Raw genomic sequence first — 68815 nt, 5'->3', positions numbered from 1 at the left:
TCGGCCATTTAGTTGTTGAACCTCCCTTAAGCAAGTTGGGCTCTTCATTTCCAGTATAGCTTGACACTTATTGGGATTTGCTTCAATCCCTCTTTGCATCAGCATAAACCCTAGGAATTATCCGGCCTCCACTGCGAAGGTACACTTTGCGGGATTTAGCCTCATCCCGTGTAACCTTATGGTGTCGAAGGCTTGCGAGAGGTCTTTCAAGAGATCAGCTTCTTCCTTAGTTTTTACTAGCATGTCGTCTACGTAGACTTCCATTAAGCTCCCGAGGTGGGGGGCGAACACCTTGTTCATCAGCCTTTGGTATGTGGCCCCTGCATTTTTTAATCCAAATGGCATGACCACGTAGCAGAAATTTGCTCGGGGCGTGATGAACGATGTTTTCTCTTGGTCTGGCTCATACATAGGGATTTGATTATATCCCAAGTAAGCATCCATGAACGACAAGTATTGATACCCCGAGCTAGAGTCTACTAGAGTATCAATACTTGGGAGTGGATAAAGGTCCTTGGGACACGCCTTATTTAAGTCAGTGTAGTCGACGCACATCCTCCATTGGCTGTTTTGCTTCTTGACTAACACTACATTTGCTAGCCATGTTGGATATTTAACTTCTCTGATGAAGCCGGCTTCTAGGAGTGCTTGTACTTGCTCCTCCACCACTAGGGCTCGTTCCGGGCCGAGCTTGCGCCTTCACTGTTGTACAGGTCGGGATCCTGGATACACCGAGAGCTTGTGGGACATAAGCTCGGGATCTATCCCAGGCATGTCGGAGGCTTTCCAGGCAAAGAGGTCAGAATTGTCTCTTAGGAGCTTAGTCAACCCTTGCTTCAGGGTTTCCCCTAGGTTGGCTCCTATGTTGGTATTTTTCCCATCCTCTTTGCCGACCTATATTTTTTCAGTTTTTCCTCCTGGCTGTGGTCGCAACTCTTCTTTGGCCCTTGCACCGCCGAGCTCTATGGTGTGAGCCTCTTTGCTTTTTCCCCTCAGGTTCAGGCTTTCATTGTAGCACCTTCTTGCCAACTTCTGGTCTCCCTGCACCGCTGCTACCCCCGCTATTGTCGGGAATTTCATGCAGAGATGGGGGTGGATACCACCGCTCCGAGTCGATTTAGGGTAGCTCTTCCGATTAGGGCATTATATGCTGACCCCACGTCGATGACTATGAAGTCTATACTCAGAGTTTTGGATTTTCTCCCTTTCCAAAGGTAGTATAAAGGGGGTAAGAATTCCAGTGGCTTTATTGGCATGTCGCCTAGCCCGTATAAGGTGTCGGGGTAGGCTCTTAGCTCCCTCTCATCCAACCCTAGCTTGTCAAACGCGGGTTTGAAAAGGATGTCCGCCGAGCTTCCTTGATCTACTAGAGTTCTGTGGAGATGAGCATTGGCTAGGATCATGGTTATCACCACTGGATCGTCGTGTCCAGGGATTACTCCTTGCCCATCCTCCTTTGTAAATGAGATGGTGGGAAGGTCGGGCGATTCGCTCCCGACCTGGTAGACTCGCTTGAGGTGTCTCTTGCGAGAGGACTTGGTGAGTCCCCCTCCCGCTAATCCACCTGAGATCATATGTATATGTCTCTCCGGAGTTTGCGGTGGTGGGTCTCTTCTATCCGCGTCATCTCGCTTTCTCTTTCCATGATTGTCCGACCTTTCCATTAGATATCTGTCAAGTCGGCCTTCTCTGGCCAGCTTTTCTATCACATTTTTGAGGTCGTAACAATCGTTTGTTGAGTGACCATATATTTTATGGTACTCGCAGTAATCGCTGCGACTCCCCCCTTTTTATTTTTAATGGGCCTGGGAGGTGGCAGCCTTTCAGTATTGCAAATTTCTCTGTATACGTCCACTATAGAAACCTTTAGAGGAGTATAAGAGTGATATTTCCTGGGTCAGTCGAGACCGAGGTCTTCTTTCTTCTTGGGCTCCCTCTCCCTCTCTTTTATCAAGGGAGGGTTCCTAGGTCGCTAACTCGACCTCTCAATCTGGCATTTTCCTCCATGTTGATGTACTTTTCCGCTCTCTCCTGTACATCACTCAAAGAGGTCGGGTGTCTTTTTGATATGGACTATGAGAAGGGTCCTTCCCTAAGTCCATTTACTAATCCCATGATAACTGCCTCTGTGGGCAAATCTTAAATTTCCAAACACGCTTTATTGAACCTTTCCATGTAATCACGCAGAGGTTCCCCGACCTCCTGTTTAACTCCCAGGAGGCTCGGTGCGTGTTTTACTTTATCCTTCTGGATGGAGAATCGCATCAAAAATTTTCTTGAGAGGTCCTCAAAGCTAGTAACCGACCTTGGAGGGAGGCTATCGAACCACTTCATCGCCGCTTTTGACAGGGTGGTCGAAAAAGCCTTGCAACGTGTTGCATCAGAAGCATCAGCCAGATACATCCGACTTTTGAAATTGCTTAAATGATGCTTTGGGTCTGTGGTTCCATCATAGAGGTTCATATCAGGGCTTTTGAAGTTTCTTGGAACCTTCGCCCTCATTATGTCCTCGCTGAACGGGTCCTCTCCTCCCAAGGGCGACTCTTCTCGGTTGCCACGGGAGTTTCGGCCTTTAAGGAATGATTCAAGCTTTGTGAGTTTTTCTTCCAACTCTTTTCGTCGTTCTATTTCCTTCTTGAGGTTTCGCTCTGTCTCTCGTTGTCGTTCTAGTTCCTGTTCCAGTTGCTCCAGACGACCTTGGTGGCCGTGGACCAGCCCCATTAGCTCGGTTGCATGGGGTGGCCCTTCCTTTCCGGACTCTCGTCTTTCCGAGGAATTTGCCTTTGGGTTTTTGAGCCCAGAGGTGCCTTCTTTATGCTGGTCGCTGGTTCCTTGATGAAGGGTCAGGTCTGCGTCATTGTTTCCAGTATCTGGATTTTCTTGCTCGAAATCAGACGCTGTATGTCCATCTTCTGGTATTACTGGTTGATCTCTCGGTTCCCCGGCAACAGCGCCAATGTTACGTTGGATAACCGGAGGTAATGGGCTTGACTCGTTAGGTTGGTCCAATCGTTAGTGGAGAGAAACCTTTGAAGAGAATCGTGCTTCTGGGCTTCCGACCGACTTGTGAGTACGAGTGAATGGGGGTGGTACCTGCAAAGACACTCTGACGCTTAAGTCAGCAAGGATGCAAGCAGGTCTAGAGAGTATTGGGACTTAGAGATACATGAGGAATGTCAGTGTATTTATAGTGGTGAACCAATAACCACCGTTGGAGTAGTTCCACTTTTTAGGGTGTATAACCGTCCCTTTATCTTAGGGAGGTTACGATATGGCTTCTGGAAGTGGGTAGAAAGATTTTAGGGGCAGTTACTCATTTGAATGAGTGTTTATCGGCCAGCTAATCTTCGTCTCCGACTTCTTTGGGGTAAGTCGTGGTGAAAACCAACTTCATAGGGAGAAGGTCGGTATAGGCGCGAGGCTCAATCCTTTGGATTGGGCCTTTCGTTGGGTCCTGGGCCTTATCATTGGGTCAGGGTATGAACAATAACATAATTTTTTAGGACAATGATGAGCAACATAGTGACGGACTTGATGAGAGGTAGAGAAAGTGAGTTAGAGAGAGAGAGAGGATTAAGGCTGAGAATGAGTATGGAAGAAAAAGAAAAAATTCGAATTGGAGGCAGAAATTAGGATTACTAAATTTAAGAAATGGATTTACGTATATATAAATTAGGATAAATTAATAATTTTATATTCGTGTATATTTAATAAGTTTTATGGGGCAGGTACTTATGTCCGTTCCCCTATTAGGAGTGGCAAATGGGAAAGTCCGCTCTGTCTCGCCAAAAGCCCGCCCCGCCTAGTAAGACGGTCCTGAATTTTTCCTCCGCCCGCCTAATGGTAGGCTGGCGGGATCTCCTTTTTTTTATAAGTCATTAAATATTAAACAATATATATAATTTCATAACAATTTCAATAAATTTATAATTTCTAAAAACATAAAAAAATTATAATTTTTAAATTCATGTACATTAACGTCTTTATAATTATAAATGTGTAATAAATATAATTATTAATCATTTTTTTTGAAACAAAATAATAAAACTAGCATTGTCCAAAGCAAAATAAATATTATCTAAAATATAACTTAAAACTTCTTCAGTTATCATCTTCATCATTTTGTAGATCAATAATATCATAGAAATTTGTAAAAAAATGGCTCTATCAAAATAAAAGCTTGGTCCAGCGAGAAAGCCTGCCCCGCCCCGCCGAAGCCCGCCAAATCCCGTGGATTAGGCGGTGCAGGGTAGGCGGGATTTTTAAGTTTGGTGGCCATAAATTTTCAGCACAACCCGCATTTTTTGGCTGGTTATACGACCAGCTCGACAGATTTTGACCCGTTTGCCACCCCTAGTCCCCATTCATTTTCGCATGGTAGGTCGTGAGGATTTCAGGAGTCCCCATCTAGCTCCAAAACGCGAGTAATCCCTGCAAATACCCGTTTTGGCTGTTTTTGTGATCATCCTTATTGCTAGCATTCATTGGTTCGTGACGTGGAGCTATTCTAACTACACAATAAATTCTTAGATAATCAAAGTTTAGGTTATATCATTTTTATAAAGTTACATATATCCTTGTTATAACAATATTAATAAAAGATAAATGGATAAACACTAAACTATTGTTTGGATATAAGATAAAAAATAAGAGGAAAGAAAATAGAAAGAAAAGTATATTTTTTTGTGTGCTGTTTAGATGAAAAAAATGAATGAAAAGAAAATAGAGGAAAAATTTTCTTTTGCTTAAATGGAAGAAAAAGTAAGAAGAGAAAAAATTATAATAAAGAAAAATTATATTAATGTATTTATATATTATATATAAATTATATTTCAAATGGTAACTCTATATTTTTATCCATGTTTGCACTTTTGAATCAGTTTTCTTCGCAACTTTGAAGAGAAAAAATTTACGTGAGCTTCGTATACACTTTTATGTTTTTCATTCAATTTCTTTGTTGAACCAAATAATGAAAAATTAATTTTTCCATCCATTTTTTTTCCCAGCATGTTATTTCTCTACAAATTCTTCTAATCTAAACAATGCATAAATATGTCACATTTTTTATACATATAACAATAACTAATATCACATATTAGGCTAATTTACGTTGATAAATCAAAGTCACCCTAAAATTACTTGAATCCCCTAAATCCAATAACGTTGTCTAGTTGTCTCCATTTAAATCGAATTTAATGAATTCAAATTAGGATAATAAGTAATAAATCTGATTTATATTTAATAATTTGCCTCTAACTTATGATAAAAATGTAAGATATGATGCACACACAAAAAAAACTAAAGCGTCATAAATTTTTTACTAACAAAAAATATTTTTTTTTTCATTTTTTAGACACGTATCTATCTTTTTAAGTTATACATTTTGATTTATATAAATTAATGATAATTAAATGTAGAAAAAATACTAATTAATAAAGGAATAAAATTTAAGATAAACATGTTCTGAACAAATTGAAATAAAATAAAGACTTTTAATTATGATCATTAATTATAATTAGATATATTTACTTCAAGATTTATACTTCGAAAACACAGTATATTAATATTTTGTATTTTTATTTTTTAATTTTATAATATCACAAACATTAGTTACTCTCCAATAATGACAATACTTTTAAAAAAATAAACATAACTAAATTATCTTAGAATTATATAATAATTTTCAACATAACAAAAAAATATAATTATCTAAAATATAATATTTGTGTAGTAACTAAAATTTAATTGTCAATATAAAGTAATATATTATCATTTCATAATCAAATAAGTGTTTAATCGAAGAATTTAATATTTATATAATAATATGACAAAATAAATTAAAGTTTGAGTTTAATCATAGCAAGCGTTCAAGTTTAAATTTTTATAAATTAATTTATTTGTGTTAAAGTGAATTGCGCAATAAAAAATTCATAAAAATTTCATATATTGAAGTAGACAATAATTTATTTGTAAATACAAAAAGTGTATTGAATAAGTAAGAAATTATTTTATTTTAATTTAGTCCATAATTCACATGATTTGAATTTAGCTCAATATATATGATTTGATTTGATTTGATTTAATTATTAGTTGAAAGTATCTCAGTTACCTATTTTATTTATAGATTTATTATTTTAATGACTAATAAATTAATCAAATTAATTAATTAGTACACACAATAAATTTGGGTTAATAAATTTAAAAAAATAAATTAAAAATACTAACTGAATATTAAAATAAATAAATTTGAAAATACTACCAAATCAAATTGATATAAATTACAATAAATTATATAATATTTAAATATTAATCAAATTAATTAGTTGATATAGTTAATTTATCGTAATAACTTATAGTTAATGAGTTAAAAGAAATAAATCGGAAAACATTCTCAGAAGCATGCTACATCAGGTTCATCATTAAGTACAAAAATTCGATTTTTATATAATAGAATAGATAAATTTAAATGCGTAATATTATTCTTATTAAAATTATCTAATTATATTTATGCAACTTAAACTTTTAGAGAAGATTATTAATGACATCTTATTGGTCAAAAAACTTATTAATGACTCTAGAGTCTAGATAACTTGATGTGAATTTTTTTTTATATTTTACATTAACTTTAGATAAAAAAAAATTAGTTCTGACGTATACTTGAAATCTTAAAATGCAATTAATAAAATTTTTTATCTATAATTATTAATAAGATATAATCTAGATATAATGAGAAATAAATCATATAAATAGAGATTTTATATAATAGGTAGAGTGAAATTCAAGAATAACGATGTTTTTTAATTAATTTTTTTAATTTATTCAATAATAATAATAATAATAATAATAATAATAATAATAATATATTTGTCTAATTTAATTTAATTTTTTCGTAGACAATTCCTAATATATTTTATATTCATCTACATTTAAAAAGAAAGAAAGAAATGAAGGATATATAATCTTTAACACGGTGCTCTTTTAGGTATTTAGAAATCTGAAAAAAAAAACCTTGAAAAACCAAATAGCCACCTAACTTTTCTTGCCCTCAATTCTATGATCTCACTCCCAAAACCCCAGGAAAGTAGAATATTTCTTGACTTGCTTTCCAATGCAATATAGAAGAATGCAACTTCCATCTCGTCGCCGTTATTCCACCTGTCCAGTCACTACTGTTGTCGTGTCTGCTTTGTCGCCGTGTGCATTGCTATGCGTCATCTAATTGAATGAATTTAATTAAAATAAATAATAAATTATTTATTTTATTTTAGATTTCATAAATGAAAAAACCAATTCACCTATATAATGAATTACAATTAACGTAGTCTAATTAATTAAGTAATATAAATTTTAATAAATTATATTAATATTTAAATACCCAATCAAATCAATTAGTTAATATAATTAAGTCATTGTAATAAATTGTATTTAATGAGTTAAAATAATTAAATCGAGAAACACTCTCTGGAGCATGCTACGTCAGCTCCATCATTAAGTGCAGAAACTCAATATTTATATAATAGAATAAATAAATAGAATAAATAAGTAAGTAAGTATTTGCACTATTATACTTCTTGTTCTACATGATGACTTAAGATATTTGTTTTGTATGATAAATAATATAAATAATATTTTGTATCTTATATTCATTAAATATTGATATTAAGATGAAAAAATTATGTAATAAATTTTATAAATAGTAATTATAAAAAATAAATAATTATTTATTATATATAATCATTCTTGGTATACATAGGATTGGATCATGTATATATTAGGATATCTATTTTAATTATGTGAGTAATTATTATTATTTTTAATTTTTTATTATATTAGTAAATAATATTTAAAACTAAAAAATAACTAAAAATAAAATTTTCTTAATTTGAATAAAAACTCTCTTATAAATATAGTAAAAATATAAGATGTGATATAGAAAAAAAAGCTAAAGCGATATAAATTTTTACTAAAAATAAAAATATTTTTTGTTCATTTTTTTTAGACACGTAACTATTTTATTCAAGGTATAAATTTTAATTGATATTTTATAAAAAAAAAGCAATCAATACAAAAATAAAACTTAAATAAGACAAATATGTTCTGAAAAAAATTAGAATAAAATAAAAACTCCAATTATAACCATTAATCATAATCATATATATTTATTTTAAGATTTATACTTCAAAAATTCATAATATTAATATTTTGTATTTTTTATTTTTTTCAATTTTAAACTATTATAAATATTCGTTGTTCTCTAATAATAGTAATCCTTTTAAAAGAATAAACATAATTAAATAATTTTAAAAATATATAATGATTTTTAAAATAACAAAAAAAATGTACAATTATCTAAAATATATTATTTTTATGTAGCAATTGAAATTTAATTGCCAATATAAAAATTATATATACTATCGTATCATAAACAAATAAGTGTTTAATCAAAGAATTTAATATTTATATAATATAAAAAATAAATTAAAATTTGAGCTTAATCATAGTAAACGCTCAAGTTTAAATTTTTATAAATCAAATTTTATCATTTTTTTCTTGAAGTAACTTATACAATGAAAAATCCTAATGCATTATTGATACTCAAATAATAGAAATAATATATTAATAAATAAAAAATATTATTTAAAGTTAAATATACAGATAAAAAATTATAACTTGCAAAAATATCTCTAAAATTTATTACATAAATATTAAAAGTCATGTATTTATATAAATTAAATTATATTAAATTGTAAGATATTTAGATATTTAATTAAATTTAAAAATAAATGGTATACCAATTCAAATAATTTAGATGGAAGATAAAAAAATATATAATCAAATTATATCATATAACATAACATTTCTATAAGTTTTTTTTATAAGAGATTTAATACAAAAATATTTATCATCTGTTTAACGTAACAATTTAAATTTAGGAGAATTGTTCTAAAAAATATATTTTTCGAATTATTTATTGTTAATATCAGGTCAATTTCATAACATTCAATAATAACATAAATGATTATATTTGAACTACAAAGTTAACCTAAAATAAAATATAGAAATTAATGAGAACAAAATATTAAGACAAAAAATGATTAGAAGCGTAAAAATAGAAAAAAAATATCAAATTTAAATAATGTCAAAAAGAATCTAATATATAAAGATGCGAATTGTAAAAATAGAGGGATACATATATAAAGAAGAATAGCATGCATGCATAAACGTTTTTTCATTATATCATAATTTGCTCCAGCTATACGATGAATTCAGCAGCAGTCAGCAGCTCCAAAAGTTTGCATCGGTGCACCTCGAACACATGACATGATTTCTTAAGCTGCAAGTATGCCAAGCACATTGTCGTCTAATTCCATTAGCAACGGTAATGCTTAAATTAAGACATTTTCGAGTTATAAACAAACAATCAACGAAATACTATTTATCCATAAAAGAAATTTTACATAAACAAAAAAGAAGAAAAGAAGAGTTAAAATAGCAAGAACGATAAAAATGATGATTCTTATCATTTTGTTTGGCCGTCTATATATAGAAGACCAGAAAATCATCATTATCTAACAAAATTAATTTGTATTTATTGTATTTAATTTGAATAAGCAAGAAATTATCATATTTTAGTTTAGTATTTAATTCACATGATTTGAATTTGACTTAATACATATTGTTAGAATATAATTAGGATCAATTAGGATCAATTAGCATATCTGGATATTTATTATAGGATATTACGTCTTTATTATTACGATTCTCTTAGCACCTATAAATACTCTTCTATATTGTGTGTGTGTTTGGATTTCAGTTTGCAAACGGGAGTTTGCATAAAAGTGATTTTGCAAAATTGATTTTGATGAAAAGTAAGTTTGGGTTAACGTAATTTTTGTTTGGCAATTTTTATATTAAAATTGATTGTAGTAAAATAAATGTTGTTTGGATTATACTACTCAAAATCATTTTTAGATGAAAAATTACTAAAAGAGACATCAATTTAAATAATTCTTTTATATATGCAAAATCAAAATACTAACAAAAATAATATAAAAATATTTATCATATAAATAAAATAAATATAATAAAAAAATAAAAATATAAAAGGGAGTACTATAAATTTTATAATGTCAAACAAAAAAAAATATTCTATAATTTTTTAGTACTGTTAGTATTCTTTAATTTAGTATTATTTTTTACTATAAATTTTCATTATTTATGGTTTTGTTGTTACTTATAATTAATTTCTTATTTATTTTGTCCTTTTTTATAGGATCATAATTTATATTATACAAAATTTTGATAATAAACGTAGTATATAATAATTACAATTACAAATTTTACAAAGTCAGAATAAAAAATAAAAAAAATTAATACAAAACAAAAATAGAGTACTTCAAAGAATAGAAAAAAATCATACACATAAGAAATAATAAAAATTCCATAAAATCAACAACATATATCATATGAACAAAAAAATATAATAAAAAGTAAATAAAATTTGTATAAATACAATTAAAAAAATAAAAAATTTCATACGCAACATAAATATAATGCAGTAAATGATAGAAAAAAAATTCATATAAAAAAATAAAAATATCCTAAAAAAAGTCAACAACATTTGTCATATGAATAAAAGAAATACAATGATATAAATAAAAAAGCCAAACAAAAATAAAAAAATTTCATAAAAAATACATATAAAAAATAGTATAATAAATGATTAAAAAAACTCATAAAAACATAACATGAATCAGAACACTACACAAATAATATAAAAATATTTATCATATAAATAAAAAATATAAGTAAAAAATACAATAAAAAATATAAAAATTAAAATATAAAAATAAGTAATAAAAATAATAAAAAATTGAAATATTCAATTTGCTAGTGATTAAAATAAATTTGAACTATTTTAATGAAAAAAAATTTGGAACGAATAACTATGAAGAAGTAAGAAGAACTACAAAAAATTATTATGAAAGTAATAGTTATTAGTATCTTTTTATAGAAGAAAATGAAGGGTAGGGTTAGTAAAAAAGAAATAAAATTTTATCTAATTTTCCAAAGACAACAAGCAACCATGAAAGTGAAACGCAGAAGCTACAAATTTTAACTTCTCCTAAACGTGCGTTTAGAAGCAGAGTTCAGGAAGATAAAAATGGCCAAACAAAAAAGTGAAATTTTCAAGAAGCTTAAACGTGCTTCTCTCCTCCCCAACGTGTTTGCCAAACACACCCTGTATCGTTCTAGAAAAATTGAATAGAAAATTTGAATAGAAAACTTGAATACATTCAATAATACACAAATCCTTTCTCGAGTTTAGTCTCTTGTTTCTAACATATATAATTTAATTTGATTTAATTATTAGTTAAAAATATCTCAATTGCGTATTTTATTTATAGATTTATTATTTTAATTATTAATAATTTAATCAAATCAATTAATTAATATACATAATTTATACCTAATTTGATTTAATAAATTAAAAAATACTACCAGAATATTAAAAGAAATAAATTAGGAAATACTATTAAAACAAATTGATATAAATTATAATTATTATGTAATATTTAAATATCTAATCAAATCAATTAGTTGATATAATTAATCTCATAATAAATTGTATTTAATGAGTTAAAAGAAATAAACCGAGAAACACTCAGAAGCATGTCACGTTAGCTCCATCATTAAGTGTAGAAATCCAATTTTTATATAATAGAATCGAATAGACGTTAATTCATATATAGTATATAAATAAATTTAATTAGAATAAATAACAATTTATTTATTTTATTTTAGACTTTATAAATGAAAAGAATAATTCACTAATATAATGAATTATAATTAATGTAGTATAATTAATTAAGTAATATAAATTATAATAAATTATATTAAGAAAAGAAATATTTAAATATCTAATCAAATTAATTAGTTAATATAATTAATTCAGTGCAATAAATTGTATTGAATGAGTTAAAACAATTAAATCGAAAACACTCTCCGAAGCATGTCACATCGGCTTCATTATTAAGTGCAGACATCTGATTTTTATATAATAGAATAGATAGATTGACAATATCTTTTCTTAATTAATCTTTTCTTTTTCTTTTTTTTTTTTCATTTTATTGGAACTGAGTATGCGGAAGCCAGAAGATAGAGAAGTGTTCTCACTAAGTCTCAACAACAAAATCTCTCATTCTTTCCATGGAGTACCAATATTCTTCCTCCTTGGTGATCATCACCTCATTCCTGCTGCTGCTTATTGCTGTGGTGGCAAAGATTTATAGAAAGAAAACGAATGCAAAGAAAAAGGTGCCACCAGGGCCATGGAAGTTGTCTTTAATAGGGAACCTGAATCAACTAGCACTAGCAGGAAGGAGGGTTAAGATATTAGCATAAATGAGAAAGATATGACTTTGGAGCTTCTAATCTACAAGGGAATGCTGGGAAGCATGCAACATGTATGACTTTAACTGGGAGCTCCCTAATGGAATCAACAAACACTTCTCAAATAAACTATGTTTGCTACATCAAACATAAAAAAACCAAGGACTATCTTTACAAAACAGGCTGTATCTGAGTATTTTGTTTACATATTAGGAACTTGACTTTAGGACGGATTAAAAAATGATTTTATTGATGTCATCAATCCATTAATTAATCCAATGACCAAAATCTTGTACGTTTCAGTTTCAGCCGGCTAGGTTTTGTCAGCATTATATCATATTTCTTTTTGTGTTTAACGTTAGACAACGCTTAAACAAGCAAGGAAAGAAAGAAACAAATAACATAAGCATTTGCTTTGCATGTTTGAGTTGGTAAAGGAATCTATCATTGACTTAGACAACCAATTACTCATCTTAAAGTTTCGTTGACTCAGACAAATAAAATACAGCAAGAAATAAACATGAATAGGAAGTAAAAATACATTAAGCGAAAGCATCCTTCAAAGAGAGAATTAGATCTGCCAATGGAAGTTGATTCATCCTTGGTGTTCATCATAACAAGTTTCCTCATCTCTGCACTATTGCTATGGCTTGCAAAGAAGGGTAAGAGTGTCCATAAAGTGCCACCTGGGCCATGGAAACTACCTCTCATAGGGAACCTGCATCAACTTGCAGGCTCACTTCCACACCATGCTCTCAGAAAACTAGCAAACAAACACGGTCCACTCATGCACCTTCAACTGGGTCAGAATTCTCTAGTGATTGTCTCATCCCCCAACATGGCCAGAGAAATCATGAAGACCCATGATCTTGCTTTTGCAGACAGGCCTGAGTTCCTTCCTTCCAAGATCATGGCATACGGATCAACAGACATTGCGTTCGCTCCCTATGGCGAATACTGGAGACAGATGAGGAAGATATGTACACTTGAGGTTCTAAGTTCAAAGAAGGTTCAGTCTTTCTCCTTTATCCGAGAAGAGGAGGTAGCTAACACGGTAGAAACAATTCGCACATCTGCTGGTGCAACCATCAATCTCAGTAAAATGATTAACAATCTCATAAGCACTGTGGTTTCTAGAGCTGTGTTTGGCAACATATCAGAAGACCATGAACAGTTTGTGTCCTTTGTGAAGGAGTCAATAGCGTTATCCGATGGATTTGACCTTGCAGATTTGTTTCCTTCCTTGAAGCCTCTGCATTTCATCACTGGTTTTGAAGCCAAACTGAAGAAGATGCATGTAAAGGTCGACAAGATCTTGGACAAGATCATAAAGGAGAATGAAGCAAGAAAATTGGAAGGTACAAACCAACAAGAACAAGAAGAAAAGAATGAGAATCTCGTTGAGGTTCTTTTAAGAGTCCTACATAGTAGCACCCTTGACACCCAAATTACGCTCAACAATGTCAAAGCAGTCATTTGGGTTAGTATGTCTACATTTCTAGCTCCATTTACATACAATTTCTTATGATAACTAATCCCTTGAAACTATGATGTAGGACATATTTGCTGCTGGAACAGACACTTCAGGAGTAGTTATAGAGTGGGTTATGTCGGAATTGATGAGAAATCCCAGAGCTATGAAGAAGGTACAGGCTGAGATTCGACAAGCTTTGAAAGAAAAGCAAACAATCCGGGAGGCAGATCTAACAGAGCTTCGCTACTTGAAGGCTGTGATCAGCGAAACAATGAGGTTACACCCTCCTCTTCCTCTGTTGCTTCCAAGACAATCCAGAGAAGAGCGCATCATCCATGGATACCATCTACCTATGAATACTAAAGTCATGGTAAATGCCTATGTGCTCGGAAGAGACCCCGAATACTGGTGTGATGCAGAAACCTTCCTACCAGAAAGGTTTCAGGACACTCCTATGGATTTCAAAGGATCAAACTTCGAGTACATCCCTTTTGGAGCAGGAAGGAGAGCTTGTCCGGGACTTACCTTTGGTTTAGCCAACGTGGAGTTTGCTCTAGCTATGCTACTCTACCACTTCAACTGGGAACTCCCTAAAGGAATTAAGCCAGAGGATTTGGATATGAATGAAGCACAAGGAGCTGTGGTTGGAAGGAAAAATAACCTTTACTTGATTCCCCAGCCTTACCATTCTTAGCTTCACGAATCATGATAGTGCTTAATAAATAATATCATGTGTATTCTTACATTTGCTATGTATTGCCAAAGTTAATTTATCAATTTAGCGTAAGCTTTTAAAAGATAACAGCAATTGTAATAAAAGCTCATGCTAGCATTGACTATTGAGAACAAGGAAAAATTACACTGGCAGAAATCAGATTGGCATCATAATTCAAGCATTACTACATATTCAAAGTGAACATTGTAATGAATTTGAAAACTATTAGAATAGCCAAGAAAGAGTGGGGGGAGAAGGGGGTCGGCAGGTTGTTAAATTTGTTAAGAAAGCATGGTAGTTCATAATCCTACCAACCTGCATTCTTGTTTTTGTTACCGCCATACAAACGGAGAGGCTAAAAGCCGAAATACAAGAGAGGATCACCATGCTGAGGCTAACCGCTAACCACAACAACAGAAGCTACCCCTTCTCCCACTTGGTTGCAGAATTTCTCATACATGTTGCAAACCTTTATCCACTGAAGTTCAGATTGCCCTGCCTTTGCAAACACCGCTGATTGCAGCGATGCTTCTACTCCCGCCCCAGTCACATACGCCATTGCCTGTATATGTAGACGAAGTTCAACATACCTTTCTGATAAATGTTATATTTGAGAGTTCATTCAACTCAAGATGAATATAAAGCTTCCCTTTGATAAAATACTTCATAAATCCTAACCCATTGTCTTACTAATGCTTGTTTGAACCCATTGATCAAACAACACAATTTTTTTTCTTCTTCTCAAAAACCATAAAAGCCACCAAGAAAAAAAAAGACCCCTATGGATGGAAGTGAACTGGACTACTCAACGGAGACTCGTAACTTGACTCGTTTTAGACTCACTCAACTCCATTCATTTTATTAAACAAGTCAAGCTTGAACTTGATGTAAACTTTAGCCTGTTAATTAAAAAGATCAGGTTATAAGTTAAAAAAAAACTACAAAAATTCGTTGGGTTGGCTTGGCTCGTTAAATATTTTAAAAAATATAAATTATTCTTAATTTGAACTTTTAACTATTTATTTATATTAAATACAAAACAAAATAAAAAAATCAATGGATAAAATTAATTAAGATTGTAACTTTTTTTTTCAAAGAAAAAATTTATAAATTGCAAGTACGGTTATAATATGTGATTAATAATTAATACATAAATGAATTATAGTTTACAAATTATATAAATTATAAATTTTGGAATATATTTAATGTCAATTTAAATTTTTTAAATTTATTGTTATGAGTTATAATTCACCAAACAGTCTTTTCAAATAGACTCTTGGACTTATTAAACTTTAAATAAGCTGACCTCAAACCTAAAAAAAATACCTATAAAAAATAACATGTCTAAACTGAACAAAGTTTTTCTTTTCACCTACTTCTCCATCTTTTTCAGCACCATATCTCTCCTCTCTACAAAAATGTTTAATTTAAATCAAATATAATTAAAAAAAGTATATTTTAAAATTCAATAAAAATTTGAATTAGACATTAATATTCGAATTAAGTTATATTATAAAATAAAATTTAAACAATACAATCTAAATTAAATTTAAAAATTAAAATCAAAATAATAAAATTTAAATAATAATAAATAATATTAAAAATTGTGCAAAATATAACTTTTCATTGGTAATATAAACATATAGTTATCAATGTATTTCATCTATATCATCAAGAAAATATATTTTAGAAATATTATAATTTATATTTTAGAAATATTATAATTTTTTCATGTGCAAATTATAAATTTTTTCTCGTATTTACGTTTATAATTATTAGGGGGTGGCAAATGGAGAAGCTCAGCCTGTTCCACTAGAAGTCTGTCCGTAAACCCTTCTAGTGAGATAGTCTTAGAATCTCTTCCCACTTTGTCTAACTGCGGATTGGTGGGCTGGCAGGCTAAATCCGCCGAAACTTTTTTTTTTATTATTAACTACTAAATAATATATATAATTTAACAACTATATTAATAAATTTATAATTTCTAAAGACATAAAAAATTATATTTTTTATATTCACAAACATTAAAGTATTTGTAATTATAAATATCCTTTCCAAAGCAAAATAAACATAATCCAAAACATAATTATAAATATTGTCTCTAAAGTAAGATAAACATAATACAAAACACTCAATTTTTATTTTGGTACTCTTGTAAGTTGGTTGGAAGAAGTTGAGTTTTAGCAAAAAAAAATTACAAAAATACCTTATTGCCAAAAAAAACTAAGCCCGGCAAGAAAAGTTCATCCCGCCTTGTTAAAACCCGCGATTTAAACGGTACGGGTTAGACGGACTTTTGCTCTTTAGTGATCCCAATATTTTAGCCGTTCTCTCTTTTTTGTCGAATTATACCGACCGGTCTGACAAATTTAGACCCATTTGTCACCTCTAATAATGATCCCATTTTTATTACTAACAAAATAAGTAACAAAAAGAGAAAGTGCAATTTTTTCAGAACATCTCTATATTTTCTAAATATTATACAAACAACAATAACAAGAAAGCCTTGTCCCACTAAGTAGGATCGGCTACATTTCCTAAAGAGCAATGCTAGGGGGCCAGCAGTTTTTGTGATTGTTAGCCATCAATTAGCCATCAATCATGATTTGATGGTGTGAGATTGGTATGAGATTTCATCCAATGGCTCACCTTTCTCTGCTGGTTACATGCTGGCCCAGATTCAATAAAACTGCTGGCCCCTAGACTTTTCCTTTCCTAAATATTATATTTATTTAAATAAAAAATCCACTATTAAATACAGTCAACAAAAAAGCAAACTATTAAATATGGTCAACTCAACAAGCTACCTGCCTCGTGCATGTCGAAGTCAATCTCCAAACTCCAAAGGCACCTTAGGCAGCACACAAAACAAGGCAAATAAAATGCACTATAAACTATAAACAAAGATGAATCGGCTGCATGCACAAGTACATTCATAAGTGAAAGCATCCTTCAAACAGAGAATTAGATCTGCCAATATGGAAGTCAGTTCATCCATGGTGTTTATCATAATAAGCTTCCTTATCTCTTTGCTATTGCTATGGCATGCAAAGAAGGGTAAGAGTGTCCAGAAAGTACCACCTGGGCCATGGAAACTACCTCTCATAGGGAACCTTCATCAACTTGCAGGCTCATCACTTCCACACCATGCCCTCAGAAAACTAGCAAACAAACACGGTCCATTCATGCACCTTCAACTGGGTCAGATTTCTGCAGTGATTGTCTCATCCCCCAACATGGCCAGAGAAATCATGAAGACTCATGACCTTGCTTTTGCAGACAGGCCTGAGTTCCTTCCTTCAAAGATCTTAGTCTATGGATCAGCTGACATTACATTCTCTCCCTATGGTGAATACTGGAGACAGATGAGGAAGATATGCACACTTGAGCTTCTAAGTTCTAAGAAGGTTCACTCTTTCTCCTTTATCCGAGAAGAGGAGGTAGCTAACATGGTGGAAACAATTCGCAAATCCACTGGTGCAACTATCAATCTCAGTAAAATGATTAACAATCACATGAGCACTGTGGTTTCTAGAGCTATGTTTGGCAATATATCTGAAGACCATGAACAGTTTGTGTCCTTTGTGAAAGAGGCAATAGCAGTAGCCGATGGATTTGACATTGCAGATTTGTTTCCATCCTTGAAACCTCTGCATTTCATCACTGGTTTTGAAGCCAAACTGAAGAAGATGCATGTCAAAATCGACAAGATCTTAGAGAAAATCATAAAGGAGAATGAATCAAGGAAGTTGGAAGATAGACACCAAGAGCAAGAAGAAAAGAACGAGAATCTTGTTGAAGTTCTTTTAAGAATCCTTCACAATGGCACCCTTAGCACCCTTTCAAAGAACAATGTCAAAGCAGTCATTTGGGTTAGTATGTCTACATTTCTAGCTCCATTTACATACAATTTCTTACGATAACTGAAGCCTTTGAAACTATGATGTAGGACATATTTGCTGGTGGAACAGACACTTCAGGAGTAGTGATAGAGTGGGTTATGTCGGAATTGATGAGAAGCCCCAGAGCTATGAAGAAGGCACAGGCTGAGATTCAACAAGCTTTGAAAGAAAAGCAAACAATCCGGGAGGAAGATGTAACAAAACTTCCCTACTTGAAGGCTGTGATCAGCGAAACAATGAGGTTACACCCTCCTGTTCCTCTGTTGCTTCCAAGACAATCCAGAGAAGAGTGCACCATTCATGGATATCATATACCGATCAAGACTAAAGTGATGGTAAATGCGTACGCGCTCGGAAGAGATCCGGATTATTGGTACGATGCAGAAACCTTCCTGCCAGAAAGATTTCAGGAAAGTCCTATGGATTTCAAAGGGACAAACTTTGAGTACATCCCCTTTGGAGCAGGAAGGAGAATTTGTCCAGGACTTAACTTTGGTTTAGCTAATGTGGAGTTTGCTCTAGCTATGCTACTCTACCACTTCAACTGGGAGCTTCCTAATGGAATTAAGCCAGAGGATTTGGATATGAATGAGGCACAAGGAGCTGTGGTTGGAAGGAAAAACCACCTTTACTTGATTCCCACACCTTACCATCATTAGATTCATCATAGTGCCAAATAAATAATATCATGAGTGTTCTTCATTTGCTATGCTATGTATTGCCGGTATAAAATAAATCTAACATCATCAATTTAGCGTTTGAGCATAAGGTCTTAAAAAGATTTAACCATCGAATAAAAGCTATTGCTGGCATTGATTACAGAGAATAAGGAACAATTACATTGGAAGAGATCATATTGGCATCATAACTCAAGCATTACTACATACTTAAAATGAGCATTGTAATGAATTTGAAACAAAGAGTGGGGAAAAGAGTAGGGTAGTTCCTAAGCCTACCAACCTGCATTCTTGTTTTTGTTACCACTAGTTCCTGCCTGCACTCGCTGTATCAGTTTATGTGTTTTTTTTTTTTTTTAATAACACTAATAACAAGAGGAAACTAAAGGAACAAAGTGTAAAATTTGAAAGCTCATAAGCCTATATATGAAAAATTCATTCTCGTTAAGAGAGAAAGTCCTCTGTATATTATTTTCCTAAGCACCAAGTGAAAATGCATGTCATAGATTAATATTCTGTTAGTCTAATAAGATATATCATAAGATATATCATGAAATTAGTTATTCCAAAAATTTAAATTTGTTAAAAAAAAAAATACAAAAAAAGTATGTAAATATTTAAATTATTTGAAATAATATAATATAAAAAAATATTTATAGCTGTTAAAAGAATCAAAATAATAAATACATAATATTTTATAATAAATATTAAAATATGTTAAATAATATTAATTAATCTAATTATTCATAATTATATTCTAACAACTGCCGTCCAAACGGAAGAGCGGGTGTGTTTGGCAAACCCGTTTCAGAGGATAAAAGTGCGTTGAAGTTCCTTGAACGCTGTTTTTTTATGTTTGGCAATCTTTTTCCTCTAAACGCAGAAGTGATTTTGCAGCTTAAAAGCGCGTTTACTGGAAGCGAAAAATTGTTGCTTCTGCGTTCACTTCAACGTGAGTTCACCTTTAATGATCATTATTGGTTTTTTCCAAAAGAATTTTCATATTTATTTCAAGTCATTTCAAATATTTTAAATTTTTTTTGAATTTTTAGTATTTTTTATATTTTGGTTTTTTATTAAATTTGTTATTTTAATTCTATTATAATATGAATTATTGATCTTATTAAAAATGATAAAGTAAATAAAAAACTAATTATACATAACAATAGAATCATAAGTAATAAAATTTTACAGTCCAAAATAATACTAAATAAAAGAATACTGAGAATACTAATAAAATTATAGAATATTTTTTTGTTTGACATTGTGAAATTTATTATTATAATTCTTGTTCATTGTTTATTATTCTATTTGTTATAATATGTATTATTGTTCCTATTGAAAATGATAAATTAAATAAAAAATTAATTATAAATAATAATAAAAATATAATTAGTAAAAAATTAGAATCAAAACAGATTATTGAGAGTACTCATAAAAAGTACTAAAATATATTATTTTATATGTTATTTTTAGTTTAATAAATAAATATTAATTTTTATTAAAAAAATTATAACAAACTAAAATAAAATTTTATAAAAAATATACTAAAAAAAGTATAAAAAGGATTAAATATACTAAAAAATAATATTATAATTTAATATTATATTTTTTTAGTAATTAACTAATTATCTATCTAAAAGTGATTTTAATTAATATTATTCAAACAATTTCATTTTATCAAAATCACTTTTAGTTTAAAATTGCCAAACATAAATCATGTTGACACAAACTCACTTTTATCCAAAATCAATTTTACAAAATCACTTTTATTCAAACTCTAGTTTAGCCAACTCTAATCCAAACACACACTAAAATGATAACAACAGCACAAGCTAAGTGTGTTGAAATTAAATATTAAAATGTTAACAATCTACAGTATTAGGTACGCGTGTTGAACTTTTTATATATGTTGAAAAATGATAAAAAATGATAAAAAAAAAGGCACAGATAATGCACAATAAAAATTATAATACAATATTTGAACATGTAATTTTTTTAAAGAAAATTATTGTTACATTTGAAAAATACATATTAATATATTTGGAACGAACTTGGACCTTGCTTGAAGAGAAACTGTTAATAACTAAACTACTGACAAATAAATTATCTCCTAGAAAAAATAGGAAGTACCAGTAATTTTCAAATAGTTTGGATTGTAAGTTTATATATGAAATTATTTTTTATTATCATTTCTATTATTTATCAATGATGTTAGGTATACATAACAAATCGACTACAAAATTAATTATTTATATAAAATATATATTAAAAATAAATTAAATTATACATATATTATATACAAATACATAATTACTAATTTATGATGTGCACATAATATTTTTTATTATTATTAGTGATAGTTATTAGTGGCTAAGAGAATCGAGAGTTAAGTCTTAGTTCTCTTTTTCTGAATATTACATTCTGTCTTTTAGAATAGTTTCAGGAGATATTTCTATTTTTTGTCTCATAACTGATCAAGAGACATTTTTTTTGTATTGTAACCGGTTAGGAGATATTTTTCAATTTTGTCTCCCACGAACAAAAATAGAAAAGGAGTAGAAGAGAAAGAGAGAATCACACCCAAAAGTATCCTAGTTTAGCTACTGAATGCAATGTAGCCTACACCAGTCTCCATCACAACTATGCCAGAATTTTACTATAATCAACTGATTACAGACACCAATTCTTCCCTAGGAACTACCCATTCTTATCCGGAACAAGTCTAGAATCTATTTCCAAAACTGAACTTGACTTGGTCACCTACCAATCTTTCAACTGTAAAGTGCTAACACAACTTGCAAGGGAATTTCCACAGAATCATGATACACAACATATAGATGTACAAAAGACCTCTAAGACATCTATGACTTTTTCTTTAATTTTATACCCTCTGCCTTTTACCTCTCACTGGCTTTTTCTTACAAACCTCACTCTATTTGCCTTTTTCACCATGAGACTCAGACAGACAAAACTAAAGAAAAGAATACAAAATAAAATCCATTGAAGGAGAAGAACTCTGTAAACTTATGGTAGCTATGAGAACTCTGTGCTTATTCTCTTTGTCTCAAGTCTTGGCCGTTCACCCTTATTATAGAAGGGGAAGCTTCTAAGGTTGAAACCATTTCAACCAAGCCACCTTCTTCTTCTTCTTCAATATCAAGGCCGGTTCAGACAGAGAGAAGAGAGAGGAAAAACCGAAAGCAAATCAACATGCATGTACATCTCTCTCATCCCTTTTCATCAAGTTTCATCAATCTGAGCCTTCTATTTTGACTTTGTCCCCAAAAAAGAATTCTGACCCTTGATGAACTCTTTATCCTTGACAGCTCCGTCTTTTCTATTTTTGCTTCTTCCTCCATGTAGCTACAGTAGCTACCTTCTGTGATGGATGAACAAAAGTGGAAACGAGTTTCACCTCAGAGATCTTCTTCTCTGACCGAAACGGATTGCTTCTACTTTAGGCATGGAGATCTTGAAGCTTCCTCTTCACATCTTGCCTTTAGTAACAAAAATCTCAGCCATGTCATATTGTAGATCTTCTTTTCTCAAAGGCCATCTTTTGCTTGCTTCTAGCTTCTCTGTGATTTTCTCTGATAGCTTCTACTATCTTCTTTTCTTGATGGAAGTGACAAGCGAAAATAAGAGAGAGAAGAGAGAGAAGTAACAAGTGAACTTTCAATGGAAGTAATGAATGATATTAAATTAAATTTAATTTTTTCTTTCATTTTTTATGCATAGTAACATGTGGAGTCTTAATTGCCATCAAATCAATTTGAATTTGCTCTTTTTTATTACCAATGCATGTAATTAAACCAATTGAATTAACTTTAAATTCTATTCCAAAGAGAAAGTAGGTAAGGGAACTCATCATGCTCTATTTCCTTTCTTTTTCTTTTTAATTTCGGACCAACAAATTGTTGGATCCAAAGAAATTTATTTTGGGCTCTTCACATCTTTCATGGCCCAATTATCATTTGTAATGCAAAAATAATTCAGCACCAATTCTTGAAATATTTTTGTACAACAACTGAATAGTTCTCATCACATTAGGCTTGTGTTAATTTTTGGCCTAATAACAAAATCTGCACACTAACAAAATTATTAAACAAACAATTGGATGCATAAAATAAATTAATAATTTTGTAATTAACAATTTTTAATAATGTTTGATCATCACATTAATTTGAAGTTTTCCAACCTCATCAATTAGTATAAGGAGCCAATGAAATATTTGTACAATATGTACAATAGAAGTTTAGGAATATCCGATTCAGTATTAGAGATATAACTATTAGTGTTACTTTTTTTCATCAGTTGAAACTTTTGAAATGAGTAGTATCATGACATGATATCAGAGCTCTAGATGAGTTCTAAAAGGTAAGAGTTTAATCCTTGGTGAACTCCAAAATTAGCTTAAACTTTTGAGATGAGATGTTTATTATCAGCCAAACGACGAAGCTAGACTTCATAAGAAATAAAAATTCAGAAATGAATTATAGTTAGTTATTAGTTCTACGTTGTGGCTTGTAAAGAATTTTTTAAATACTTAAGTCGACTTAAATTATAAATGTAAATGGGTCTAAAATTAACAAGGTACAAATATATTTTTCATGTATTTATTAAAAAATTTTGGTATTCAATTTAGATTTATTGAGCTCTGAATTCATCTTTGTTAGTAATTCTATTACTTTGATAGATTTTAAAGAGTCAAAATATTTGATAGTGAAACAAAAAATTTAAATAATTCAATAAATACTTATGGAAATAAATCGATATAACATGATTTAAAACATAAAAAATAATCTTATATGACTAATAAAATTTATTATTTTTTATTAATATCGAATCAACAAAAGTATTTTTGTGCTAAATTTTAAATTATAATAGTATAAAAATGAAGTGTTAATTAAAAATATTACTAATAGTATTATAAAAAATGTTATTCCCTGATATTTTTAGAACATAAAAACTAAGAGTCTAAGACAAATTCTTAAGCTAATTAAATGCAAATTTTGAATCAAGTCAAAGGATGAGGCTATTGCCGCCGAATTTTGTGTTTGTAAGACAACACTTGGAAAAAAAAGAAATAAAGCAAATCAACCTCCTCAATTCATGTTCGTCTCTTCTCAATTGATGTGGTAAAATATGGTTTTTTATCATATATTTTTTAAATAGAGTAAAAGAATATCATAACATTGAAAAGATCTACTCCCAAAACGAATAGCGTAAACATTTTCGTTGCAAGTTTGAGTTGGTAAAGGATTATGTCCTTATATAGGCTTTGTCTCACTTATGACTTGGTCCCTCGTTGAGGCTATATGCCTATATGATCCCTATGCAATTCAACAAGTATTGTCATTTCTAATCTTTTATAATATATAAAAAGAGATTAAAATAGTGTAATAAACTAATGATATTTAAGTTTCTTAATTTTCTACAAATTCATTATGTTAATATTAAATTTAGTTTGTAATAATATAAAAGAGATCTATGTATATAGTCATTTAAAACATTATAATAAATAACGTACATATATCTTTATATATAATATATAGTATAATACGATATTTATATATTTTAAGATTAGACTAAATAATATTATCAGAAAATATTTTATTAAGCAACTTTATGTTATTTTATTTTTTAACACTAACTAAAAAAATAATTTCATTTATATTTTTGCATTTTTTCATGCACCGTGCATGTAAATCTAGCTAAAGTTGAATAGCTAATGTTTAATCAATTAGAGAGAGAAAAAAGGTTTAAAAATTACATATTTAATCACATATTTTTTAATTAAACGATTAATCATAATAATTAATTTTTTGTAATTAAATAATCAAATTTATAATAAATTAAACGAATACTCAAATTTATTTATAAAGATATAATAATTTTGTTTTATAAAATATCAAAGACGTATTTTTATATACTGATTGATGGTTATTTTTTATGTATATGTATTATAATATATTACATAATTATTAATTCAATTTTTTATGGAAATACTTTTTTAGGGTAATATTTTAGGAATAATATAATTTATTATTTTTTTATTAGTAATATTTAAAAATATTAACTAAAAAATATAATATTAAATGGTTGGGTTAAAGATATTTTACTGCTAATGAATATAAGTAGAGAAAATATTAGGAGTCAATATTTTTTATTAAAATTAATCAATTAGTTAATATTTTTGTTTTGATATTATTAGAATTTAAAATTTAGAGTAAAAACTAAAATGATAAATAATTTTCTGAAAATTTATATTTTGGATAAATTAATTTTTAAAAAAATTACTAATAAAATTTTCTATGATATCAGATATGAACACATTATTTTTAAATTAGTCTTGTACTCTTGTATGATTATGATAGAATGCCTTAATTTAAATTAACTTATTCATGTAAGGGACGGATTCAAGGGGGGCAAGTAGTAGTCTTGACCCCCAACAAATTTTAAAAGTTCATATACTATTATAATAGATATCTTATATAGAATAAAATTTAATAATGTAGTGATAATAAAAAGAGTTATTATTCTTGTTAATGAGCTATAGTTTAAATGATATAGTCTCTTCATACTCAATTAAGAGGTTGCGGGTTCGAGTCTTTCTATTTTTGGTAAAAAAAAGAGTTATTATTCTTTAAGTAATAGGGTTTAAATTTTTCTACATAAATTTTTATTATTTGTATTTTTTATTTAATTCGAATTTTTTTTACATTTTTTTCTTAAGATTAATTTTAACATTTATAATCATATAAAAATACTTTAATATTATTTATAATAATATTATTTTTTTAATTTTATTTAGTTGTTTTTTGTTTTTTTAATTAATTTTTATCCTATTATTATATAAAAATACTTTAATATATTTTAAATTCACATAACAAAATTATTAATGCAATTAACTTATATTATTTTATGTCATATTTCTTAATGATATAAAACATAAAAATATAATTTACCGTCATATAAATATTTAATAAAGTAAATTAATTAACAAAATATTTAAAAATATATAATTTGATATTTTATTAAATATAAAACCATAAAAAAATTATGAAAAAATTATAAAAACTGAGATAATTCTTTTATTTGAAAAATATTTATTAATTTTTTAAATTAAAAAATTAATTATAGTTATATCTATTATCAAATATATAGCATTATATTTGATTATACAATATTTTAATTTTCGACCCCTCCATTCTTAAATTTCTGGATCTGTCCCTGTTCATGTTTATTATTTTGGAGATTTTTATTGATATTTTTTTTGTTTTAAAGACTAATATATTCTAAATATAAATTTTATAAATTTAATTATTAATTTACTCTAAAATTCAATATTTAAGATATAAATTATTAATCAAAAGAAGAAGGGACAAAAATACATTAAAAAGTTCATGAACACAATTACACTTTAATAATTTAATGAGTTATGCGTGCACACTATTTATACACTCCAAACAAACATATTTACTATAATGTCCAGCTTATGAACTTTAAGTGTATTTTTGTCCTTTATTCCTTAATCAAATATTAAACAAACAAAAATTTGTTAGCTACCTAACATTCCAGCCGAAAGAATAAAACCGTGGTGAAGAATCAAAATTACATGTACATAATCCAATGGCGTGAGATACCCAACTACTCATTTAAGTTTTCGTTGACTCAGACAAATAAAGTACAGCATAAAATAAACATGAATCAGTTGCATAAGTACATCATATGAAAGCATCATTCAGCGAGTATTGGATCTGCCAATGGAAGTTAGTTCATCCATGGTGTTTATCATAATAAGCTTCCTCATCTCTGCGCTATTGCTATGGCTTGCAAGGAAGGGTAAGAGTGTCCATAAATTGCCACCTGGGCCATGGAAACTACCTCTCATAGGGAACCTGCATCAACTTGCAGGCTCATCACTTCCACACCATGCTCTCAGAAAACTAGCAAACAAACACGGTCCACTCATGCACCTTCAACTGGGTCAGATTTCTGCAGTGATTGTCTCATCCCCCAACATGGCCAGAGAAATCATGAAGACTCATGATATTGCTTTTGCAGACAGGCCTGAGTTCCTTCCTTCCAAGATCATAACCTATGGATCAACAGACATTGCATTCTCTCCCTATGGCGAATACTGGAGACAGATGAGGAAGATATGCACACTTGAGCTTCTAAGTTCTAAGAAGGTTCACTCTTTCTCCTTTATCCGAGAAGAGGAGGTAGCTAACATGGTAGAAACAATTCGCAAATCCGCAGGTGCAACCATCAATCTCAGTAAAATGATTAACAATCTCATAAGCACTGTGATTTCTAGAGCTGTTTTTGGCAACATATCCGAAGACCATGAACAGTTTGTGTCCTTTGTGAAGAAGACAATAGCGTTATCCGATGGATTTGACCTTGCGGATTTGTTTCCTTCCTTGAAACCTCTGCATTTCATCACTGGTTTTGAAGCCAAACTGAAGGAGATGCATGTCAAGATCGACAAGACCTTAGACAAGATCATAAAGGAGAATGAATCAAGGAAATTGGAAGGTATACACCAGCAAGAACAAGAAGTAAAGAATGAGAATCTTGTTGAGGTTCTTCTAAGAGTCCAACATAGTGGCACTCTTGACACCCAAATTACAATGAACAATGTCAAAGCAGTCATCTGGGTTAGTATGTCTGAACTTTTGTAACTTCATTTACATACAATTCCTTTTGCTTATGATAACTAAGGCCTTTGAAACTATGATGTAGGACATATTTGCTGCTGGAACAGACACTTCAGGAGTAGTGATAGAGTGGGTTATGTCGGAATTGATGAGAAGCCCCAGAGCTATGAAGAAGGCACAGGCTGAGATTCAACAAGCCTTGATAGAGAAGCAAACAATCCAGGAGGCAGATGTTGCAGAGCTTCCCTACTTGAAGGCTGTGATCAGCGAAACAATGAGGTTACACCCTCCTCTTCCTCTGTTGCTTCCAAGACAATCCAGAGAAGAGTGCACCATCCATGGATACCATATACCTATCAAGACTAAAGTCATGGTAAATGCATATGCGCTCGGAAGAGATCCCGATTACTGGTATGATTCGGAAACCTTCCTACCAGAAAGGTTCCAGGACACTCCTATGGATTTCAAAGGATCAAACTTCGAGTACATCCCTTTTGGAGCAGGAAGGAGAGCTTGTCCGGGACTTACCTTTGGTTTAGCCAACGTGGAGTTTGCTCTAGCTATGCTACTCTACCACTTCAACTGGGAACTCCCTAAAGGAATTAAGCCAGAGGATTTGGATATGAATGAAGCACAAGGAGCTGTGGTTGGAAGGAAAAACAACCTCTGCTTGATTCCCACACCTTACCATTTTTAGATTCATCATAGTGCCTAATAAATAATATCATGTGTGTTCTTCATTTCCTATGTATTGCCATATTGGTATAACATGAATCCAACACAATCAATTTAGCAATTTAGCATATGCTCTTAGAAAGATAAAAACAATTGTAAAAGGCTAATGTGGCATTGATTGTTAAGAATAAGGAACAATTACATTGAGATTGGTATCATAATTCAAGCATTACTACATATTCAAAATGAGCATTGTAATGAATTTCAAAACTATCACAATAGCCAAGAAAGCATGGTAGTTCCTAAGCCTACCAACCTGCATTCTTGTTTTTGTTACCGCCATACAAACGGAAGAGGCTAAAAGCCGAAATACAAGAGAGGACAACCATGCTAAGGCTAACCACAACAGCGCAAGCTACCCCTTCTCCCACTTTGTTGCAGTATTTCTCATACATGTTGCAAACCTTTATCCATTGAAGTTCAGTTTGCCCTGCCTTTGCAAACACCGCTGATTGCACTGATGCTGCTACTGCCGCCATCGTCACATATGCCATTACCTGAATAAACCAAGTTCAACATACCTTTCTGTTATACCTTATATTTGAGACTTCATTCAACTGAAAAATGAATCTAAACCTTCACTTGAATAAAAAATACTTTATGTGATTGTAAGTTGTAGTAGGATAATACTTCATAAACCATAACCCGTTATCTTATTAATGCTTGTTTGAAACCCAGCATGACAAAGGAAATTAAAAGCTCTCACATTTGAGATCCTAAACCCAAACATGCCTTGTGGTGAGAGTGACAGTGACTGTAGCTAGTATCAATCATGTATGAATTTATGGTCACTGTTGATTTGGATTGCTATAAAAATTTAAGCCATGAAAGTAAACCATAACCAACTGGACCCTACTCTGAAAATTCTGACACAAGGTGTCAACATGCAAAGTGAATAAGATACTGTTGCCTAGTTACTACTTTATATAAACTCAATAATCCATATCTTTGATCAATTGCAAATTCAACTACTAAAATGTAGAAACTAGAAATATATACATAAGGTACCTGATCAGCAGAGAAAATAATCCAAGCTAAGGGCTTGCTGAAGAGTACACTCCCTCTAATTATGCTAAGAACACAGCACAGTCCTTGAATCAAGGAATAGCCAGCAGCCAAAGCATTGGCCACTACCAAGAACCTACAATCAATATCAGAATACAAAAACATCAGGGACCGGACATGCATGTACACTACCATTTCCATTTTTCCAACAGAAAAGGAGAAGAAAGAAAGAACTAAAGAAGGGCTTACACTAAAGCCTTCATGTCTGTATACTTAGCCTTCTTCTGAAAGGAGAGGATCACTTTGACTTGTGTATCAGTTACCACAAGAACAGTTGCAAGAACTCCAAGGACAAGGATCACACACCTCAGCACCACCTCTGCTATCTTCACCCTCCTATCCAACATCTTCAGGTCCTTGCTGTGATAAACTGGCACAGTTCCAGGACTAACACCCACACCCAAGTAACTCATTTTCAACAACACTCTAAAACAAGAACCAGAAAGAAAACTATTATGTCTATGTGTATAGCACAAAGCAGAATGCCACAAACACACTCAGGAGTTAGCAATAGGGACAAACAATCCTAAGAACTTCACTACTTATATATACTCATTCACACACAAATGTTTTGGCTTTAAAATTGTAAAGTGGTGGTGATGATGAAGCTTTAGCTACAAATACATCAGAGCCTGCCAAGTGGACAAACCCAAAAGCAACTTGATGAGCATTTATTTATCATCATATCATATCATGTAAAAATAAGGGCCATTAAATGGGTCTGCATTTAAGTACTGCTAAATGAAAAAGAAAAAATGTGTGGCTTTGAGAGCTCATTCATGGTTTCTAGAGAGTAGGAACAGCTTCTCGTCCCTAGAAAGTTTCTGATAGGGGGTAAGGAGTCCCTAAATTTAAGTCATTTAAAGGGCGGTGGGTTCAATTTTTGGGGTGCGTCATTTCTTTTTATTAGGCCATGCCATTGTAAACATATCTTATGGTAAAGTAAATATATGCCTCCTAATTTTTTTTTTTTTTCAATTTTTCTTTGTGGAGATCTCAACATAATTTAATTTTTCTACTGCAGAATGACAAGGGAGATTAATTCTTCTATTGCCTGGTGTGGAAACAAGAAAATCGAATCATGGAATATCATTGTGATACTGTGGAGGGCCACGTATGTTGCTTTTGTGATGTGAATTTGTGTTCACATTGGTCTCATTCTTTAATGATTGTTGCCAAATTTTGTATATTATCAGAACCAGAATATCGATGTCATAACTTAGGAGTGTCACATAACAATCGATTGCAAGGCGTGCTAAAGTAATATAAAACAAAAGGAAGATAATTAGATAAATCATTTGCCTGACGACCCTACTATATATCAACTACTACATTCCACTAAGCGCAACCCTTTATCTATTTGCCATTTCAAGACTTCACACTTGGACTTGGTGCTTTCAGTTTCAGGTTTTAGCCTATCATACCATCACTATTAATAGTATCTGAGGATTAACACATATTTAATTATGCTGTAATAACTATTTCAGCAATAGTTTACTCAAGCTTTCCATAACACAATAAATTGTTTAGTTGGTGCATGCTTTTTAGGAGATTAGGGAAGTAAGGTGCATCGGAATTGGGATTTTGCTGTATCTATGAATCTATGAATCTATATGATGGCTAAGGATTCAAGGAGCATGATGGTCCATAAGACCATAACGCCACTTGCATCATACTAGAAGGCTCCATCAGAGACAGAGACACGTAAAAAATAAAATAATAAAATTAGAAAAATGAATGCTAACTCTACACCCTCCATACAGTGAGATACGCAAGATACTGATGGATACAATACAACCTTGGAAGTTATATCAACAATAATTTTAATTTTGGGTCATCTAGCAACACAAATCTGTTGCCTTTTCTTGGTATTTAGATTTTAGATCATGATATTCTAGAGAATTTTTTAATTTTTGTGGTTTTGCATGGTATTTTTCATCCTAGCGGGTCAATAACTAATTTACTACAAATCTGAACTTTATTTAAAAAAATTTCGTTAGACATGAGTAACTAAATTTTAGATCATGAGTTCATGACATTCTAGAGAATATTTTGTTAGTGAAAGTAAGCCTCACGACTCACTAGGCTACTAGGCCTCCCTTTTAGCCCTACTCTACAAAATAAAGGAGCCCGAACTGAAGTCAGTTGTAAAATTAATTAGTACACACACAAAAATGTTGGTGCACAGATAACAGTAGGCTTTTCCCTTTCACTCAGTCGTGAAAATCTACAAAATTTTAGATGACGAGGCTAGTAAGCTACATAAAAATTTGATTTTTTCAAATAAATAAAATTTAATAATTCCATATATACACAAATCAGGCTCATACCCACGGTATGGAGGTGAGAAATCGGGCTCGTAATAAATTGAATCAGGATTCTATTTGAACTAGTTGTGGCAAATATTGGGATAATATTTTGCTGCAACAATATGCATGTAAGCAGTAAGCATAGTCATATATTTGATCATCCAAAATTTTAAATTTTTAACAGAAGCTTGAAGTAAATCGCTACATATGAACTGTACTTCTCTAAGCATTCTTTAAGACCCTTTTTAATAGGTATAAGAATATCTTAGAAGAAGTCATCAGAAGCAGTATATAGTATGTGTAACAAACCTCGTCTCAAAAGATAGAAAGAAGTGAGGAATAATAAACACAGGAACTTGAATTAGCATAGAGCATGACAGGTTGACTATTGTATACAATAAGATGTAGGATATTTTGGAATACAACAATGCTAGGGAACCAACTCTATATAAGCCAAGAATCAGCCAATTGGTAAACCAGAGACTCCGGTGACTTTAACCGGATGTTGCTACTGATAGGTACACGGATGTTTCTTTTTCTTGTAAATTAGATGGTTTTCGATATGATTTCTATGAATAAAACATACTTAATTATATGGAACCAACTAATGAATGATCAAAACATCTGTTCCGTGATTCTCTCCTATCACTAGCGTATCTTCCCTCATATTTTGAACGTGGTCAACAATAATTTAAGAAATAAATTAAATTATAAATTAATAAAACTAATTATAATTAATTATATTGTTCCATTCTTGGCTGATTATTATGTACCAGCTTCAATTTAAAAGCTGAAATGTGTTGGGTAATTATGATTCAGAAGATGACAAAACTTTATAATGTATCCTTTAGCCAAATAATACTATGTACTTTTATTATAATTTGACAATATATGAATAGTTAATAATCGTTTATTAATATTAATAATAATATTAATAAAATTAATTAATCAAATTTATAAATACCATTCAAAATATAAAGTCATAATTCTTCAACTTCATTAATACAACAATTTTTCCTCTTTCTCCCATTTTTCTCCAAGAGAAATTTTCTGATCCTAGAACTCCTTGAGTGTGTGATCAAGTTGATGTGCTTTACTTGAGAAGATTTCTTTCTTGGGTATCATAACTTTATGTGACAATGACCATAGTTACATGATTTCACCAATTAGGTTATATATTGCGTACCTACCAATTCACAATGAAAAAGTTTAAGGGCCAACTATAATATAAGCCAACTAAATCAACTTCCATTCACAATTAATCTACTTATCGGAACACCATTTATTATTCTGTTCAGTATTAAAACATATTGCATTCCATCTAACTATGGCCTATGGGCATTCCGTATCAGACTTGTTCCATGCAACAAAAGTGGATTCTACTTTGCAAATCCTTGCCATATTTTGCCATGTTTCATTTTTTTCAAAAATTAATAAATGCTCACACTAACCTTATTAACTTATGCGAAATGAGCACCGTTTCGAAGATTTTATTTCGCATGATTTTTAAGCAAAATGATGGTTAATTGTGTAACGCAGCATCCTCATACGAAATAGTGCATGTTACATGTGTAGATACCAAACTTTCTCCAAATTCACGTGTCTGGAATTATTGAATTTTATCTATTTATTTGAATTAAAAAAACTGTAAATTTTCACTGATATATATATATATAATTACAAATAGCATTGGTCTTCTTCCTTCACATACGGTTTGAAAGTATTAGTTGTTGTGCAACAGAGGGAGCAACATGAATTTGAGAGGCGCAGACAGAGACAAAAGCAGCACTGACTTGGTTACTCCTTCCAAAGCTTAACCTCAAAATAAGAGAATATGTTGTTTCAAGTTCCACTCATGGGATAAACTCAAATTTGCACGAGCCATGACCTGTCATTGAACCAAAACATCAGATATATTTTTCAATTGCAATATCACAAATTAGACTAAACAATATCAATTGATACTGTCTTGTTATAAGTTATTCTTTAGAAATGTTGATAATTACTTGGGTCAAGGTCAGTGGTGATTGCAGCAGAATTGAAATAGCAAGAGCCTCCTTTGTTCTTGAACCTCTGATAGTAACTATTGAAGGAATAAGAGGCATGGTCCTTCAGAGTGTTTGGTAGATAACAGGGATGGTTCAATTGTATCTTGCTGCAATCTGCTCCATTTCCACAAGCCCATTCCATGGCCCTCTCAAGATCTTCATCTGGGGTCTGCTCATCAGCTATGCACCACTCCATATATTGTCCTAAGTATTTTCCAACACTCAGAATTAGATGAAAAATTACTAAGTACATTTACATGAGTCTTTGATAAATTATAAGTGTAAAACAAACAGAGATAATAATGCTGATTCCATTACCAGATGCTTGAAAACATAGGTTCAAAAGGAGCAGAGATATCAAAAGTTTGTGAATTGGACAACTCATATTTCTTGGGCGTGATATAATAACCTGGAACTATGATTCATACAATAACATAGCGAGAAATATTCTTATAAGTGAAGCTCTATGTATAAAATTTCTCTTTGAATAGGATAAAGCTACAAGGACATAATAGACACTTTCTTTTCCCAAAGGTTGAGACACCAAGATATGGTCCTACTTTCGTTGCTTTGGTGTTACTGTTGGTTTATGGTATAAACAGAAATATTTAGGACAGAGATATAAGAAAAATACGTAGGTAAAAGGAATGAAAATCACACATTTTTACTTTACTGAAGCAGTACATTTATAGGATTTTAATCCATGACACTACCACATCACCACTAAACTAGGAAGTGGGATGAACAGAAACTGCCACATACCCACTAGATAAGGAAGTGGAATAACAAAAACTACTTTTCTCCTAAAGTGCAGGAACCACTAATTGACTAAAACAACAAACTGAAACAATAATAAAAAGAAACTTAATGCAGTCCAAAAGCAAATAATTAACACTCCTCCTTGCTTTAGGATCTGCAAACTCCAATTTTCTGCCTCAATAGCTCAAACTTGCTGACAGGAAGTGGCTTTGTAAATAAATCTGCCAATTGATCTTCTGACCTGCAATAAACCAAAGTTATTTCTCCATTTTGCTGCATCTCTCTTAAGAAGTAGAGCTTGATGTTAAAATGTTTAGTCTTGCCATGACACACTGGATCCTTTGAAATCGCAATTGCTGCCTGGTTGTCGATAAACACTTCTGTCTTGTGATTCTGTTGGAGATGTAAATCACATAAGATCTTTTTCAGCCACAAAACTTGATTTACAGCTGCTGTTGCTGCTATGAATTCAGATTCTGCAGTGGATTGTGCTACTGTCTCCTGCTTCTTTGTGCACCATGAAAAAACTCCTGAGCCTAAACTGAAACAATATCCGGAAGTGCTCTTCATGTCATCAATGGATCCAGCCCAGTCACTATCAGAGAATCCACACAACTTGAAATTTTGACAGCTCTCAAACTTCACACCATAATCAACAGTACCTTTAATATATCTCAATACCCTTCTTGCTGCCTTTAAATGCATTTCACTAGCACAATGCATAAATCGAGAGAGAAGACTTACAGCAAACAAAATGTCCGGCCTTGTTGCAGTGAGATACATTAAACATCCAATCAAGCTCCTGTAATAGCCTTCATCAACTTTATCAGCACCATCTTCTTTGCTCAGCTTCTCCTTTTGGTTCATTGGTGTGCTAACCGCTTTGCACTCCTCCATCTGGAATTTTTTTAAGATTTCCTTAGCATATTTTTTTTGACATATGAACACATCATCCTTATTTTGTTTGATCTCAATTCCAAGAAAATAAGACATAAGACCAAGATCAGTCATTTCAAAAACTTGCATCATTTCTTGCTTGAATTCTTCAACCAAACTTGTATCATCTCCAGTTACTAAAAGATTATCAACATAGAGGGAAACTATGAGAAAATTTTTTCCCTTATGTTTTACATAAAGAGTGGCCTCAGACAAGCTTTTTACAAAGCCTATGCTCAATAGGTGTTCATTTATCCTCCTGTACCAAGCTCTTGGTGCTTGTTTTAATCCATAAAGGGCTTTTTTTAGTAGATAGACTTTATCTTCTTCTCCATGCATAACAAATACCTCTGGCTGCTCCACATATATCTCTTCTTGTAAAACTCCATTTAAAAAAGCTGATTTGACATCTAAATGGAATACTTTCCAGCCTTGTTGAGCAGCAACTGCTAACACCAATCTAATTGTATCTAATCTGGACACTGGTGCAAACGTGTCAGAATAATCAACACCAAAAATTTGTGCATACCCTTTTACTACAAGTCTGGCCTTGTATTTATTGATAGAGCAATCCGCATTAAGCTTTGTTCTGAACACCCATTTAACTCCAATAACTTTTCTGTCTTGAGGCTTGTCAACCTTTTCCCATGTGTTGTTTTTTTGAATCATTGAAATCTCATCCTCCATTGCCTTTTCCATTTTGGATCCTTGAGTGCTTCTTCACAGCAACTAGGTTCGCATACTGCTACATTGCATCTTTGATAAATGTCTGACAGCAGTCTTGTGCCTCTGATGGGATGATCATCTTCTAATTCATTTTGACACAACTCTGTTGTTTGGTTTCCGCCATAATCATCTTCAATATTGTTACAAGGTCCAATTGTTTTTCGTGGGTTCTTCCAATCCCATTGTTGATCTTCATTGAAATGCACATCCCTAGACACAGTCAACTTTCCAGATTGAGGATGATACACTTTGTAGGCTTTTGAAACAGAACTATAACCCACAAAAATACCCGGAATTGCTTTCTTGTCAAGCTTGTCGCGCTTAACCTGTGGAACATGTGCAAAACAAACACAACCAAACACTTTAAGAAAGGTTAGTGAAGGCTTATATCCATACCAAGCCTCAAAAGGAGTTTTGTCTTTCAAAGCCTTGGATGGAAGTCGATTTTGAAGAAAAACGGCTGTGTTGGCCGCTTCAGCCCAAAATTCTTTAGGCAATTCCTTCTCATGCAGCATGCATCTGGCCATCTCCATTACTGATCTATTTCTCCTTTCACTAACTCCATTTTGCTCTGAAGTGTATGGGGTTGTGAGTTGATGTACAATACCAGCTTCTTCACAAAATTGATCAAATTGTGTTGAGGTGTACTCCTTCCCATTATCTGATCTTAGAAATTGTATCTTGCACCCACTTTGAGTTTCCACCATATTCTTGAACTTTACAAAGACTCCAGCCACTTCATGCTTGAATTTCAAGAAAAAAATCCAACACATTCTTGTAAAATCGTCTATGAAAAGAATAAAGTATAGACTACCTTGTAACGATGGAGTTCTTTGAGGTCCTGCCACATCAGTGTGGATGAGTTGCAGCTTTTGAGAGGCTCTCCAAACTGTTTTGGGAAATGACACTCTGTTTTGTTTACCAAATTGACAGGCATTACAATTTGGCAAATGATCAGAGAGTATTGGTAGACCTTCAATCATATCTTTCCTCTTCATGTTCAGCATCCTTTGAATATGACAGTGACCAAGTCGCTTATGCCAGAGTTCAGTGGGACTGACTTGGGTGATGTAAGCTGTCTGCTCCTCCACAATTGGATCAAATGAGAAGCTTTTTCCTCTCATTTTAACCCTTAAAATCTCCCGACCGGTAGTGTCAAAGATAAGACAATGTAGATTTTCGAAAAAAACTTTAAGTCCCTTTTCTAACAATTGACCCACACTAAGCAGATTTTGGTCAATGTCAGGCACATACAGAACATCTGAAATGGTTTTCATACCTGAGCTAGTTGAAATTACAATTGTTCCTTTTTCTTTTGCAGAAATATAGTCACCATTCCCAATTCTGACTTTTGAGAATTTAGCAGGCTTCAAATCCTTGAAAAGAGTTTTATCATATGTCATGTGGTTTGTACAACCATTATCAATCAGCCAGCATTCAGAACTACTCCTTGCTGAGAAGCATGTTGCCACAAAGATTTGATCTTCTTCATTTTGCTCTACAACATTGGCATTAGCTTCATGTTGTTGAAATTTGCTTTTGCAAATTACAGCTTCATGTCCAAGCTGATTGCACTTGTTGCACTTTGCGTCTGGTCTTCTCCAACATCTGAAGGGTGGGTGACCCATTTTGCCACAATGCTCACAAGGTGGGTAATTTTTCTTTTTACCTTTGTCTTTGCTTTGGCTGCTTTGACTACTTCCAACTTCATGATGCTTGGCTGGTAAAGCACCTTCAACCACGTGATCTTGTCTCATAAGCCTTCGCTGCTCTTGGGCCTGCAAGGCATGTAACACTCCTGCTAAGGTGATTTTGGACAGATCCTTCGTATTCTCCAAAGTAGTTATTGATGCTTCATATCTCTCTGGCACTGTAACTAGAATTTTTTCCACAATTCTAGAATCAGTGAATTCGGTGCCGAGTAATCTAACTTTGTTTGCAATAGAAAGCAACCTGTCAGAGTATTCTTTGATTGTCTCAGAATCTTTCATTCTCTGCATCTCGAATTCCCTCATCAAGTTGAGCACTTGCATGCCTCGAATCCTCTCATCCCCTGCGTATTCTTCCTTTAAATAGTCCCAAATTGCTTTTGGTGTTTTGAGAGTCATGATTCTGGTGAAGATTATTGATGAAACACCAGTAAAGAGACATGATCTTGCCTTTGCCTTCCTTGTTTTTTTCTCCTTGTGCAATTTTATTTGAGCCATGGTAGGATTGTTTGGCAGCGGAGGAATTTCGTAATCCTCTTCCACGGCTTCCCAAAGGTCCAATGCCTCCAAATAAGACTCCATTTTAACTGCCCAAAGGTCATAGTTTTCTCCATCAAAGGTGGGCGGAGCAATTTGTGAGAGACTTGCTTCACCTTCCATTTTCACAGGCCCTGTAAGAAGAATGCTGTGATACCAATTTGTTGGTTTATGGTATAAACAGAAATATTTAGGACAGAGATATAAGAAAAATACGTAGGTGAAAGGAATGAGAATCACACATTTTTACTTTACTGAAGCAGTACATTTATAGGATTTTAATCCATGACACTACCACATCACCACTAAACTAGGAAGTGGGATGAACAGAAACTGCCACATACCCACTAGATAAGGAAGTGGAATAACAAAAACTACTTTTCTCCTAAAGTGCAGGAACCACTAATTGACTAAAACAACAAACTGAAACAATAATAAAAAGAAACTTAATGCAGTCCAAAAGCAAATAATTAACAGTTACAATAACTTTTTTTCTGTATCACCATGATATAAGTTCTTTCCTTTTCTTATACCCAACTGTTAGATATGGAAATCCCAAATATTTGTCTAATAACAACTTTCTTAATTATCTATCAGTTTCTTGTCTCACAAGAGTGCATAATTGCATATGCCAGAATTTGTAAATTAAGATGACCTCTTTAGCAGTTGGTCCATTATATTGTACACACATATATATATATTCTTCTTTTGTAATGAGAAATCTAGATTACCAACTTCCCAAGCAAGCTATATATATGTAAGACTATAGATCAAAGCAGAAGTCAGAATCCCTACAGGAGCTTCAAATAAAGAAGTGATTCAACTTTTAATTTTGTACAAGAAATAAAGAACAAATAGTCCTTATCATACAAGATTAAGTTCTAAAGGCTTATCCTATTGGGGGCACAATATATAAAGTGAAAATTTCAAAAGCATAACAAACCATTTCAGATTTCTTTCCTTAGCCATTTAGTACCTATTTTTGAGAGCCATTGCTCTTTTTGGTTTTGAATTTTACTTTTTCACCTTTTTTTCTTTTCTTTTCTTTTTCCCCCTAGTTCTTAAATCTAGGCGTAATGAGTGTATCGTAGATTGGATCAATTGACTGGACCCTCACTAAAAACAGTACCTCATCTCAGTATGCAAGAAGTAATAATGTTGTAAGAAAGAAATGAGGTACTGTTTGGAGTTTTTGTGTATTCTGTCACACAAAAACATAAAGAAAAAGACAATTTAGATTCATTGAGCTTTGAATTCATCTTCATTACCTGTTCTATTATTTTGGTAAACCGTTGTTGCATGGCAATCATTTACTCGTCCAAAGGGATCTATTCCTGCATGTATATATTATATTTATAATATATGTTCATCTACTCATATGTCATTTTCTTGATACATGTTTGATATTTCCCATACGCGCCATGCCCATGATCAAAGATTGCCACTTTGGTACTTTCCAACAATAACATCGCATTTAGGCCTAATTGCTTACATTGATTGAAGAACATATACACATACATTATTCCATCCCTAGTTCGAATTAACGACCTCATGCTAATAGCCTAATACAATAAAGACGAAATCCGAGAAAATGAAACAGGGCAGTTATATATAGTCATCATCACAGATTCGTTGTTATATATATCATAAAAACTACATTAATAGTTATACAATGCAAGTATAGTACAGTGTATACTAAAGACGGAGAGTAGTATCAACACCATCAGAATCAGCAGAGTTAGAATCCCAATCTTCACATGAACAAGCATGGAGGCAGTGTTTACTTGCACAATCTGTCATCATCAAGGGTACTCCTGCATTTGTCTTCTTCTTCTTGTCGTCCTGCGATGATGTTGGCCATAGAGAAAGAGAAACACGGGGTGGCGGCAGAGGCGGCGGCGGAGAAGGCGATGATGGTGACCTGCAGGAAGGGATGGCAATAAGTTCAGGCTGGAAAAACAGCCTCGTACTCGGTTCATAATAACAAGTCATCATGGTAGAGGGATGATTAATTGAATTGGAAGTGAAATATTGCTTAGAAGGTTGATGATCAGAGTTGAGCATCATTTTGAGCAGCTCTCTTTCCTCTCTCATTTCTTTCACCCTCTGCAGTTCTCTAAACCTTTCTTGCAGCAGAGCTATTGAGGAGTGCATGATTATCATATCAGAAGTCTAAGGAGGCATGAAGTGAGTTACGTGTCTATATATAGTGTGATGGAAGCATGGTTTAATAAATTTGAGTCCCTCAATAAAATTGTAAAGGAAGGAGAATCGGCAAATAAGGTGCAAAGTCCAAAAAGAAGATGTTGATTTGTCAATCTAGGTAGCTAACGATTTTCATATAGTGCCTAATGGCTATGCTATGTGTGGGGAAATGCCACAAACATATTATCTCTCCTGTTTTTGGGATACAAAGAGGCAAAAACATTGGTAAAGCAGAAAATTGCTGCCAGAATAGTCCAAAGGGAATGTTGCAATTAGTGCATGGAAGGTTGTGTTTGGAGGAATAATAAGTCCAGTGCTGTGCTGCTCTACCAACATGTACTAAAGTACTTTCCTTCAGCTTTGGGCTTGGTGTGTGTGTGTGTGAGAGACTCTTTTTGGATGGCTTATTTTGTTTGTTGGGAATACTTCACTTTCCTTTCCCTTTTAGATTTTTTATTTTTATTTTTATTCTTCCTAATCAATATGCCTCTTATAGCTTTTTCCTTTTGTTGGGAGAAGGGGAAGTTGATGAATTGGGGGCAGTGTAAGTGCATAAGGACAAGGGTTAGAAGGAGGAATAATCTTTGGCACTATCATCATGCTTTGAGATCAAACAATTATGTGTGACAAAGACAAACATACCAACATTCTTCTCTCTCTCTCTCTCTATGCAACTTCTTTGTCTCTAAGTGTTTGGATTTGCATGGCATGCAGATATGCAAGCAGCACTTAACCAATAATGCTTTAGTTGGATGCTTCTTTTATGAAGCAGAAGCCCCCCCACCCCTTCTTGTCCATTACTTTTCTCTATCTTTTTGAAGTTTGAAACACAGTTTGACTGATTGAGATAATTCACAAGTATTGATTGATAATATTGGACTCAAAAGATGTGGAAGGCGTGCATTAGATATATCCTATTATATTTAGTTTCATCCTTTGGCCATTGAATTAGATAATAATAAAAGCAGATTTTAATTTGCCGTAAGGACATGCCAATCTAAACCAAAAAATAACAAAATACAAGCATAAAAGTTGATGAAGCACTAGCACTACTACAGGTTAGTGCGCTACATTATTTTTTACAGATGGATTTGTCTACAAAAGTAGTTAGTGCTGTGGTGTATGTCCAATAAAGAAAAAATTAAAGGCAGTTGGAGGGTGGAGATGAGTTTGAACTTTGAATGGACATACATGCATAGCAGCTTCAGAAAATAAGTTACTTCAAACTAAAATATGAATGGTGATATTTCGTATCAACAAAATTCCAAATGAGTCATGACATTACTAAACAGTTAGATTGAAATGTACCTACTGAACTCTGAACTCAACCATGTGTACTTACTTACATGCACAGTCAAATAATGTGTTTGCAACAGTTTACTGCTCTGACTCCTGTGATCAGTTTACTATACTATTATTGTAAGATACATGCATGTTGTGTGGCTTTCTTTTTGAATGGACAAATCATCGCAGAAAAAGTGGTGTCATTTCTTTGCACTTTGTCTTTTTGGTTTAAACCAATAATGTTTGAAGACTAAACTACCATTTAGGGAATTCGTTTTCCATGCACATGTAAAGCTCACATAAAAATATGCTCCTATTGGTTGGTAGATGTGCTTATAAGATGGCTAAGAACAAATCTCTAGCATTCTTACTCCTCAGAACTAGTTTGAATGCGTTCAAATTCCCTTTTATTACTGTGTGCCAATACCATTATGGAACTTATTTTCCATGTATTATATATGTATATAAATATCAATTTAAATAGTCATTAAAAAAAATATAAATTTAAATTAAAGCTCACATATACATACCGACGGATATGTTGATTATGTAACTAAAATAGCTATTTAATTCTGAAAATTTTAAATAAATGAATCGATTATGAAAAATTTAATTCAAATTTAATGGTTTGAATTTTGAAGTAAAATTTTTATTTTAACAGTTAAAAATTGTAGAATCTTAATTTTCCGAAAGAGATAGCAATTTAAAATTCTTCCTATTTCTATATAAAGATGGTAACACTATCCGCGAGTATCCACTCTATTCTTATCCCTATGAATAAAGTTGGATTTAGATAATCTATTCCTACTCGGTCCAATTTATATATAAATATATAATTTTAATATATAATATATATAAAATAATTAATATTATTTCATATTTAAATTTTTATTTTTAATTTATATTATATGTAATAATAATTATATAAATTTTAAAATTTTATTTTATTTATTAAATTTTTTTTTTGGTGAGATTTTATTTATTAAATTTTAATAATTATCAAGACAGATAAAAACAAAGCATATACTTGTCAGAGAAAATTATAGTTTAATTTTTTACTACGTATAAATAAGAGTGAGTCAAATTTTATACGAGTTATTATAAAGTAGAATGAAATAGGATACCACTACCCCGTCCTGGTACCACACTTATCTCTATCTCACCTCAAAATACATTTGTATACATTAATTAAAAGTCCCCCAAAAAACGCATTAACTAATACTTAAAAAGTTAAAACTAATAATAATAAAATTAACTACATATTTTACTAATAGAGGTAATTTAACTATCATTATTAAAGAAAATATTTTAAAATACAACTAATATAACAATCTCAACTAAACAAAAAATTTTAAAATAAAAAATAATTACAACATTTAAATTCTCTTATATTTAAAATACATTAAAAATTTAAAAATATTTTGAAGTGTTCCTCAGTTTTAAAATTGAGTTTAGGACACATATAACATACATGATAAATTTACTAATAATAAAAATTTTAAATATTTTTATTTAATAAATATAAAACAAATACATTAAAAATTTAAATTTTAATATTTTTAATATTTTTTTATTTTGTAATTTAACATAGCTACCGTTTTCAATTAACAGTAGATTCATAATCCACAAGAGATGTATACTTGTTCAATCAAAGTATACAGTCACAGAAACTGCGAACCCCATTAGATCCTAAATATGAAAATGGCTATCGGTTTCGGGTGTTGTTCCCAGTTCCCTCCCAATTAATAAAAATGAAATTAAAATGCCCTAACTAAAGTGATTTGGGCATATGGTTGCTGTTTGAATGTGAATGTGAATGCGATTAGAATGCGAAAGGGCATAGAGCAGAGAATCGCGTCCCTTCTTAAGGACACCAAAACCCAGAAGCAGTTGCTTCAAGTTCACGCCTTTTACATCAAAACATGTTCCTCTCATAATCGCTTCCTCCAAGCCAAGCTCTTAGGCACACTTGTTTCGCTTCCTACTCCCATTGATTTGCACTACGCTCGCGCTTTGTTCGATTCTTTTCCCCTTCGCGACACCTTCATCTGGAACACCATGATCCGCGCTTACCTCTATGCTCAAAACCCTCAACATTCTGTTACCCTTTACTTCCAAATGCTCCTTCATCATGATGAACATGTTTCCGTTGATAGCTTCAGCCTCTCCTTGGTTTTTCAGGCATGTGGGAGGTTGTTGGATTGGGAAAATGGCACAAAGATACATACCCATGTGCTCAAGCTTGGCTTTGCTCCTGATTTGTTTGTCCAAACTGCGCTAATTGAAATGTATGCAAAATGTGGTCATTTGGATTATGCTTGCAAGGTTTTGGATTCCATGGAAGAGCCAGACTTGGTTTCCTATAATGTGCTGTTGGTTGAGTATGTTAGAATTGGGGAAATTAAGATGGCACACCAACTGTTCAACAGAATGCCTCAGAGGGACTTGGTTTCTTGGAACACAATGATCCATGGTTATGCCTCGCTAGGCGATGTTGGGACGGCACACAAGTTGTCTCATACTGATGTTGAACATAGACAGCAATCTAATGAGGCATTGAAACTATTTCATGAAATGCAAGTAGCTAATGTGGTGCCTGATAGGGTCACCATGCTCAGTGTCTTATCCGCGTGTGCGAGCTTGGGTGCCCTTGGAATGGGGAAGATGGTTCATGAGTACATTGAAAGGAATGGAATTGGAATTGACATGAAGCTGGGAACTAGTCTTTTGGACATGTATGCCAAGTGTGGGGACATAGATAATGCACTGAGGATGTTTGAGCTCTTGGACCATAAGGATGTTTTTACATGGAGTGTCATGATAATGGGACTTGCAAATCATGGATTTGGGGAGCAGGCTCTAGCATGTTTTTCCAAGATGATAACTGAAGGAATCAAACCAAATGATGTTACTTTTATAGGTTTATTAAGTGCATGCAGCCATAGTGGATTGGTTGACAAGGGATGGGTATGCTTCAAATCAATGAGTTGTCTTTACGGATTTTCTCCAAAGATTGAGCACTATGGATGCATGGTCGACATTTTAGGGCGGGCAGGGCTCCTTGAAGAGGCTAGGGAACTTATCAGGACTATGCCATTTGCACCAGATGCCAAAGTGTGGAGGGCCTTTCTTGGAGCTTGTAAAATTCATAAAAATGTTGACCTGGCGCAAGAAGCCACGTTAAATCTTCTTGAATTGGAGCCTCATGTAGATGGAAATTATCTTCTCCTGTCAAACATATATTCCCAAGCAAAGAAATGGGACAGGGTTGTGATGTTGAGGAGGAGTATGAAATGTTCAAATATTCAGAGAGTCCCAGGAAGTAGCTCAGTTGAAGTTGATAATACAGTTTATGAATTTGTTTCTGGAGACAAATCTCATCCGAAATCCTTGGAGATATATGAAATGTTGGAAGAAGTACTTGATAGAATTCAATGTGCTGGATATGAGCCATTAACAACTTCAACCGTACAAGATGTTAATGAACAAGAGAAACAGAATGCATTAGCTACTCATAGTGAGAAGTTAGCAATTGCTTATGGACTACTCACCACTCCTCCTGGGAGTCCCATCCGGATCTTCAAGAACCTGCGAGTTTGTGAGGATTGCCATTTGAGTATTAAATTTATTTCCAAGGTGTACCAAAGGAAAATAATTGTAAGAGATAGAAATCGTTTCCATCATTTTTATGGAGGTTCATGCTCTTGTAGGGACTATTGGTAGAAACACCGTACCGCTCTGCTATTCAAATTTCTATAGTAAGAAAGTATTCATATTATAGAGTATATATACATTGAAAAGTAATGAAATTAAGGGTGCGAGAAGTATATCTAACATACATAGCAATGTCCATATTTTTTAAATTTCTTCCCCAATTTTTTCCTACTTTTCTTTCAACAACTTGAATCGAGTTTGAAGTTAGTTGAAGCTTGAAAGTTGAAAGAATTCTGTAGTTGAGACATAAGGCTATTGGAAATGAGGAAATCTACTGCTAGTAACAACAATTGAGATTTAGATGAATGGATTTGTATGTCATAATCTTGTATTTTATATTTTTTCTGTTGCCTATGGATAGTTGCTTGAACCATAAGGTTAACGCTGAGATCATGTTATTGTTCTTTTCCCCGGCCCTATGCTTGGACAAATGCAGCATTAAACAATGCCGATGGTAGTTGAGATTTGAGAATCTGGGTGAGACAAACCTCATTATTATTTTTGAGGGATAAGGCTCCTCCGAATACAAAATTATTAGTCTCATTTATTAATAAGTTGGGAAGAATAAGATCACTACAAATCTCTCTGATGTGTTGAGTGTTCATAGCATTAGGCATTAGCATATTAGCAACACTGCCTTCTTTTAATTGCCAAACACTCTTTGGTCCCACTTTCGTGACGTTGCCCTATATATAATGTTTCATTTTTATTTTAGTCGGCGAGTCACTCATCTATTTTCTATAATAATTAGCACCAACTTCTTATACAATAAATTTAAGTAATATATTTCTCTTCTAATAATATCACATCAACAATTATAATAATTTGGCGAAACTTAAAAATTAACTAATTATTTTTTAATAAAAATTTTTAAAAAATAAAAGAAAAAACTCTTATTTATTATTATTTATTAAAATATAAAATATTAATTAAATACAATAAATATACATTAAAAATATTATAATAATTATTATTATAAAAATTAAATAATAAATATTAAAATTTTACAACTTAACATGTTAATAGTATATCTATCTTACTATTCCAAGTAAATTTAAATTTGACACATTTTTTTATTAAATATATTGAAATATACCAGATTATAAATTTAATTTATTATTTTATATTATATTTTTGGTATTTTTATTTTTATTTTTATTTATTTTTCTAAACTAAAATAAATTTAAATTTGACACATTTTCTTATTAGGTATATTCAAATATATCATGATTATAAAATTAATATATTATATTTTTGGTGTTTCTGATTTTTATTAATATTTTTCAATTTTTTTTTTAACTATTTGCAAGGCAAATAACATCATATAAGAAGATAAAGTATGCCAACTAAAGCAAATAAAAGCAACAAATGAAGATGTAATTTTGTGCAACTCTAATATAAAAGGGTAATGTCTTTTTTTAAATTAAATAAATTCATATTTTTAAACTAATAAATAATATTTTAATTTACATTAAATAATAGAAGCACAAATAAAGATGTAGTTTTGTACAACTCTAATATAAAAGACTTATATTTTTTTTAAATAAATTAATTCAAATTTTTAAACTAATAAACTATATTTTAATTTATATTACTTTTATATAGGTGAATAATTATATGAAATTATATATAAATTATTAAATAAATATTCTATAAAATAGTTTTAATATAAACAATTTAAATTTAATATTAGTTTATATATTATCTATTATCTAATCAATCTCTAAATAATATAACACTTATTAAAATACATTGTATAATATAATTAATTTATCTCTCCGTGCATGCTCGACTCTCACTCTAATGTACGAATAATATTAATCCTCATGCCATATAATTAGGATTTTTTTTTTAAACTAAAATAAAAAATCTTTAATTTCAAAAAAATATTCTAATTTTAATTCAGAATCTATTTTTTTTGTTTAGAAGAACTTTATATAATGAATGAAGTTTACCTAATTCTTCGACGAACTTTATCATACTCATTCAATCAAATACATATTATAAATAAAAAGATGATACTTTTTATAAATAAAAATGTCATTTATCTCCATCGAATGTCTATAATATTTTTTTTCACTTTCTATGTGTGTAATTGATCATTGGAATATACTATAAAATTCTTTAAACTGTATTCTTAACCATTTATTTTTCTTTTTTATTGGTTTATCCTTAAAATAAGTATGTTCATAATAAAAAAATTAGTTAAGAGTACAATTTAAAAAATTTTATAGTATATGCTAATGGTCAATAACACACGTAGAAAATGAAAAAAAAAGAATAGGGTGAACATAATTAAAAAAATAAAAAATGGTTAAGACTTAAGAGCATAGTTTAAAATTTTTTACAATATATATCAATGGTCAATAACACACATAAAAAAAAATATTATAGATATTCGATGAAGATAGATGACATTTTTAATTTACAAAATGTATTATTTTTTATTTATAATGTATATTTAATTGGATGAGTATGATAAAATTTGCCGAGAAATTAGGTGAACTTTACTCATTATATGAAGTTCGCCAGAAATTAGACGAACTCCTTATAAAAAAAACTTAGACATAATATTTTTTTAAAATTAAAGATTTTTTTATTTTAGTTTAGAAAAAAACCCATATAGCTAAGGAAAAATACTACTTGTATAACAAAATTCAGCCTTTGTCAGTTTTTAATATTATTTAATTATTTTTTAATTAAAATATATTCCTATTTTTTAGATACACATTGATAATTAAGATTAATTTAAATTTTAAAAACTAAAATTTTTCTAACTTCCTATCTATCTACTTCATAGTTAGTTATTGTTTCCTTCTTTTACCTTCCTTTTCTCTGTAACACTGTTTTCTTCTTTTGTACAAGATCAATTCTTTTACGTTCCTTATGTTATATTACTTAGTAGTTATAAGGAAATATCTCTGGTGGATAGGGATGGCAAAATTTTTCGAGACGCGAGAATCTCTGTGGGGACTGTCCCGAATGGAGATCTAACTGTGAAAATTTTTTTCTGCAGGGATGGGGACGGGGGACAAAATTTCCTCGAAGCAGGCGCGAGGACTCGAGCGGGGATCCCCGCCCCGTCCTCGCTAATTCTCGAAACCCAAAACATATATATATATATATATATATATATATATATATATATATATAACCCAACACTCCTAATTCTCATTTGCATAACCCTTTTTCAATTCAGAGATCCCTAACGCTGTCCATACTCCATACTCCATCTAACCTCTCTACAGCCACCCCTCCCCCCGCCACTCTCCCTCTGCATCGTCACACCTCACCGTGCCATCACCCTCACTGCGTCGTACTCTCTATTTGCGGCGTTCATTTCCGTAACTCTGTCGTCGTGTCCATTCTCCCCTCTGTTGCCGTATCTCCCACCTCGTCCACTGCTCTATCCTCTAGTTCGCGGTTACGTCCCCCACTATGTCATTTCGAAAGAAGTAACATCTTGTCGTTTAAGCTTTTTGTATAAAATCTTGTTGTTTTTATATAAGATGGATACTTGTAGCTCTATTCATATAGAAATTAATAATTAGTTAAAACTATCAGATAAATGGAGAATGGGGTCTCCGCGGAGAATGGTGCCCTGTGAAAAATGGGGATGGGGAACAATATTCCCCCACGGCGGAGAATGAGAATGGGGACGGGGAGCAAATCTGGGGGCGGGGATAGGGAGCAAGGAGGCATCCCCTGCCCCTGCCCTGCCCCGTTGACATCCCTACTAATGGCTTAAATTGTGGTGGCTAAAGATGACTTTTTTTTACCAACAAGTGCTTTGTCGACTCCTGGCATTGGTTAATGTAAGAGTAGCGTTAGTATAAAACTAATGAAAGAGACTATTATGTAAAGTGCGCCAAGGGCAAAAGTATAAGTGCATGCTCAAAAACTGCTTTTTGTTCATGTGGGTCTTTAATTCATTATTGGATCACGGCACTTGTTTCGGTGAGTTTCATTTATTTTTTAAAATTGTATAATAATATATAATTTAACAATTATTCAAAAATAATACAAAAACTATTTGAAATTATATTTAAATTAAATATTATTTTAAAATTTTAAATTTATTTTAAATATAATCAGTTAGATGTAATTTGAACTTATATATTTTCAATTTTAGCATTTATATTTAGAATTATATTTATTAATTTAAATTAAATACTGTATAATTTTAAATTATAAGTTAGTATATGTAAATTATATTAATTAGTTTATTATTAATTTTAAGGGTAACTAATTAAAATTAAACTTTGAAAATTTTATTTCTATTAAGCATGAAAATTTTACCATTAATTTTTGTTTATGAAATATTCAAAATGTAACCTAAACCATAGTAGGTTTTTTTAATATTTTCTATATAATTAAACTAAAAAACAAAAAAAAGTTTATTTTTAAAAGTTCATTAAATTAATAGATTAAAAGTTTATATTTAATAATATATAATAGATTAAATATTCTAATTTTATAAGTTTGATGTCAAATGAGATAAAAATAAAAATAATAAAAAATAAATATAAATAAAATATTACATCTTAAAAAATAATTGAGATAATTAAATACATGGTTATAAAATTTTTTAAAGTATAAGTTAAAAATGTTATAAAAAAAAGTTTTTAGACAACTAAAAATAGAAAACTTATCACTTTATCGATTTTTTAAAAAAAAAATAAATAAATATTGATAATTTTTTGTTACTTTTATTTCATGGCACCAATAGAAAAATAATTAATTTAATTTTTTGTTGACAAAATTTAAATGAAGGTGAATTTTTATTTATTTAGAAAATATTTTATTCTAATATAGTTATAACTTAAATAAATTAGTAGATAACTGATATTAATCATGCATTACATATATAATAAATAAATTAAAATAGTTTAAAATTTAAAGAAATTCTAAATATATATTCCAGGAGAAATAGTTAAATTTATTATATATTATTAAATATAAAATTTTAATCTATTAATTTAATAAACTTTTAGAAATAAACTTTTTTTTTTGGTTTTCTAGTTTAATCATATAGAAAATATTAAAAAAAGCTACTATAGTTTAGGTTACATTTTAAATATTTCATAAAAAATTCATGGTAGAATTTTGCTTAATAGAAATAATTTTTTAGAGTTTAATTTTAATTAGTTATCCTTATAATTAAGAATAAAATTAATATAATTTACATATACTAACTTATAATTTAAAATTATACACTATTTAATTTAAATTAATAAATATAATTTTAAATATAAATACTAAAATTTAAAATATATATGTTCAAATTATATTTAACTGATTATATTTAAAATAAATTTAAAATTTTAAAATAATATTTAATTTAAATATAATTTCAAATAGTTTTTGTATTATTTTTAAATGAACGTAAATTACATATTATTATATAATTTTAAAGAAATAACAAAAACTGATCAAAACAAGGGCCATGATCTAATAATGAATTAATGATCCGTATGAACAAAAAATAGATTTTGGGCATGCACTTATTCTTTTGCCCTTGGTCCTAATATTTCTCTTGCATTGTCCACTACCAGATGTGGACAAAGCACTTGTTGGTCAACAAAAAATCATCTTTAACCACTACAATTTTAGACACTAGAGACCGCTCTTAGTTGTAAAGGCCAGGTTCATTGGTTCAAATAAATGAGTTTTAGATGTGTGCATGAACTAATTTAAAAGATGGAATATTATTTTGGATGTGTTGCAAATCAATCTAGTTAACTGTTTGGAAAAAGTTTTATCTGTTATAACCAAGTGTAATTTATGCACAATGAATGAACAATTAACAAGTTAGACACACTGCACAAACCAGCTAAAACACTGATTAGTAGTCATAGTAATATCTCCACCTTAAGAACTTGAAGATGATGCTTCAAATTTATTCCTATTACACATCCCAAAATTTATAATATTACACATGTAAAATTATACATTTACACAACCCAATTTACAAACTTTCACACCAAATAACTAATAGTCAACAAAAATCACCAATAAAAACAAATTAATCCTCAACACAAGTATGAGAATAGAACAACTAGGTAGCAGTAAAACTCACATAATATTCTCTTGCAGACAACTAAAACTCACGTAAACAGTAAAAAAGTAAACACTTCCAAAATATATAAATTGCACATGCAAAAATAATTTAACATTGCAAAATATATGAGAATCTCTTCAAGCCATTTTAATCGATTTTTAATTAAAAAAAGAATATTGTACAGAATAATAAGAAAAGCAATGATGTTAGAAAAACTCTATGAACAAAAATGCATCCAAACCTTAGGTATGTTTTCGCCGCGGACGAACGGCGACGAGGAAGAGGAAAGCGGCGATGAAGATGAGTGCCGAGGAAAAGGAAGGCGACGTTGTGAATGAGCGTCGAGGAGAAGGAAGGCGGCATTGTGGATGAGCGCCGAGGATGAAGGCGGCGTCGAGGATGAGCACCAAGGAGGAAGATAGCGCAAATGAACCGCGACGGAGGATGACGAACCACGGACGATGTGTGCCTCTGGGTTTATGATGTGTGGCAAATGTGATTGTTCTGCTTCCTTCAAAGTTTTGTACGGTATTAGTTAATAATTATGTGGTTTAAGATTTATTTTTAAATTTTAAAATTGAATTTTGAATTTTAATTAATTTAAATTTTGGAGATGTATTTAAATTATAATATATTAATAATTAAATATATTAAATCTGAAATAGAAATTTAAAAAGATATTAAATCTATTTATAATTGTTAGATGTGTTTTTGTTATTTTTTTAATTATTGTAATAAAAAATTGAATATTATGTATTTTTAAAGAATATATAATTGAATCGATGACTAAGCTAATAATTTGCATATACTTAACATGTGAGAGTGATGACAAACTTATTTAATATTGTTTTATTAAGCAAAGTTGGAGAAGCCAGACAACTTTGTTGCAGTTGGTGGGCGGTGATCGACATGAGTCCCAAAGATAGTTTGCACTTTTAATAATAAAAAAAAAAGAATTGCTGGCTATGGAAGTTCTCTCATGTGCTTCTAACTCTTCTAATGAGTAATGAGTGCAACCGCCTCACTTCCATAAATTCTTTTGCCCAATCCACCCCCTCCTTTCTTTAAAAAAATGTTTTTCAATTCATGTATTAATGCATAGTTAAAATGATCTGTATTTTTTATTATAAAATATATATATACGTACATAAGCAAGTGAATTGTTTAAACAAATAAAACAAGGACATATGTTTTATTGATTAAGTGGAGGCAGCTGTTCTGAAATGCAACACCATCTTTTCTTGATAGATGATGATGATGATATTAAACGCCAACATGAGAATCTAATAAGAGAGGATAAGATTAATAAAAACATGTAAGTGAAAAGATAAGAATAGTTTTAGCGGAAAGGTAAGTTGGAACTGAAGCAGTAGCTAGTGAGCCCTTTAATTTGGAGATGAGATAAGCTCATAATGTGGTTTCCTAGTTGCTTCCAAGAGAGTCACTAGTCAGATATTGCTTGCTGCGTTCAACGAAACCGAGTGGTTATTAATTAGTTATTCTATTTCTGCAACGTGCATGTTTTTTTCTCACTCTCTATTAATATTAATATTAATAAATGGTAGTATAACGCGGTACCCCGCTATAAGCTATAGCTACAAGTCATAACACGCAACCTAACAATAATAAGCCTTTGAGAAAAGAAGAAAGCAATCAGGTTCCTCCCTCTCATCTCTGCCCTCTGTCACCACAACTTCCAACTACCACACTGAGGTACACTGCTACATGGATTTCTCATTTCTGTTTCTTTCTCTATTGGTCTCTATGTGCTGGATAATTGAGTATGTTTTGAAAATTCTTTTATTTGCGGGTCTTATTTGCCGTCCTATGCTCTCCACTTATTCAACTTTTCAAATTACCAACTCAAGCAAACATTTTTCCGTAGTTTTGAGGTAGACTAATCATCATTTCCCTGAAAACTTGGCCATCTTGGAAGTTGGAACTTCAGAGCTAAAAGTTAAACCATATTTCTCAGGAATATGAATAGATAAATTGCTATTTTTGTCTCTTACTTTTTGATTGGTTGGAGGATTTTACCTCTTACTACTTGATAGCTAATAGCCCTTTAGTTTGGTTATTCAAATTCTGAAATTACCCAGAAAGAATTGTAACTACTTCCATATAGGATTCTTGTGGTCATCTATGTGTCCTTTTCCTCTAAGACTTTCCCCAATTCAGTTTCAGCCTGGTAGAGGGTATGTTTAGATCAGGATTACTAGTGGATCTTCCATGTTTTCATTATGTATTTCTAATTTCTTTATTTATTTCATGGATTGATTAGTGACTCTGGATTCTTTTGTAGATTTTCATCATTTTTCTGAGTTTCTACTTGCTTTTCATGACATATCTTCATCATTAGATCTTGGTTTTTTATGAAATTTTAATTCATTTTCTCTCTCTTATTATGCAGATCAAACTTTTCGTCAATACATTTGTGAATTAGCGCTAGACACTATTTAAGAGCCTTCATTTCTTGTCTGGCTGAGTAAATCAAACAATTCTGTACATGCAAATATCTGAGAGACATCCAAGCCAAGCTGGTATCTAATTCTACCACCAACCTGTGCAAAGCATGTATCAAATGCTACAAAGCAATCTATGCCACAGTATCCACCATGATAATATGATGAAGGGAGCCACTGTTTCTTTTGAATCCTGCAAGGATCAATACTTTACCCTGGAATCATCCCCAGCAACCACTGAGCTCATAGGTTGTGAAACTGATTCCCCTTCCTATGCCAGTGGGTTATCTTCAAATAGGAGTCCATTTTCCCCACAAGTCTCTCAGTCATGCTATTCAGATAACCACCACTCATCCGACAACACCTATGGCTCGCCTTACTCTAGCGTTGATGATGGGAATGAATGGAAGCACAAGCTCAGAGAACTCGAGATTTCGTTGTTGGAGCCTAATGAATCAGATGCTGCTGACAGTTATGACAACAACTGTGTCCAAGGTGGCCTCACCACAGCCTCTCCAACAATTGAATATGATTGGGATCAGATTGTGCAGATGATTCCAAAGTTAGAGCTGAGAGATGTGCTGGTTCGATGCGCGCAGGCCGTGTCTGATGATGATATAGCCACAGCAATTGGTTGGATGGATAATGTGTTGGGGAAGATGGTATCAGTTTATGGGGAACCATTGCAGAGGCTAGGTGCTTACTTGTTGGAGGGGCTAAGAGCAAGATTGGAGTCATCTGGGAGCATGATATACAAATCCTTAAAGTGTGAACAACCAACAAGCAAAGAACTGATGAGTTACATGCACATATTGTATCAGATTTGCCCATTTTGGAAGTTTGCTTATGTAGCTGCAAACGCAGTCATCTTAGAAGCAATGGCAACTGAGTCCATGATTCATATACTCGATTTCCAAATCACACAGGGCACACAGTGGCTTTTACTTATTCAAGCTCTTGCACATAGGCCAGGTGGACCGCCGTCCATTCGCATAACCGCCGTGGATGATTCCCAATCCATTCATGCTCGCGGCGGAGGACTTGAGATTGTTGGACAACGGCTCTCGGATTTCGCCAGGTCTTGCGGAGTGCCATTGGAGTTTCACATTGCTGCAATGTGTGGCAGCCAAGTTGAAAGAACAAATATAGTTATTCGAGCCGGGGAAGCTCTGGCTGTAAATTTTCCTTATGTTCTGCATCACATGCAGGATGAGAGTGTAAGCACGGAGAATCACAGGGACAGATTGTTGAGATTGGTTAAGAGCTTGTCTCCCAAGGTTGTGACACTTGTTGAGCAAGAATCCAACACCAACACTTCATCTTTCTTCAACAGGTTTGTGGAGATAATGGATTACTACACTGCCATGTTTGAATCAATAGATGCCGGGTGCCCGAGAGATGACAGGAAAAGGCTGAATGCGGAGCAGCACTGCGTGGCGCGGGACATAGTAAACATGGTGGCTTGCGAGGGGGTGGAGAGGGTTGAGAGGCATGAACTTCTAGGAAAGTGGAGAATGAGATTCTCCATGGCTGGTTTCAGACAATGGCCGTTGAGTCCTTCTGTGATGGCTGCTGTCCGGAACATGTTGAAAGAATTCAATGGAAATTATAGGGTTGAGCAGAGAGATGATGCTCTCTATCTAGGATGGATGAGGAGAGCTATGGTTACTTCTTCAGCTTGGTGCTGAGTGCTGACTCTCTTCAGTTTAGCATTGATTTTTTCGGTTTAGCAATGTTCCAATATGTATGTAGTATGTAGTATGTACCCTTTTGAGCCATAAAATAACCCTAAATGTCAATACTATTATTCGAATCTGCATTAGCTGCTAAACATAATGATGTCCTACAAAATAAGCGTGCGTGTTTGTCTGAGAAGAAATATGTGCATATGCTAAGGATGAATTTATATATGTGCGTCCCTGTCTTTCTTGATTCTTTAACATAAACATCAAGACCCTTGCGTTTGATCCGTTCCAAAATGGCGCCTTCGAACCTGCTTTACCTCGTTCTTTATTATTTGATAGTATTTTTGTGTTCTTTTTATCAGGATGGATACAAAATATACTAATTCAATGTTTCTGGATATAATATCTTTGTTCACATCTCATATGTCAAACATAATTTGTCTCTATCTCAATAAACAAACACAACCTTGTTGTTTTGGCTCAAAAAGAAAAAATATATCCTAATTCATTATTGGTGAAAGATTTTACATCGGTTTTCATGTGAAAATATTTTTTTATAAATTATGGAGTTTGATTTTGATATATTATAGAAGTGTTATTTTTTTTTAAAATATGACTAAACAAATAAATCATACTTTTAACACTGAGGAGTGAGGCTCATCATAAAAAATAGTTTTAGTATTTTTATTTAAATAAATGCCTTCATTGTTTGGGTCTTATGTCTTTTTTTTTTTTGGACAGGGGTCTTTTTATGTCTTAATTTAGGTTCTTACCATAGTTGGTAGTGGTACTGGGCCATATTGTAAAAGGCTAAACGCTTATTTGGATCGGGGAATCCGTATAGCTTCAAAGACATAGAATATGGGCTTATACAAAAGAAGCCCAGTTGAGTCATAGTGGTTAAGTTGTCAGGGTTCTCAGAAAAACCTAATTTGTGAATAGCGGCGACCACGCTACTCCCGCTCTGTCTCTCTATAAGAAGTGCTTTATGGGTCTCCCACTCTCATCTATCTTAGCAGCAAGTGATTCAGAGCAGCTCGTCTAGGGTTTCCGCAGCTTCAGATCCGCCTCAGCTTCCGGTTCCACTTCCACTTCCATACAAGTTTAGTTTTTGTAAGAGCCGAACTCATTTAAATGTTTTCGTTTTCGGTGACGGGGGATTTGCGAAAATCCCTAACTAGAAAGGGGGCAAATTGATTTGTGTGTTTGCATAATCCCTAGTCAACGTCACTTAGCAATGGTCGTCGACGTTGATGGTCCTCCCCTTAATCGGGTGAGCTCCTCCGTCGATGCGAGTCTCATATTCCATCGCCTTGTAGAGCGGCGTTGCTGCCATTACTTCTTGGGACTGGCCATGAGACTAACATTCTCCTTTCTCTTATCTTCTCTTCTCTATTAACCTTCTTTTCTCTGTGAAAAATGATGCCAATGATGATATCAAACACCAAATACCATCTTTCGGGACTGAAATTGTCTTTGATGTTATCATTCTGCAATTCTGAGGCTCATTTTCAAAATCCTGAGTTACCAACTACCGTCTTCTGCAATTGCAACCTTAATTATGTTAAATTCATTATGCTTCGCTATCTAGTCGATGTGGACCTCTTCAATTCCCATTCGATTCGTTCCCTCGAAGCAACATTCAGTGTGTTGTTCTTCTATATCACTCCCAGAGCCCTCTGCTTTTGGGAGAACACTGGAGCAGCTACATTTCATTCATACCTTGTCATTTTCATATTCTTTTATTCAATTATTATTACTATGATGAGCCTACAGACCTGTAATGATTTGCGGTTATGATCGCAAACATTAATGAACATCTAAGGGACTGAGTTTTCCTCTTGGAGAATCTGTTTTTCACTTTTATTTCTTGTATTTTTATTATTGTTAATTGGTTGTTAATTACTGATTGAAGGGCTTCAAATTAAAATGAAATTTGGCATGTACTATTTCATTGTGCATCGCAGTTTATGTTTGGAGCCGAGATGTGTGTTCCCCTCGCTATCCTGGGTTGCAATTTTGATGCTCCATTAGGACGTCGGGGAACTAAATCTCTTGTGTGTTTCAAAGTTGAGGTTTTTGTGTTTCTCAAGTTTCGGTATTATTTTGCACATTTAATATCTTAATTCTGGTAGGTAAGGATGAAGCAAAATTCATAATCCAACACTTGATCTGAGTTCTTTAAGAGTGATGGTAAACTAATCAATATGCTTCTGAATCTACCTAGCTTTGCTGTTTTTTATGCTAGATCTCATTTTCAACAAAATTATCTGATTTTAAATAATATCTTATCTCAGTTCAGTTCATGAAAGTGGAAGTGATCTTACGACACCTACCTACACTGTAATTTGCTGTGAATTAGAAATAAATTTCCATGATAACGTCCTTTTAAAAATATTATATTGTTGGTTCATATTTTTTAAAGTATTAGTCTTGTATAATATTGTTACCTATGACATTCTTTTACGATAAACTGAGAAAGAGTTTTGATAAAACCATGTTGCTGTATGAATTTGTTCAATCTCACTTTCTTTTGTTAGTATTTTTCATATTCATTTGTCTGTGGTTTCCAACTTCACATCAGGTGATGAAAGTGGAAATAATCTTAGGACACCTTCCTACACAGCAAATTGCTGTGGATGAGAAAGAAATTTCCATCGCTGATGATGTGTTTTTGGTAAATTTTTTGGGCTCATTTTTTTGGATATGGGAAGCATGTGTGTAATGTAATTGTTGTGAAAAATGTGGTGCTAGACATGGATTAGAGATGATTTTTTTTTAATGCATGAGACGAAGAAATCAGACCATAGAATCAATGCGGCGAGCAGTCCACTGATTATTAGAGTCTCGGGACTGCCTTCCACCACTTTTTTGAAAAAGGAAAGGAGAATATCAAGTATCCTTGGATTCCAAGGGGCCTTTCACAGTGGACATCCTTCTATACCCGTCCCACTCTCCGGTCGGAATTGGACCGATTAGCGGGGAAGAGAAAATTTAAATTTTTGCTAATTGGAGGGTCTCAAATTTTTTTAAGTTTTAAAACAAACGGGCTGATTTTTAACTAATAAAAAAGTCAGTTTTTTGCTGTATGTTGTTAAGGCTTTATACTGAGCTAGGATTATCAATTCGGAACCTATTTTGCAAAATAGGATTGTTTAGGTAAATCAGAGAACAAAATGTATGTACGATAACTTCAGTACATGATTTTGGATCAAAGTTTAACTTGCAGTACATGATTCTGGATCAAAGTTTAACCGAAGTATGATCTCAAGCTATATTGAATGGAATTATGATTTTGGATCAAAGTAAGTATGATCTTAAGCTATATTGAATGGAACCGACAAATTTATCCTTCAAAAATTAGAAAGTATAACTTAAAATGGATGTCAATTTTGAACGGAATGCATTTTTTCAAATTTTTTTGTTTTTCGGTTTTTTTTCACATCGGAGGATAGGGTATAGGGTAATTTGTCATCATTAATTTTATTAGTTTATATGTGGTATAAAGAGAAAATGAGATAGAAAAAATATTGAAGAATTACAAATCATACTTTATTTCTTCGATTGTAACATAAAATGGAGAGGAGATTTATTTCTCTGTTCAACCACCAATATTCAGATGACCATAGACCACGATTTGTTACAGCCACATAAGTTCGCTATTTATGATTTAGATAACAAGAAATGGGTCGAAGGCACTAACCAAATATAGCTGCAAGTGGACAAATTTAGATTTAATTTAGTAAAATTATAACATTTATATATGATATATTAAATTAAAAATTATTTTTTATAAGTATAAATAAAATTATATTTGTTATTAGTGTAAGATTTAAATTTAAAAATTAATTAATTTATGAGATTATATAAAAAATTTTAATAAATAAAAGTTATTTTTAAAAAGTTTCATTTTACATATTTTAAAAGTCTACCAGTATAAGTACATAAGTTTTTTATTTACTAGCTTTAAAATAAAAAGTGTGTTTTTAACACCTTAAAAACTTTATCAATGATGAAAAACAAATCTATGCTTATGATATTACTTTAATATTTGTTATTCACATAATGGTTATTTTGATGTGTAATTTTGCAAATTATTGGTATAACAGTATTTTCAAGATTTAATTTATTATGATTAGCTTTTGTATAAGTAGGAGATTGTTAGGAATAAATAGTATAATTATAATTTAATTTATTACGTGTTAAATAATTTGTGATTATTATTATTATTATTATTATTAAAGAGTTAATATAATAAAGTCATTGATTAAATTTAAAAATTTATCATGATAGTGATATTACAATATAAGATAAATTTTTTATAATTTAATTTAAATTGTTTTAGGTCATAGAATTATTAAAAAGGATATTAATAATTTGGATATGTATTTTTATAGGATGAATATTAAAAAATTTTATTTATTAAATTATATATATATGTATATATGATGCATAGATATATGATTATTGAACTGACCATTTTTAGAATTTCTAATTGTTATAATTAATTCATATTTGTTGAGGATATTCTCTAAATGAACATAATAATAGAGTTTTTTTGATCTAAAATTGCATGGTAATTAACAATGTATTTATTATACTTTGATTTCAGACATTTAATGTCATAGTGTTCTAATTGAATAGATATTGACTATCATTTAAATTCTTGTAGAATTAATAATTTAGTCGATAAGAAATTCATCAACTATGATAGAGTTTGAGTTCTATGATTATAATGACCGAGATAAGTAATATCTTGGTAAATTAGATTGAATGAATGAAGAAATGAATTTTTTAGGTCATTCATGATTCATTATAATAATAGTAATAAGTTAGAGTTTGACAACTAATTCGTACTCTAAGGACCAATGGTTGAAAAGATAAAAGGAATTATACTTTGTAGGGGTGTTTGCGGTACAATTTGGATTGGTTGAGTCAAAAACTCATTCGATCCGAACACTAATTTCACTTGCGGTGCTGTTTGGATTGGATAATTTTTTTAAAAAACCCAATCCGATCAGATCCGATTTTAGGCAGCTTGCATTGATTAGATTTGTGGTTTTGTAAATTACGAAAATTAAATACATATAACAAGTCACAACATCACATTTTAAATAATCAACAATGACATAACAAGTCTCAACAATATTTTAAAAAGCCAATGATATCATAATAAAAGAAATAAAATTATAAGTTAGTTAAAATAAACAAATAAATAAATAAATCACATTTTGAACATAAAATATTTATTCATAATAATAATACATGAATAATATAAAAATATATAACAAATTAAACATGTTATAAGTATAATTGTAAATATAATAATAAAATAATAATATTATAGCACATTGTGCGGTTTGATTGGATTGGATCAGTTATGAAAAGCAGATCTGAAATTCGATCCGTCCAACAATTTGCAAAAGATTGAATCCAATCGAATTCGAATTAGTGCGGTTTTTAATTGGTTTTCGGTTTAGATTGGGTTAGATGAACGGTTTAATTTGGATCGGTTTGGATTTGAACACGCCTAATACTTTGTTCTTCTCCAATTCTTAGTAAAAATATATTATTTCATACCATCGGGTCGTTGAAAAGTGTTGTTAGACACCAACCTTAATTAGTAAATTAAGTATGACTAATTTACTATTTGCTTAGTATTGAACCTATAGAATCACACACTAACGAGTATTCTAATTTTTATTAAAAAATTATTTAATTATTATTTTAATTTAATAAAATAAATAATTATATTAATTCAAATAGAATATTATTATATTCTTTGCTAGTACTAAAAATATAATAATAATATGATAATTGAGAATATTAAATAAAAATTAAAAATAATTAATTATTCTATTTTTAAATTTAAATTCTAATTAAGTTTGGATGAGATCATAATTGATTCTATTTCAAGTTAAGTTGTAATATGATTCATAAAATTTGAAAATTTTAAATTTAAAATAACAAAATATAATTTAAATTTGAATTGAGATTCAAATTTGAAATTAGTAACAAATCTCATATTATACATATACGAGTTTGGTTTTTATGCATTGATAGTACAAAATGTTTTACATAGTCGTGCAATCACAATCATTTTTTTATGACCATTCATGCAATTAATGTAAAAAGTATTTATTTTTACTAATGCGGTGTTATGTGGTTAAATACACGTGTAAAATAATTTTATATTGACCGTGTATCAAAATTAAATTGAAAAAATTTTGATAACAAAAAATTTTCAGCCATAATTAGCCAAAACTTTTCATAATTTACTTCATTTATATAACTTAATAATATTTTAATTTTCTATCTCACTCTCTTATCAATCTATTTATCATATTCTTATCAGTCCCACTTATTAATGATATTAATTATAATATCATATCCCTAACTATTAGACATTCTTGTAATCACTATTTAATATTTTCTTTTATAATTTGAATGTTATAATGTCATATGATTCTCTCACCCATACTTAATAAATAGACACCAACCGAATGACATATTTGGAGAGAGGTTCAAATCTTAGATTTAAGAATACAATAATCACTAATAACAATTAAAAACGGTAATAATATTAATTAAATAATTTTAACTGTAATTGATTTTTATTTCCTTTAACTCAATTATTATGACAAATGTTGACAAATGTAAAAGCTTGGTTTAATAGGTTTTTCATTGTTAATTTGGATCATGAAGGTTGTTTATTCCTGATAAACCCCATTTGTAGGGTTTATCTTATGCTTCATTTAAGGGATTTTATGACCTTTTACCCACATTTATTCAATGAAATAGCATGGTTTTATAACTTCTCCCTTAATTGTGCTTAAGAGTGAAAACATGCTTTTTAGGACTTAAAATAGCCAAATCTAATTCTCCTTGATTCCATTAGATGCCTTGATATGTTTGTTAAGTGATTTAAGGTTTAGGAGGCAAAGATTGGATCAAGGGAATGAAGAAAGAAGCATGAAAAGTTGGAGAACTCATGAAGAAATGAAAGAACCGGAAAGCTGTCAAGCCGACCTCTTCGCACTTAAACGACCATAACTTGAGCTACAGAGGTCCAAATGATGCGGTTCCAGTTGGGTTAGAAAGCTAACATCCGGGGCTTCGAAACAATATAAGATTTGCCATAGTTGCTACACGTATGGTGGCGCGCACGCGCATAGTACGCGCACGCGCCGTTGCTGCCACCTGGTTCACTTAAAGCAAAACGTGGCCAGCGAATTCTAAAGCCTTGTGGGCCCAATCCAACTCATTTCTGATGCTATTTAACCCAAGGAATGAAGAGGAAAACACATGTTAGTTACCATTAGCATAGTTTAGAGTTAGAAGTTAGTTTCTAGAGAGAGAAGCTCTCACTTCTCTCTAGGATTAGGATTAGGATTAGGTTTAGTTCTTAGATCTAGATTTTAATTCATTTTCTTCTACTTCTACCTTTCAATTCTTTGTTGTTACATTCATCTTCCTCTATTCTTTTGTTGTAATTTCCTTTATGTTGTTCTTATACTTTGTTGTAGATCTACTTTTGTTCCTCCTATTCTCTTTCAATTCAATTAGAGGTAATTCATAATAATTGTGTTCATTTGATTTGTTGTTGTTTAGTTCCTTGCAATTGAGTAGTGTAGATTTACTTTTCTTGCAATTTTACTATGCTTTCCTTTTATGCCTTCCAAGTGTTTGATGAAATGCTTGGTTGGATTTTAGAGTAGAATTTTATGCTCTTGGCTTGGAAAGGTAACTTAGGACCTCTTGAGTTACTAATGTCCAAGTAATTGATGATTGGGATCCATTGACTCTAGTTCTCACTAATTGAATTAGTGGAGAGTTAGGACTTATGGACTAGGATTGATATAGCTCATTTGACTTTCCTTTACTACTAGTTAGAGGATGATTTAATGAGATTAATCCTTGCCAATTCTCATATTGTGGTTAGTGATTATGATAGAGATCCTTGACCACCAACCCTTGCCAAGATCCTTTACTACTAGTTAGGGAGAACGACCCGAGGTTTGAATACTTCGGTTTATAAATTTTAGGGGTTTGTACTAGTGACAAACAACTTTTTGTATGAAAGGATTATTGATTGGTTTAGAAACTATACTTGCAACGAGAATTCATTTGTGAAATTCTATACCATCAAAAATCCCAATCATCAATTCCCTCTAACTAAAAAACACAACTCTATTTCAATTACAAGCACAATTGGAATAGACCAAGAAAATTTACAAGAAGGAGTTGAAGAATAACTTGAACAATAGACAAACTCACCCGATGAGATTATTGTCCGTCAATCAATTTTCGAGAATATGAAAGACTACACTAGCTTTGATGAGGTATGGTAATAAACTGATTTAATTTTTTGTTTATGTGCATCTATATTTATATTGTACTAACTAAGTTCATACACATAGCATTCATAAGCTCATATACATAACATCCATAATTACATAAAACTAACATCTAAAATTTAAATTCATGTTTATTAGATATTACATCCATACACATTATTTTTTAGTTATTGCATAAGTAACTATCAAATTAACACAGATGTTTTTAAATTTTTTCATCATTAAATTTGAAAAAATGTCAAATTTTTAAATTAATTGATTCAATTGATAAATTTACTCATAACATCTATAAATTAATATGCATAACATTGATAATTTCATATTAATAACATCCATAATTTTGTACTCATAATATTCATAATTTCATACATATGATGTATATAATTAATAAATTTTTATAATTAATATTATCAAATTTTAAACTATGTGTCTTATTGTATTTTTCAAATGATCTCATATGTGCACTAATAGGTCATGATTTTAATTATTTTAATATTTTTTATTTAATATTCATATATATGCTTATTTATTGATTTTAATATGACGAATGAATAATTATTTTTAAAAATTTATTTTTTAATTTTTTATATCTTATCTTTTATTTTTTATTTTCTAATAGTTTATATATAAAATATGAGTTATACGTTAGAAGTTGTTAAAATTTTTAAATTTAGCCTCCATAATTTGTGCAGGAAAATTGCATTTTAATGGGTAATAATGTGAGTGAGGAATTTTAGGAATTTAATTTGGAAAAAACTGAAATTAATTTTGAAAAGAACATTAATGACTCCAAGTTCGTGGAAAAATGATAGATGATAAAGAGAATAAGTGATAAGAAGGTGTATCTAATTTGCTTATCAAGAGAATAAGAATTTTTATATGACATTTTTATATTGTAATTAATTTTTGGCTACCTAGCTAGTACTTCTCAATTAAATTATAGATATATAACAAGAGTAGAAGAAATAAGTAACAAAAGGAGTTTTATTCCTCTATCTCCACACACATAAATATGTGAGCATAATTTTTGAAAAAAAAAATTTATGACATGCAAAAAGTTAAAAAGAGTTTTTTTTTTTAATTTAAATAAGATATCCATTATTCAAAGAGCTTACAATAAAAATTAGTCCTGATGTGAATATATATAGTACTTTTGTATTATTTAAAAAAAATTATTTTTACTAGCATACTCAGATATTTGAATCTTATCTATCTGATTAAAATAAAATTTAATTATAAAATAAATTTGTATAATTACTTTATTACTTTTGATCCGTATTATAAACACATATAATAATCCTTCGATCAATTGTATATCTTGTTAATTTTTGTCCCAATAACTTTATAGTGGCATATCTTTCACAATATCACTCAACATTATTGATCACCAAAACATATATCTCTATAGTTGATCATATACTGTGTGAATTATAAATTATTTATGGGTCCTCAACTCTTGTAGAATCCACATTTTAAAATAAAAAATAATAATAAAAAAGATAATAGCTTTAAGTCACAATACGAAAAAAGAGAGAATTTAAATTTTTTCATTTTTAAAGGTAAAAAAAAGCAACAGAGAAGAAGAAGAGAGATTCAGCTTCAACAAGAGAAGAAAAGAAAAAAAGAACAGTTTAATGTTGTACACATTAAATTGATAAACTTGCTTTATTTTTTATGAAATATTAATATATTATTCCTGATGTAGAGATGAATATTAGGATACTCACTTTGTAAAATGTTTATGTTGTTTCTATCGGTCTTAATGATGTGTTTTGTTGATTGTTGAGATACCCTAAGGCTATTAGGAAGACTGATAGTGTATCCATTATTTTGATAGTGAAAGATTTTATTAGATTGGATCTCATGGATTTTTTGTCCCTCTTTTTGGGAGTTTTCTCATGATAAAAATTGTAATGTTTGATTATTTAATTTCTACTACTATATTTATTGCTTGGAGTGTCATTGGAGTTACCTATTTAATTGCACATGTTATGAAAAAATTATTTTAGTGCTTCCATTGTTAGGCAGATTCTTATTTGAACCTCGATTTTTTTCCCAACAAAGTAATATATAGAGCTTTGGTTGTTTATTTCTGTATTGATTAAATGGAGAAAAATATTCCAGGGATGAATATGGTCAAATTAAATTCCAGAAATCACTTGACTTGGAAGACTCTAATGAAAGATATGTTGTACAACAAGGACTTGTATGATCCTGTGGAGGGGAATAAATCTAAAGATACCAAATCCGATGCTAAATGGAAGAAGTTGAATCAGAAGACAGTTGCTTTGATTAGGCAATGGCTCGATCTTAACGTGTATTCACATATTGACTCTGAAACTAATGTCCAGAAGATGTGGAAGAAATTGAAGGAGTTATATGAGAGGAAGAATGTGCAAAATAAAGCATTCTTAATTCGGAAGCTAATTAATAAAAAATACATTGAAGGTAAATCAATGCCAGAACACTTAGCATAATTCGGGAGACTGTGAACTAACTGACAAATAATGACATCACTTTAAATGATGAATTACAAGCATTGTTATTGTTGAGTTCTTTGCCTGATAGTTGAAAAGTTCTGGTTGTGACATTAACTAATTCAATTCCAAAAGAAAAGTTGACATTAGCATTGGTTAAAGATAGCATGTTGAATGAATAAGTCAGAAGAAAAGAGCAAAGTTTGATTAATGCCTCCTCTCATTTAGAAACACTTGTTTCAGAATCATAGGAGAGAAGTCAAAGCAAAAAATCTTACAGTTCTGACAGGTCAGAGAGTTGAAACAAGACAAGAGAAAAGTACAAGTCAAGAAAGAAATTCATTTGTCACCACTGTGGCAAGTCGGAGCATATCAAGAGGTATTGTAAGTTCTTGAAAAGAGAACAATTAAGGAAAAGAAACAAAGACAAAGATAATGATAGTGATAAAGAGACTGCTAGGATGATTTATGAAGATGTTCGTATCACCTATGATGAAAATTATGTTAATGTTTGTGATGATTCCACTTGAATTATGGACTTTGATGTCTCATGTCATGTCACTCCGAGACGTGAATTTTTCACTTCCTATACTGTGAAAAATTTTGACAAGATCAAATTGGGAGATAAAGGAGTGTTTGATATCATTGGCATGTGTGATGTGTGGTTTGAAACCAACATGGGATGCAAGTTGCAGTTAAAGAATGTTAGGTATGCACTAGATATGCGGTTTAATATGATTTCAGTGAAGGCATTGGATCAAGAGGAATATTGTACTTTTTTTGGTAGTGAAAAATACAAGATTATCAAACTGGCTCTCATTGTTGCTAAAGAAGACTATAGCCTCACTACTCTATATCGATTGCAAGTTAAGTTGTGCAAAGAAGAGGTGAATATAGTTAATGATTCCTCCTCTGATTTGTGGCATATGTGTCTTGGTCACTTGAGTAAGAAAAGATTAAGCGTCTTAGCCAAAAAGCACTCACTTCCAGTGAAAAGTACAACTTTAAATACTTGTACTTATTATTTTTTTTTTGGAAAGCATGTTAGAGTATCATTTCATAGGTCTGGACCTCATAGAAAATCACATGTTCTAGATTTATTTCACATTGATGTTTGTACTATATGAATGCTAAAACACTAGACAGTGCATCATACTTTGTTATTTTTATTGAATTATTCTCGAAAAGTGTGAACTTTTGTTTTGAAATCTAAAGACCAGGGTTCGATATCTTCAAACACTTTTATGCAAGTGTTGAAAGAAAAACAGAAAAAAATTGAAATATTTTTTAGCAGATAATGATAGTGAATACAAGAGTCTGTTTGAAGAGTATTGTAGAGGATATGTGATCAAGCTTGAGAATACGGTTTCTAAGACTCCTCAACATAAAGGAGTTGCATAGAGAATGAATCGCACAATCAATGAAAGAGTCAAGTGTATGCTCTCTCATGCAAAGTTGCCTAAATCCTTTTGAGTTGAAGCGATGAGTACTGCAATAGATTTGATCAACCTTTTTCCTTCAGTTCCAGTAAATGATGATGTTCCAGAGAAAGTTTAGAGAAGGAAAGATGTCTATTATAGTCACTCGCAAGTATTTGGTTGTAGGGCCTTTGTTCACATTCCAAGAGATAAAAGGTCCAAACTTGATGGAAAGTCAAAGTAGTGTATCTTCATGGGTTATAGTCACGAATACTTTGGTTACAGATTATAGAATACGGTGAGTAAGAAAATAATTAGGAGTCGAGATGTAATATTTTTTGAAGACTAAAATATTAAAGATCTTGAGAAGACAGATAAGTTAATAATATCTATTAGATGTTCTACTGATGATGAACCTGATCTTTTTATTTGACCTCCTATTGAAGAGGGAGATGTACAAGTTGATAATAATGGTAATGATTTGCATGATGAACTTGC

General features: G+C 31.3%; 7 protein-coding genes and 5 non-coding genes across 13 annotated transcripts; 10 read left to right on the top strand and 2 right to left on the bottom strand.

Moving 5' to 3' along the window:
- Window positions 1–12894: 12894 nt before the first annotated feature.
- LOC130971985 (cytochrome P450 71D8-like) lies at window positions 12895–14706 on the top strand. The gene is made up of 2 exons (XM_057897144.1): window positions 12895–13873; window positions 13950–14706. Exons 1-2 carry the CDS (start codon window positions 12977–12979, stop codon window positions 14559–14561), a joined length of 1509 nt encoding a protein of 502 aa, XP_057753127.1. The 5' UTR covers window positions 12895–12976; the 3' UTR covers window positions 14562–14706.
- Window positions 14707–17560: 2854 nt separating this feature from the next.
- On the top strand, window positions 17561–19143 carry LOC130934214 (cytochrome P450 71D8-like). The gene is made up of 2 exons (XM_057863805.1): window positions 17561–18454; window positions 18532–19143. The coding sequence occupies exons 1-2, from the start codon at window positions 17561–17563 to the stop codon at window positions 19141–19143; spliced, it is 1506 nt and encodes a 501-aa protein (XP_057719788.1).
- A 7714-nt stretch (window positions 19144–26857) lies between these two features.
- Window positions 26858–28712, top strand: LOC130939377 (cytochrome P450 71D8-like). The gene is made up of 2 exons (XM_057867490.1): window positions 26858–27830; window positions 27916–28712. Exons 1-2 carry the CDS (start codon window positions 26931–26933, stop codon window positions 28525–28527), a joined length of 1512 nt encoding a protein of 503 aa, XP_057723473.1. The 5' UTR covers window positions 26858–26930; the 3' UTR covers window positions 28528–28712.
- On the bottom strand, window positions 28659–30463 carry LOC130939386 (CASP-like protein 2B2). The gene is made up of 3 exons (XM_057867498.1): window positions 29820–30463; window positions 29574–29706; window positions 28659–29062 (listed from the first exon to the last, which is right to left on the bottom strand). The coding sequence occupies exons 1-3, from the start codon at window positions 30041–30043 to the stop codon at window positions 28814–28816; spliced, it is 606 nt and encodes a 201-aa protein (XP_057723481.1). The 5' UTR covers window positions 30044–30463; the 3' UTR covers window positions 28659–28813.
- Window positions 30464–33573: 3110 nt separating this feature from the next.
- Window positions 33574–34387, bottom strand: LOC130960538 (glucan endo-1,3-beta-glucosidase 4-like). Its single transcript, XM_057885984.1, has 3 exons — window positions 34306–34387; window positions 33946–34191; window positions 33574–33827 (listed from the first exon to the last, which is right to left on the bottom strand). Exons 1-3 carry the CDS (start codon window positions 34370–34372, stop codon window positions 33793–33795), a joined length of 348 nt encoding a protein of 115 aa, XP_057741967.1. The 5' UTR covers window positions 34373–34387; the 3' UTR covers window positions 33574–33792.
- A 9424-nt stretch (window positions 34388–43811) lies between these two features.
- LOC130942383 (pentatricopeptide repeat-containing protein At5g48910-like) lies at window positions 43812–46008 on the top strand. Its single transcript, XM_057871000.1, has one exon. The coding sequence runs from the start codon at window positions 43971–43973 to the stop codon at window positions 45864–45866; it is 1896 nt and encodes a 631-aa protein (XP_057726983.1). The 5' UTR covers window positions 43812–43970; the 3' UTR covers window positions 45867–46008.
- Window positions 46009–53442: 7434 nt separating this feature from the next.
- On the top strand, window positions 53443–56195 carry LOC130971343 (scarecrow-like protein 13). 2 transcript variants are annotated; one of them, XM_057897103.1, is made up of 2 exons: window positions 53443–53631; window positions 54329–56195. In XM_057897103.1, the coding sequence occupies exon 2, from the start codon at window positions 54491–54493 to the stop codon at window positions 56066–56068; it is 1578 nt and encodes a 525-aa protein (XP_057753086.1). In that variant the 5' UTR covers window positions 53443–53631; window positions 54329–54490; the 3' UTR covers window positions 56069–56195. The 2 variants fall into 2 exon arrangements, with proteins under 2 accessions (XP_057753086.1, XP_057753087.1); XM_057897104.1 differs by lacking the exon at window positions 53443–53631 and adding an exon at window positions 53642–54113.
- Window positions 56196–57487: 1292 nt separating this feature from the next.
- LOC130956610 (small nucleolar RNA SNORD96 family) lies at window positions 57488–57572 on the top strand. Its single transcript, XR_009077175.1, has one exon. It is a non-coding gene; the product is annotated as a small nucleolar RNA SNORD96 family (small nucleolar RNA).
- Window positions 57573–57819: 247 nt separating this feature from the next.
- On the top strand, window positions 57820–57903 carry LOC130956544 (small nucleolar RNA SNORD25). The gene has a single exon (XR_009077154.1). It is a non-coding gene; the product is annotated as a small nucleolar RNA SNORD25 (small nucleolar RNA).
- A 75-nt stretch (window positions 57904–57978) lies between these two features.
- LOC130954600 (small nucleolar RNA snoR136) lies at window positions 57979–58119 on the top strand. Its single transcript, XR_009076362.1, has one exon. It is a non-coding gene; the product is annotated as a small nucleolar RNA snoR136 (small nucleolar RNA).
- A 78-nt stretch (window positions 58120–58197) lies between these two features.
- On the top strand, window positions 58198–58288 carry LOC130954384 (small nucleolar RNA snoR31). The gene has a single exon (XR_009076294.1). It is a non-coding gene; the product is annotated as a small nucleolar RNA snoR31 (small nucleolar RNA).
- A 353-nt stretch (window positions 58289–58641) lies between these two features.
- Window positions 58642–58736, top strand: LOC130954333 (small nucleolar RNA snoR31/Z110/Z27). Its single transcript, XR_009076281.1, has one exon. It is a non-coding gene; the product is annotated as a small nucleolar RNA snoR31/Z110/Z27 (small nucleolar RNA).
- The last annotated feature ends 10079 nt before the right edge of the window (window positions 58737–68815 follow it).

Source organism: Arachis stenosperma, chromosome 1 (genome assembly GCF_014773155.1).
Source record: "Arachis stenosperma cultivar V10309 chromosome 1, arast.V10309.gnm1.PFL2, whole genome shotgun sequence".
Taxonomy (NCBI): Eukaryota; Viridiplantae; Streptophyta; class Magnoliopsida; order Fabales; family Fabaceae; genus Arachis; species Arachis stenosperma.
The sequence above is the reverse complement of the archived record's forward strand: the minus strand, read 5'-3'. Positions and strand labels throughout refer to the sequence as shown.

Bases quoted from the DNA above. Each gene is read 5' to 3' on its own strand.
- LOC130971985 (XM_057897144.1), top strand. From the start codon at position 12,977: ATGGAAGTTGATTCATCCTTGGTGTTCATCATAACAAGTTTCCTCATC. The intron at 13,874-13,949 runs GTTAGTATGTCT...ACTATGATGTAG, and splicing joins ATGTCAAAGCAGTCATTTGG to GACATATTTGCTGCTGGAAC.
- LOC130934214 (XM_057863805.1), top strand. From the start codon at position 17,561: ATGGAAGTCAGTTCATCCATGGTGTTTATCATAATAAGCTTCCTTATC. The intron at 18,455-18,531 runs GTTAGTATGTCT...ACTATGATGTAG, and splicing joins ATGTCAAAGCAGTCATTTGG to GACATATTTGCTGGTGGAAC.
- LOC130939377 (XM_057867490.1), top strand. From the start codon at position 26,931: ATGGAAGTTAGTTCATCCATGGTGTTTATCATAATAAGCTTCCTCATC. The intron at 27,831-27,915 runs GTTAGTATGTCT...ACTATGATGTAG, and splicing joins ATGTCAAAGCAGTCATCTGG to GACATATTTGCTGCTGGAAC.
- LOC130939386 (XM_057867498.1), bottom strand. From the start codon at position 30,043: ATGAGTTACTTGGGTGTGGGTGTTAGTCCTGGAACTGTGCCAGTTTAT. The intron at 29,707-29,819 runs GTAAGCCCTTCT...TATTGATTGTAG, and splicing joins ACAGACATGAAGGCTTTAGT to GTTCTTGGTAGTGGCCAATG. The intron at 29,063-29,573 runs GTACCTTATGTA...TGGTTTATTCAG, and splicing joins TTATTTTCTCTGCTGATCAG to GTAATGGCATATGTGACGAT.
- LOC130960538 (XM_057885984.1), bottom strand. From the start codon at position 34,372: ATGAGTTGTCCAATTCACAAACTTTTGATATCTCTGCTCCTTTTGAAC. The intron at 34,192-34,305 runs GTAATGGAATCA...GAAAATACTTAG, and splicing joins CCTATGTTTTCAAGCATCTG to GACAATATATGGAGTGGTGC. The intron at 33,828-33,945 runs GTAATTATCAAC...GTTCAATGACAG, and splicing joins CACCACTGACCTTGACCCAA to GTCATGGCTCGTGCAAATTT.
- LOC130942383 (XM_057871000.1), top strand. From the start codon at position 43,971: ATGCGAAAGGGCATAGAGCAGAGAATCGCGTCCCTTCTTAAGGACACC.
- LOC130971343 (XM_057897103.1), top strand. From the start codon at position 54,491: ATGTATCAAATGCTACAAAGCAATCTATGCCACAGTATCCACCATGAT.